The sequence below is a fragment of the Neltuma alba genome, unplaced genomic scaffold, assembly GCF_004799145.2.
Source record: "Neltuma alba isolate B1F8T4 unplaced genomic scaffold, ASM479914v2 tig00012184_pilon, whole genome shotgun sequence".
Classification (NCBI taxonomy): domain Eukaryota; kingdom Viridiplantae; phylum Streptophyta; class Magnoliopsida; order Fabales; family Fabaceae; genus Neltuma; species Neltuma alba.
Window position 1 is genome coordinate 278,441 of NW_021636726.1, and position 56,404 is coordinate 334,844.

Here is a 56,404-nt window from a genome sequence, read left to right on the forward strand (position 1 = left end):
GAAAGAAAATTAAACCTTAATTAGGTCTTAGGTTCAAAGATTTTTCCTTTCCTAGAGGGTGTGAATCAATCCGTGATTCAGATCTCATGTTATGCATTTATTTCCTTGTCCTTTTCCTTTCCTAGAGGGCTGCCGCCCCTCTATAAATATATTTTCCTGTTTCAGACTTAAAATGATGACAGAATCAGATCTCTGATTCTGTTCATTCATTTGTATAATCTTTTATGTGTCAACAACGCAATCTTTGTTCATTTGTCCATTGTTTCTGGGTGGAAAGCTATTCCTGAAGTGAATCAACCTTTCTGGATGGAAAGCAATTCCTGAAGTGAATCAACCTCTTATTATTTATTAACCCTTGCTTTTCAAACTTTTCTGCTACCTAACAAAGAGAAAGTTAAGAAAGTTTATGCAAACCTGCTCCATGAGACCGTGACCCACAGGTGAATAATTCAAAAAGAACAAAAGATCTGGTTGGGAAAACCAATTCCTCACCCCAACTCACAGGATGGTGGGTAATATGAATATTTCTGACTTACACGAGGGGTTGTGTTTAGTCACAGAGTTATTGCCTAAAAATTGCAGGTAATGAAAGAGTTCAAATCGTGCTTGACATTTACTTGTAACTCAGTAGACCAAAAGCCTCGAATGAGCATTTACCAATACCCACAATAGCTACCAGTCAAAATTCCCAAACCAGAAACCAACAGTCAATCATGTATAGTTGCGTACTTTCATTCAAGTGGTTGAGCTTACAAGTGATCATCTTATCAGTTAGCTTCAGATCAGATTCGATGAGTGTTTAGCCTCCGCACCTCCAGTGAAAAAAAAAAAAAAACCAACTCAAGAACCATTTGTTGATAAATTGAGCTTTACCTCATAGTGATACAACTCTGAGGGGAGATGATTGTAATTGTTTTGTAAGGAAGTTTTGAGTCCTGGCATGTCTTAGATCCTGATGAACCCTTAGAATCCATCTCACATAAACTATGTTCTACAAAGAAAAGAAAGGCAATTTCGTGTTTGAAAAGCAAAATGACCTGTGCCAAATGAAGATCCCATTAACAGAAATTACTGAAATGGGAACAAGCCAATGATATCACTATATATCACTTATGCATTGCCTGCTCTGTTCTTTCTTCATTATCTCGTGACCATGAACAGTTTCCTATATGTTAGGATGACGACCAGGACACTCCTAGGTATTTAGTTGGACAAGGTTAACATGGGATTTTTCAAAAGAACCTGATACGAAACATTAACTTTTCTCCCTGTTTTATTCCCGGGACTATACTCTGTATTTTCAGCCTTTCAGGTTAAGTATATTATGTCTTAAAGTCAACTAAGTCCAGCAGTACCTACCCTTTGATTGGTCTTCGAGGAACATTGCGTGATTCGTCTGCAGTATTGGTTGAACGCTTGTAGATTGCGGTGCTTGATACTGTCTACCTTACCCGACACCTAATTTCAAGAAATTAGAGATTCTACATTGGATTGTGTTCTTAGTGATTGATGCGATACTCTAGAAGAAATTTAGTCATAAAGGTAAAGCTTTATCTCATAAAATGTAAACGTATGATACTTGAATTTTTTTTTTTCAATGAATGAGCCTAAAGCAATGAAAATCAAACCCAGATGACTCCAGAAACAATTTCTATCAGATATATTATTCAGCATCACAAATGCGTCGTTCTCTCTTGGCTGTGCTCGTAGCCGAAGTAATCGCTGCACCACATTTAGTGATAATAGCTCGGTTACGAATAACCCATCTTACTAGTTTAACTGTAGATCTAAGGTCGGTTTAGATACATTAAATTATTACTTACATATTCGGATACTTATGTTTCTTAGTAACTTTAGCACATCATTAAAACAACAGATCATTTCAGCATTCTCTTTATGTAGTGTTGTCATGGCAAGCATATTAAACTCCAAAGCTTCTATTCTCAACTGCTAAAAATGTCTGATTTTTGTTCCATGTATCTGAAACACTTCCAAATATATCATATAACTGGATTATGCGCCTAGTGCTTTGCATGAACTGTTAATTAGTCGCCTTGGTGAGACTTCTGGAAAATAAAGCTTCCTATATAAATTCAATTTTATATATCGATATTCAAATATTGATAGTTCTTTTCTCTGAAAAATCTAAAGCTGAGCTTTCATATAAAACAGCTCTATATTTGCATCACTATTCTTAATCATTTATGTAATTAAAAGGAGAGTACATGGAATATGGCAGATGAGAAGGAAGCAGACGTGGCTTTCAGAGACGATGAGACTGCTTGAAACAGAGCTCTTCAGTCACCTTGACAGACTTCTGCAAGAACTTTGAGTGTCTGATTTGGGCTTTCCTTGTGAGCTTGATCATCTCCCCTCCCCCCTCCCAACGTTAAGGATCAAACCGAGGAACATGTCCTAGTCTTCCTTTGTCTGTATTTACAACAAAGAGATCCCCGGCCATGATTTAAGAATGATCCAGTTAAAGTAAGAAACTTTGGAATTCCACTGGTCTTTAATCCTTTTGGGATATTCTCCCCGAAATAGCAGCAACAAGTGCTGCTCTGAAATTGGGATCTTTAGTCAAGGAAGAGGCCATCTGTTCCACTAAAACCTGAGGGACTTCTGGCGAATCGAGTTTCGCTTTAGGGTTCTTGGCGGGAGTGGCGGGAGTGGCATTCATGTTGTTGGCGCCGGACTTGGATTTTGTCAAGTCAAAGGCAATTGTTGTTGGCGCAGAGGACGAGCTCAAAGATGCTGATGAACATGGTACTGAAGCTTGGCTCACAAAACGACTAGATCCTGATGCAGTTGTTGTCTCCATTTGAGAAGGATGAGGATGATTGTGCTCCCCTAGATAAGTTGCAACCAGAATAGATTGATCTTCCACACTTCTTTGCACCTGAATAGTTGAAACATGGGAACAGGAAAATTAGCTTTTTCAATTTTCATCCAGGTACCTACTTGTCTGATATACATATGACATAGCGACTAACTTTTCCCCCCGGAATTAGAGAAAAGCTTAATTTACCTTCTTTTTGACTGGACAGCTTGGAGCGAAAGAGCATTTGAAGTATGCTCTTGGAGAAGGGTTATCTCTGGTCACTTTTTGCCCATATTTCCTCCATTGATATCCATCCTTCACAATCTGAAAACGCAGCACAAAAAGGAATAAGATTTCCTGTTAGACAATTACACCTAATCAAGCGATGACAAGTTCAAGAAAAATCCTTAAACAGGTCAATCGATTGTGAATAGACTTGTCGTCATATATATATATATATATATATATAGATCCTGCTGATACAATCCGCCAATTATATGAGATGAAAGAAGGGAGTTTTAATTACCAGGCTAGTATCAGATGATTCTGTCCTGACATAAGCTTTGGAAACTTTTGCTTTGTTGGTGCCTTCCTTAGGTTTCTTGCATGATTCTTCATCAGTTGAGCAGCTCTCCGCGGTGCCATTAATCGCCATGGAATTATTATTAGTGTTGTTGTTGTAGCTGCTGTTATCAGGCTTCCTTTTCTTTGATGGGAAGGTGCTGTTGGTATCCTTTTGAGGATTATTTCTCATGTATTCAGCCAAGTGTCTTCTTAGAGCATCGTAATTCTCACACATCTCAGTGAGCATTTCTGTCAACTTCTTGTTCTCTGCACTCACCCTCTTCAGTTCATCCTCCAACGCACCACTTGTCTGACATGACTGCATACATATTATACAGAAACAGCTTTAATCAGAAGGCTCAAAGAAAGACATACACTTCTATTTCAAGTTCTCAATCATTGGTGGGTTTATAGATAAAGGAATGAATTAGTGAATCCAAGTTTAGAGCCAGAGACTTTGAGAAGTTTACAAAAGAATTGAACAACTAACCTCTTCTTTTACAGAAGATTTCCTTCCAGATAAGAAAAATTTGTTTTCCACCTCCTTTTTCTGAAACAACAGACACCCGTATAAGAACCTCAGTATACAAAATCATCAAACAGATTTCATTGAAGCATTTTGCAGAACAGCTTCTGGGCATTCACGCAATAAACGACATGAAGAACATTTTTAACTTACGGGAACTTCTTCGCGAAGCATATGATGATGAGGTCTAATGTTGAGATCCAAGGACGTGTTGACCCAAGACGAACAATCCATTGTAAATCTAAAAGCAGCAATTAGACTCAGGCCCCTTCCACAAAAAATCTCCCCTTTGTCGCAAAAACCCTTATGAACTTGCAGCGATATATCTAAAACTCTAGCTGAAGGCCTCTAAAATCCTGAACCTCTGAGTAAACTGAGACAGACATGTATATATATAAAGGTCCTACTCCCAAGTAGACCTCAGAAGCTCAAGTTGGACAAGGAAACTTGGCGGAAAGTGAACCCCACTTGCCCGGCGAGCTGTGAGCGAGAAATATAATTATTATGAGAGAGAGAGAGAGAGAGAGAGAGAGAGGATAAGAAGAACGTGTTGCGCCGCGGAGGCCATTATTTTATAGCAAAATTAGGGTTTGGTGTGGGTTGTCTGGGGGATCATATAAAGAGAATATACTTTATGAGGTGTGCGGATGGGATAGGTCGGTGAATTCTTGGGGAGGAAATTCAAAGTCAAGCACACATTTCAAAAGTAGTAAAAATCAAACAGTGGCAACTTGTGGGCTCAACATGGACGGATTGATGTGACATTTTTCAGAAATAATAAAGAAGAATTGCAATGAAAATAACAATCAAAATCTTTTAATGATAATAATGAAAAATAACTTATAACTTATTGTTAAGATTTATTAATAGTTTTTTTTTATTGAGATTTTATTATAATTTTTTCAACAATAAATGGTAGAATTATGATAAAGTTTGAGGGGGAAAAACTTAATTATTAAAAAATCTCAACTTCTAATAACATATTCAAAAATAATAAATAACAATAAAGACTTGTTAGTAATTATTTTTTTCTGTAAACTCTCACTGTAATTCTCTCATAATACTACTTCTGGTTTTTAATATGAAAACTCGTTGGATTTTTATTTTGATCATAAATATAAGATTCTAGTTCATTTTATCTATTATATTTATTTATTTAAGATAATCTTTCTAATAATAACAGTTATAGTCAATAAATTTGATTAATAAAAATATTTTAAAAAAATAATATATATTTATTACAAATAACTAACTTGATATTTTTTTAATTTATTTAAATTAGTCAATTTTATATTTAGAATCTGAAATAGTATTACGTAATAAAAACACAGAGAAGAAGAGAGAAAACAGATGAAGAAAGTAAGGGAGAAAGAAAGAAAGAAAGAAAATGAGAAATAGAATAATCTTTAATCTTCGTAGATCTTATTGGAGGTAGAAGTTTCATGTTCACCCGAAGCCACCATGATTTGTCCAAGTCTTTGGTTTTTTTATTGTTTTAAATGTTTATTCATTCGTATGGAGTTTTTTTTTTGGTCAACATTCCTATGGAGTTTAGCTGTAGGGGATAGTATGTGGGTGGGGCCCACCCCCCTCTCTCTCTTTCTTGTCGCGTTTACTATTTCAAACATTTTCCACGTTGCATAATTATCATGATCAAATCTATTAATTGTTATCATTATTATTATAACACTCTAATTAGCCCTGTTTTTGTTTAAACCTGCACGTTAGTTTCTTTAATCAATTTTGTCACGTTGGTTCAATTTTTTTTTTTGAAATATGAATTCCCGCCAATAATTAGGGATTGAACTTCCATCATGTGACACATTAATTGGTAATAATAAATATAATCTTTTTGTTTGTGATATATATATATAGAGTAATATTCGCTACCAATTATAAAATGGTTAAATAATTATTTGTGTATACTTTTAAATTAAGATGGTAGCATGTTGGTATTCATGATCAAATTTTTAAGAAGTCAAAAGATTTACTTATATGCCAAAGATTCATTTGATTTAGCCATTATATATAAATAGTCAACTTATTATATTTAGACTTAATGAGGATTAGAGATTATTCAAAGCGTATAAGTAAGAAATTGCTTGAGGTTTAAGTCTAATTAAATGTATGTGGAGTAATTTTACTAACTAAAGATATTATCAGCCGGAAGAGAATTCAAAACAAGTTAGCTAGAGGACAAGTAAGAATGAAGAAATTAATCTTGAATAAGTATTCCCTCCTAGCTCCTATATGATACATCTATTTTATTTATAAGTCATTTTTAACATATTTTATTGAGATTGAGAAAAATATTAAATCTCATTAAAATTTTATTTATAAGCCATTTCCCTTAATCTACTTTACCCTAATTTATATATATTTTCCAAGAAAATAGTTATTCTACACAATAATAAATTTAGAGTAAAGGTATACACTCACATGACAAATCAATAATATGATTTATAAATATGATTAAAAAAATATTCTTTTTCTCAATTATAAACACAATAAGATGAGTGTTTTCTGAAAAAGACGAATGCTCTTCATTATAAGTTAGTTGATGAAAGATTGACTAAGATTTTTCAATGTCACCATTCACCCATATTTAATATCATTTATTATGAGAGGAGATGTAATACAAATTTAAAAATTGTTTAAATATAGATAAAATTGAAAATTTTATTTCGTTTCCAAACAAAGTTAATTACTTAGCCATCACTTTCTTGTTTCAGTAATGACCTGAAGGGGTTTGGGTCCTCTCAGAATCTCTTTTCTTCCTTTTCTTCTCAGAATCTCATTTCCACTATTAGATCAAATATAAAATATGAACCATTCATTATTTAATCCAACGGTGGAGATAAGATTTTGAAAGAAAAAAGAAAAAGAAAAGAAGGATTATGAGAATATCCCCTCCCGACATGAGGTGGTTAGAGATGTTTCATGTGGGGGAATGGAAAGAATATGTGGTAATTAATTAAGTACAGTAAATTTTTCCCCCGTGAGTGACTTTAATTAATTAGTAATTACTTTATTAACTAAACATAATCATGGCGTGGTCGACACAAAGATGAGAACGAAAAAAATCTGCATAGTAGGTGAGATGAGAGATGGGGTGTGCCAATAGCAATTTAAGAAATATATTTGACGACAGATTTGTTTTTTATGAAATTGACTTACTTTCCACGACTTCCACGCGAAAAAGCAACTTCACTCCCTTTTTAAAAAAAAAAAAAATTAATAATTATAGTGGCCTCCTCCTCCTCCTCCTTTGTTCACTGCACATGATGGGCAATATTCAGAGTTTTGTTTGGATTTGGCATCGTTCATCCAATTGTTTATCAAAAAAGGAACCTTCACGTTGCTTTTGGAATATAAACTAATTGACATAGTCATTTTTACTAGTTACTTTATTAATTTGAATAAATTAAAAAAAAATAATTAAATCAGTTATTTGTAATAAATACGTGTTGTCTTTGCTAAAAACAGAGCTGTAATTTCTTCTTTATTAAACTTCTGTTATTTAATCATTAATTATTGACTGAAAAATTATGAAAAAGCTCTCCATAAAAACATTTATATCATTTTCATCCATTCGCGATGACATACGCATGAAGAATAAATTTGTTTCATTTTATAAATAAATTGTAAATGTATCAGTGATGGTCATGTGAGGCTATGTCCATGAAATACTAATACCCCTTTGTTTCACGGTTCCTCCTACCAAATCCAATAGGTTTTAATAAGTAAAACATTCTATAAAATTTTTAAGAATAATTGATACTCCTCCGGTCCTTAATATAAGACACATTTAACTAATTTGATTATATTAAGGAAGTTAAGTAAGTTAGTTAATTATAAGAAAAATGACACATTTTTCCTAAAACACCATAATTATCTATATTAATACCTCCTTTCTATCTTCTACTTGATTAGGGTTGAGAGAATATCCATATGGGTAATTTAAAGAAAACTGATAAATATGAGAAATGGGTCATATATTTAAGACCAAAACTAACTCAAGAATTGGGTCATATATTAAAGATCGGATGAGTACCAAATAAGTTAACAAACAGTTGGTAAGAATTTTATCCATACGTCTCTGGCCATTTTTAACCATCTAAACTAGTGGAGGTAGTATGCTAAGAAGAGATAATTATTTTTTTTTAGTCTTTAATATAAGAGCTAATTTGAGATTGAATTTGGTTCTAAATATAATATATTAATTTATTTTGGCTCTCATATTTGTCATCTTTTATCAAATTAACTTATCTAACTTATAAGCCAATATACTCCCTCTTAGGTTGATTAAAAAAAAAAGTTAGTTAAAATTAGTTAGAAACAATAAATTTGCAAAAAATATAATTTTTTAAATAACTTTATTTATGGGAAAAGAGTATAAGATGGGTAACTTATTATCCACTGCTCTATTCCTATTTATGAATCACTTTCATCACGTTTTACCAAAACTAAAAATCTTAAACCTCATTAATTCTATCTTAAAATTTAACAACTTACCTACTAACTTTATCCATGTTTAATGCTTATATGTACACCATATAAAAAATTAACAATCTACCCCTTTGGCCCTATTTAGAAGAAAGAGAAAGAAATTTTTTTTTGGAAATATTTATAAATTACCTTGTTAGATTTTTACTATAAATTTACTATTTTGTCTTTTATTTGTTATAATGTAAGTGGCTATTTTTTAGGGAGAATCCCAAAAAAAATAAATTTAAAATTTCAAAAATCTCAAATCAAGAATTACTATAATATTGTGTTGTCATTTGTTTTTCAAATGTTATCACTTATTATTAAAGTGCAGTAGATAAGATTGACTTAGAATTTTGAAATTTAAAGGTATCTTTTTAGGATTTTCTTTATTTTTTAAAGGTTTATATATTAAATAGAAGTAACGTTGAAAAGTTGTTTTATTTTAAGAAAGCGTTAATACAATTTAAGATTTTTTTTATCTATATGTTTGGAAATACCGTATAGATAGAACCAAAAGAGCATATTCAGGTTAACAATTTAATTAAGTAACTTATAAATAGAGTCCAAGACATTTTCTCTCTACCTTATAATAGGACAAAAGGAATGAACAATTTATCATCATAATAAATGTAATGATATTAATATGACTAATAGATTTGAGTAAAATAAAAAAAATAACAAAAAATTGTAGATAACTTCTTCTCCTTCTTCTTTTTTTGGCCTGAATTGTAGATAACTAATAAGTGTCTTCTATTTATAGGAACAAGTTATACCCAAAAATTATCTTTTATAAAAAAGAATAGAGGGAGTTTAATCCCGATATTATACAATATTATTTTATAAAAATCATATCATATTTATTATAATTAACTAATTTATTTAAATTTTTTTAATTTATTAAATAATTCTTATATTAAAGACGGGTGTAATAAAATGACTAGAATGATTGCCTTTAGACTCTATACAACCGCAAATGTCTAGTCGACAAAGAAAAGGAAAGAAAAACAAAAAAGGTAAAATTGAAATTGAACGGTAAGAGGAGGGAAGAAGGAAAGATACACTACCATATGTGGAGGAAGAAGAAAAACACAAAAGAATGGAAGAATAATGAAGGAGTCGTCCGGCCGTTCAAATAATGGTCAATACAATGCACTGAGCCCACGAGAGAGGAAAACAAAAGAGTTTGAAAGAAAGAAGGAAAGCAAAGTAAAGAAGTGAGCGTTCACATTCATGAACTCACTCACCAAATGTCCACCTCCAATTAATTACACGCCCACCGAATGATAGACCATTAATCCTCCCTCCCTTTGAATTCAAACCTTCCTCCTTTCTTCCATCAACACGTGCTTGACACCCCCCCCCCCAAACTTATTTTTACATTGCTCTCCTTTCCGTTTTTATTATAAACTTCAAATATCTAATTTACAGATAAAAAACAGTTAATTAAAATTAGTTAAAAGTAACAAATATGTTAGAAATACACTTTTGTTTCTAAATATATCTTTATAATAAATAAGAAACATGATGAAAAAAATGTATGGAAAAATGTGATAAGAGAAATTATAACAAAAGGAGAGAATAAACAATTAGGGGTAAAATTAAAAAAATACATTAAATGTTAAGACAACGCCAAATTGAAGTTTATAAAATAGATCATCCTCCATCCCTAATTTGAAACTTATAAATAGGAGTAGAGGGAGTGCTCTCTTTTATTCTTATTATAAGTTTTAAATAACTATAATTTGTGGATAATAAATAATTAGTTAAAAATAATAAATAGGTTAGAAATATATCCTTATTTTCAAATATACCTTTATAATAAATGAGAAAAAGGATAAGAGAGAATATATGAAAAACTGTGATATGATAGAGTATACAAAATCAAAAAAAATGAATTAAATGTTAAGACAAACCCAAATTGAAGCTTATAAAATGGACAATATTCTTTTTAACTTTGAAACTTATAAGTAGGATTGGAGGGAGTATTCATTTTATTCATCCTATCCTTGTTTTGATTTCAAGTATACTCCTATAATTTTATTTATAAAGTAGGCAGAGAAGATTTATTAGTCTTATTTATAAGTTACAACTTAAAATTTTTAACATGAATATATATTATTTTTCTGTTCATTCATTATTGTGTAAATTGAATGGAAATAAAATTGAAAAATTGTTAAATTTTAAGTCAGAATTAATAAGCTAGGTTTAAGGTTTTTTTAACTCTAGTAAAACATGTTAAAAGAAAATTATAAGGGCAAGCTATAAATTCAAACAAATACAAACATGACATAAGAGACGAAACAACTACTAAAATCACACGGTTTAAAATAATATTAGTTAAATTTAGTTAAACATAATAAATATGTAAAAAAGATATATTTTGCTTTATACTTTTATTTATAAATAAAATACATGAGAGAATTTAATGGGGCTAAAAGTAAAAATATTAGTTTAAAATTTCAAATAAAAAATTATTTCTTTTATTCAAATTCAAAAACACCACTATAAAAGAAATTGTTTATTACTATAAAAATGGATGGAGGAGCATAAACCTTCAAGTATAAATAGGTATGTTGAAACAGTTTGAAAATAGAAAAACCCACAACTTAGAGAAATTCAGTAGTGTCCCCAGCTAGATTACATGGTTATTGGTTAAAAAAACAATTGCAAGCCAAAAACTCGAACAACGTTAGAGTAAATCTCAGTATTATCGTGATGAGGATCCAAGGAGAATGCTGGGGGAAAAATTAAGAGAAAATTATAATGAGATGTTAAAAAAATTATAAAATAAATTTTATAGGTTGTTATTTTTTTCTCTAAAATTTATTATTATATTATTATTATTGAGGTTTTTTTAGTAATTATATTTTAGAACTTTATTGAAATTCTCTCGACATGGACGGAGATTTAAAATTGAAATGGAAGGGGAACGCGGTTTTCAACGACGTAATAAATGAACGTGGAGAGTGTGGCTGTGGACAGTGGGGGGATTGGTGGAGTCGTTGACTTCAAACATGGGTGACAGTGGGTGGGGCCTATGTTTGTCTTCAATTCATCACCGTCAAATTACGGAATTGGTGATTATTACCTTACATGGCATTATCTACTGTTTAATTAAATTAGCACTAACATTGGCACAAAAAAAACATTAAATTAGCACTAACAGGTTTTTTATTTCAATTATGCATACCTATGCCCAGCGCACGCTTATTACCCAGCTTTTGACTTCCCAACGACTTCAATTAGACTTTAATTTATTAATATTTATCACTAATTTTAGTGCTTGTTTCGATCAACAGTTCATAAGTATTTATAAATATTGTTACGTAAATCAAAACAAAATTCTTTTTGTTTTATAAATCATACTTAAAAAACTATCCATAAATTATTCCAAACAAGCCTTAATCTAATTGATTACCCGCATGCTTACAATGAAATTTTATTTTTGGCTTAAGCAAATAAGTATTAGATTTTTTGACCAGAAATAGGCATTAGATTTAGAAGTTGGTACACGTTTTATTTAGTTTTTATTTAAATAAATTAATTTCAATGCTACCTGAATTTTTATTTTAAGATAAGATATTTAAAAATCATTCGGCATGCTAAGAAATACATTAAATTATCAAAATTTTTTAATTTTACTTTTATTAAAGTTCTCTCTCTCTTATTTTCTACATTTATAAATCATTAACATATCTCTCTTTTCTTTTTCTTTTTCCAATAATAATTAAATAAAGGTAAAATTGCAAAACAAGTATTAAATATATTGAAATCGAATCTAGATAGTCTAAATGAGATAAGTTTTTGGTACTCATCTTAAAATAAGTTCCCGTTTTTATCGGTAGGTATGAATTAGCTGTGGTTGGCAAAACGGGGGGGCCAAAAAAGGGAACAATTAGTTGTCAATCTTTTGTAGTGAGGATCATATGTAGTAGCTCCTCCTCTCCATAGTATAAATAGTTAACAAAATACTCTTTTGATCTTTTTTTTTTTTTGCCTGACTTTTGATCTTATTTATAAAATAGGGAGAGAAGATAATTTTTTATCTTATTTATAGGATAGAAAAAGAAGATTTTCATGTGAATATATAAATTTACCCTTCATTTATTATTATGTTGACTTCATTCTCATAAGACATATTGTATAGTAAATATGGATAAAGTTAAAAAGTTATTGAATTTTAAATAAGAGTTAATAAATTTTAACGTTTTTATTAATTTGTGTAAAACATATTGGAAGTGACTTATAAATAGGATTAGATGAGTAATTATCTAGAGAATAATTAATGTTTATTTGTCAATTTTGTTCTTACGATTAATGCTGAAATGTAACTATTTGTATTTTTCTCTTTTCTTTACAACCTCATCTAATACAAATAAAATTGAAAAAAATTAATTTAAAAAATATAGGAAAAATTGCAAAAAAAAGACTGTGAAATTATAAAAATTATACATAGAGATCGGTTTACAACAATTATTGTCAAAACCCATACTAATATTATTATAGCTCCCAATTCATAATTTTTCTAATATCACGGTCTTTTGTGATTTTTTTTAAAAATATATAATAAGTTAACTAATATTAATAAATTAGTTAAAATGAAATGGGATTATAGACTAGAGGGAGTAGATATATAGTCAACTTCGCGAGCCCTGCATGACATGTTTTATTATTGGATTCTTTCCAACACAAGTTACGTTAGTTGTAGATCCTTCGTGTCGTCGATCTGGTCCATGTTCACCGGTACTTATTCCCTTCCACATTTATTTATTTATTTAATTATATCCATTTTAAAACAAAAAAGAAGCTTCTTTTCTTACCAACAAAAAAGAAAAGCTTCTTTGGGTTTTCTCTATTATTATTATGGTGACGCCATGCGTGACGCGATCCTCGCCGACGCCATTCTCTTCCTTCCATCTTAACTTGGTTTTTTTTTTTTTTTTTTGGACCTTGCCATCTTAACTTGGTGATGCCTATTATTATTATTATCATCATTATCCATGCTAATCACGATTTCTCGCTATAGTAATAATAAATATATAAATGTTGGCAAAAAAATATATAAATTCTTTAAACTTCATTCCCCCATTTACTTTTACTTTCCATTGCCTATCATACGCTTAATTATTACATATACGGCCCCATTTATTGGAATTTTTTTTTTGTGTGTCATAACTCAACTAAGGCATATCTTATTTCTTGAGGATTTAATTTAAATTCTCAACACCATACTTGCAAAAAAATCTTTGAAAAAATGTCTGGTATCAAAGATCCTGACATATTGGACTGGCATAATCGTCCACATCTCTTGCTTTTCTTATACCTCTTATTCTCAATATAATACTTAATTTAAAAGTTGATATTAGTCTTATATATAATACTCATTTAATATGTTTATCAATTTTTTTTAATTAACTCTATTGATATATCCTCAATAATAATCAAATAGGAGAGGGAAAGAATTAAGAAAGATGATAGTTATGGTGTTTTTGAAAAAAAATATAGGAAAAATTGTAATAAGGTCCCATCCAAAAGAATTAAATACAAAAAGATCTATTAAAATCATTAAATTATTCTAAATTTCCTAGGGATCTCATTGCAACAAATTTCATTTGTTAATTACAAAGCTGCCTTTATTTTTTAAAGTATGCATTGACAATTGAAACAGCGGTCATTAACAATTTAAGGTGTAATAATTAACAATTATCGCGTAGGTATTAATAACATATTTTTCAGCGTATCACAAAAATATAATACATGAGTTGTTAATATCTGCCGCGATAGTTGTTAATCTCTACACCTTAAGTTGTTAACGACCGCAGTTGTCAACGCATACTTTAATAAAAAGATAAGGGTGATTTGGTAATTAAATAAATAAAATTTCTTACAATGAGGTCTCTTGAGACTTCAGAATAATATGGTATTTTAATGGACCTTTTTGTATTTAATTCTCTTGGATGGGATCTTATTATAATTTTTTTAAAATATATCATATTAACTAATTTAACTAATATCTTTAATCTACTCAAATTAAGTAATTAGATATTATATTAAAAACCAGAGGAGTAATATGTAACATTCATTCGTTATTATCTTTACCTTAATTATTAAAGTAAACATATCTACGCAAAAGTTACTATATATGGAATTTAAATATATTTTTGCCACTCTCTTATTATATTTTCTCATATATTCTTTTTTATTTATTATTTATTATAATGAAGTTATTATTTTCTAATTTTATCTTTATTTAACTTTATTGAAAAGAGATAAAGAGAAGGGAGAGTGAAAATGTGAATAACTTTAATGAGAATAAATTTAAAAAATATAATCCATTTCATTTAAGATAAGATTGCCGACGTTGCGGACGGCGAGGGCGTTGATAATTTAGTGTCGATCATTTATTATTATTGATATGTGGAAGAAAAGAAAGAGAAAAGAGAAAGCGAAATTTGAAAGTGGGAAGGAAAGACGTAAATGAGGAGAGGAAAGGAGTGTTGAAGTTGAAGATTGACGCGGGAAGTACGCGCCGCGCACGTGTACATTCAGATACCCTTCCCTGCCTGTCCCGGTCTTTTCTCGCCCTTGTCCTCTTTTTATTATAAACTTTAAATAATTAATTTATAAATAATAAATAAATAATTAAAATTAATTAAAAATAATAAATTCGTTAAAAAATATTTTTATTTTTCAATATGCCTATGAGAAAAATGATGAACGTAAGTATTTTTGAAGCTCTTATTTTATGAATAATTAATTTACGCGTGCTATTTCCTATATGTGTTAAGTAATAGCTAGGTTGTATGCTTTTTTTCATGGGTGAAAGACCTCACCACCCAACATACTCACATAATGTTGAGTATACAATTTCTTTCTTTGAGTAAGATTTAAATAATATCATTTGAGTCAAGTAACTTCATAAATAAGAAGTCGCATATGAGAGAAATAATCAGATAAATTTGTTTAAAAAAAGATGCATTTTACAAGAGTAAACTGAGAAGTTGATTTTTTCCCCAAACAATATCAATCACTTAATTATCTTTCATTAATTCTCTGATAAGCTAATTAGAAATAAATTATACTCATTCGGTTCTAAATAAAAGACTTATTTATAATTTATACTACAAAATGTGTCTTACATTTAAGACCAGAGAAATATATAGGATTAGACAGAATAATTTTTACCTGATGAGATTAATTCCGAGACCTCGCTCACTGCAAATTTTCATTAATTAATAGATAAATTAATCTTTGTCAAATGATACTGAGAGCCCATTTCAGTCACAAAAAGAATGAAAATAGAATGGAATAAAATGATAAGAAGTGGAATCGAATATTCATTATCATGCATGCATTTGGTTGTTATGACATTAAAATGTGGAAAAGAAATATACTTAAAAAAGAGTGAAAGGATAAGAATATTCTTTATAGCAAAAAGAAGAAGTAGGAGTGGAAAGATAATGGTAGAGCTAGAAAAGTCGATTAGCACAAGGTCTTGATTTTCTACTCTCACTTTTCCTAATGCTTCCTTACATCTTCTAGCAAAACATCATTAATCAAAGGGAATTTTTCTATCTTTTTAAATTTTTTGAAATAGTGTTTTATTTGTAGATGATGCGTAGAAATATGCCTCATCTCTAAATTATTTTCCCTTCCATCATTCGTCTTATTTTCTCCATCTTTTCTTGTTTTCTCTCCCTCATTTCTAATATCTTGACTATCTTCCCCTTCTCTCTATTCTCTCTTCTTCCTTTCTTTTTCTCCGTTAAAAGTATGCAAACATCAAACATAAAAACAAATATTTGGTAATATAGCTACTTTTCTGAAGTGTCTTGTTCTAATAAATCAAGCAAGTATGTAGTCATTTTCATCATCAAAAGAAGTTAGGCAAGGCAAGCTATATCAACACGTCTTAGAAAGGGTAGAAACAATTTTAGGTTAAATTGTCATTTTTTGATGGGATAATTGGACTATTTCTTTGAGCTCAGTCTATTTTTTCGACTCTATGAGAGCAGGATGATCATATGATCAATTTTTACACATGAAAAACCAGAATCCAACCAAACAAATCCTCAAATAATATACTTTCAAGGATACTTTTTTGGCCAGTACTTTTAATGAATATTTTACGTAAACATACAATTCAACAGTCTCATAAAATATTAGTCGTATTGTTATCCATTGCGTTGAATTTAGTTGACAGTTTGAAAATTAGTGTAACATGCATGAGAAGTCGTTCAAGTGGGGTAACCAATACATGGGATTTGAATCATATGTATTTTACCAAAGGGGAAAAATGGACTAGGACCTAAAATTGAATAAATGGGAACCCTATTGAAAGTGAAACAAGGTGAGGAAATGTGAGGAAAGTGGGAGAAGCAAAGAAAAAGTAGAAACTAGATAGAAAAGGTCTGGGTCTAGGGCATTTACATTGGATTGGAGGAGAAGGATCATCGTGTCCGTGTCTAGATCCATTTAATGTGTTAGGGCTAGGCAACTAGCTCGGTGGTTGACAAACAAAGTTCTTGTGGCACGTTGTTCTTTCTTGACTTTTGGAATATGGAGTTGAATTTAGTGGGACCCCAAATTTGTCCATATGTTCTTTTTTTTTTTGGGGGGGGGGGAACTCATGCTCATGCTCTAATTTCCATGAGCTCCTTCTAGCATACGTAGTATAATAAAAAACATTAATTAAATAAAAATTAGTTGATATTTGTTCTTTCTTGACTTTTAGAATGTGGGGTTGAATTTAGTGGGACCCCCCCAAATTTGTCCATATGCTCTAAACTTTTTTTTTTTTTGGGGAGTGAAGTTATGCTTTAATTTCCACGAACTTCTTTTCGCATACGTAATATAATAAAAATTAAATTAAAATGTAAACTTTATTAAAAATTAATTTAATTAATGTTATTAATAATGTTAATATTAAATAAATCAATTTTAAATATATGAGAAGAGAATGCCCCACCCACAGCCTAGATGTCTAAGAAGGGAGTAGGAGAGGAAGGCGAAACGAGTTTGAAAGTCTTTGCCTAAGAACTGAGAAGCGGGTACTGCCACCACGAGCTTTGACTTCTACCTCCTTCACTACTTTTATCATTTGCGATGACGACTCTTCAAGCCTTCAACATCGATTTAAATAGTTATAATTAAGAATTCTAAATTTATAATTTTTTTAATTGGTATTTGTAAGTTATTTCTTAAACAAAAATTTCTTTGTTTTTTTTTTTTTTTCCTTAGGCACCAATATCTTGTTATTGGAAGCAACCCTATTTAAGATACTATTTAATACTAAATATGAATACTTTTTAAGCAGAGGTTCAAATGTTGGTTTGTTATGTTGAGGTAACGTTTTCCATTAAACTCAACTTTGTTTGCATTTTTTAACAAAATTCTTTTGAATTCTAACGGTTCATATGTTGGACTTCTCCTGTTATTTTTCACTTATTCTATGGAGTCTGTATTATAGCGTTTTGTTAAATGTGAGTATTTTATTTTGGAAGCTATATTATATTGCAACGGGGCCAAATGACATGGATAAAACTTTTATCAATAAAATTTTTTTCTATGAACACTCTGAGTCTAGAGATCTGTCATGGTTCTGGTGAGTCCTCAGGACTCGGCTCAACTAAATTGTTTTTATACAAAAAAAAAATTCTCTGTACACAAGGCTTCAATTTAACAATATAATTTCCCTAAGAGGGTAAGTATCCAACTATTTGAACCAACTGAGCTAATAGATTGGTTATACCATAGCCTTTTTAAGTTTTTGAGTTAATTTATTTTTAGTGATTTTGCATTGTAGGAGATAAATATAATAAAAATTATCTTGTTACATACGAAAGTTGTTATTTCAGTGTCACCCAAACACATACTAATAATACTAAGCGTCCGTTTGGGTTAGTTGTAAAGAAGTGGTTTTGTATTGTACGAGGTAAATATGTAAAAAAAAAAAAAAAAAGAGTCTTGTAAAGACTCTCCAAAAGAAAAATATGCATGGTAGCTTGAAGTGTGCACTGGATTCAAATTTATAGGCCCAAGATGTGTTGGGTTAACTCTCGAGAGGGGTTGCCCAACAAAATATGTTGGGTTGAGGATTGAGCACAGCCTGAATCAATGAGAAAGTTCAATTTTATGTTGACTTGTTGATAAAAAGTTGGTCTAATTTTTTTGTATTTTTTTTATCCTTCACCTGATGAAAATAACTCACAATTATTGCATTCATGGAGGGTTAAATACACGATGTTATGCTTAAATACTCCTTCGGTTTTAAATATAAGACTCATTGTATAGTGTAAATTACACTGCAAAATGAGTTTTATATTTATGATCAGAGGAAGTATCATTTAAGGACGTGTTAAGTGTCATGTAAACCAAACTTTTTGATAGAAGTTGGTCCATTTGATATACTAGATATAACTTAAATTCTATAAAAACCTGTATTTAAATTTCATTGTTGATGTTATAATTATCAAGACTCTGATAAATTCATGTAATTCAACTCATCTAAATTTTTTTGTATAAAGAAATTGCATTCACTTGTTTGTTTTTTTTATGATGAGATAATTTATAAATAAAAATTGAATGTTTTAAATTCAAAATTTTCAAATAGATAAAATCAATGGTAAGATAATTGTTACTATTACCTTAATTTTGATTTATATATAATTTTTTGAAAAGGAAGATAAACATCACATTATTTTTTAAATAGTCATAATCTCATTTAATCATTGTTTGATATTTATTACTATCTCCAGTCCTAATTGTAAGACCTCATTTGTAGTCTACAAATGAGGTCTTTTAATTAGGACAAGAGATAGTATATAAGAATGATTATAATTTTTTTATTTCAGTTTTACTCTCTCTCTAATTTTTTTTATATAATATATAAAAGGAAAAGTAATTTGGAGGTCCTTATAGTTTTCCTCCATTTTGAGCCAGGTCCTTAGACCTTTTATTTTATTTTTTATGGAGTTTTTAAACTTTCAACTGTTAGACATGTTAGCCTCGTGGTTAAAATAGGAGCCAACGCCATTAAAATTTTTTGCTAGAAATCACAGTAGAATGTCCGAAACATCTTCTCCCTCTGAAACATCTTCACCATCCATCTCTTTCCCCGTACCCAAGCTCTCAGACCAAACTTTCCTTCCTCCTTAGCTCGCTTCTCAACATCTTCTCCCCCTCACCATGCTCCCGACCTCACCATTCCTTCACCTGTAACACTTTCTCACTTCAAAATTGGGATAACTGCATCTTTGAAATTCACAAGCCTCACAAGAAATCATGCATATGGTTGGTTACATTCCCAACTCTAAAAATAGTAGTCAAAACACATGATGTCGTTGCTTTGGGAGCATGAAAGGAAGCTCTGCAATTTTCAATTTCCCTGAGCTGATCAACATCCTTCCTCGTCCTGGGTTACTCGCTCCTTGAGACATGCAAGTGGCAGTGCTGGGTGTTGAAGGCTGCTTAGATGGATAAGTTCGACCCATCAACTCGTCGTCCTCGTTGTGGCTAATTTCAGTAATGGACTTGGCTACTAAGTTGGAGGAACTAAGTGAGATAATAATAATGGAATTGGTAAAGGGGTTTGTGTACATGGACTCAAAAGAGGGATGGATGTGCGAGCCACTGTGGTTATGGAGCGTGGACGATTGTGATGGGTATGTTGCAGATCAACTATGGAATTACTAAAAGTGCGTTGTTCTTGTTTTTGTGAATACATGTGATGATCTATTCTCTATTTTGATGCGTTAAGCCCTCATGGTAGGAAGGAGAAGATGTTGATGGACTAAGCGAATGATAGAGGAAAGCTTGGTCTAAGAGCTTGGGTATGGGGGTAGACACAAACGGTGAAGATATTTCAATGAAAAAGATGTTTCGGACGTGATGCTGCATTTTCTAATAGAAAATTTTAACGGTGTTTGCTCTTATTTAACAGTAGGGACTAATATATCTAATGCTGAAAGTTAAAAGATCCCATAAAAAGGAAAAAAAAATTTAAAGACCTGATTCAAAATGGAGGAAAATTATAAAGACTTCCAAATTATTTTTCCCAATATAAAAGGACAATTCATTAAACGGTAAAAACGTACCTTAGCAAGGCTAGCCCATTACATGAAGTCCATTTGAACAATGCCTACATATAAGAAAGTAGGATGGCCCCATAGGGGGGGGGGAACAACAGCAACAAGATGAAGCAAGCAGGTAAGCCCAACTGAAAAATTTTCAGTTTTACTCTTAGAAGCGAACAGAAAAAAATAATAATAGCGAAAGTCTCTCAATAGAATTGATGTTTTTTTTTTAATTAAGTATATATATTCTTCTACTAGAAATAATTCTATTCGAAGTATTATCATGCACTAAATGTGAGTGTTAAAATACTTTTTTTTGCAATCCAAACATTCTCTTACTGGGGCAACTCTTTTTTTGGACTGAATTACCAGGGCAACTCTTTAAACCTTCAATATCTTCTCCTAGATCTTGCTTCTTCTTCTTCTTCTTTTTGTTTTTTTTGTTTGAATTTTTTAAGAATGAAGATAATTTGGACTTCATCCCTTGTTTTCTTATTTTTAACGTTTTTTTTCCCCAAACAATGATGAAGTATTTTCGACATGGCACCTCCTTATAGTTCATTTAATAAAATAAGAATCCACAAAATAATTATATAAATTTCATTCCTTTTCTTCAGTATTTACAATTATAATTAATTTTTTTATGTACATAGCATGAGATAAATAATAACCAAATACAAAATTTTAAATTTTAAACTATTTATTTGAACAAAATTGGGATAATTAATCTCCAGGTCCTTATAGTTTCATCTGATTTTTAATTAGGTCCTTATAAAATTTTTTTCTTTTTATCAGATCTTTTTACTTTCGTGTGTTTTTAATTAGGTCCTTCTATTTTTTTTTCTTTTTATCAAGTCCTTATAGTTTCACTTATTTTTTAATTAGGTGCTTTGTAGTTTTTGAAAAATTATTTATTAACTTTATTCTTTAAAATTAATTTTATTTTTAAATTAATAATTATATAATTGGACAAAATAATTATAATCATTTAGTAATTAATAAATAATCAGAATAATAATGATACTTAAATATAAATTATTTATAATCATATTTTAATTTTAGAAAAATTTATTATTATAATTTGAATTTTATAATTATAAAAATTTGAATTGAAAATAAATAATATATTTGTTTAACTAAAAATTTAAAATAATACTCCTCCGGTCCTAATTATAAGACCCAATTGACTTATTTGAGGAGATTAAGGAAGTAAGTTAAGTTGGTTATTTATAATAAATAAGTGTTGTTATTCCTAAAATATCCTGCTAATTAAGTATATTGGCTAAAACTATCATTATTAGAAGGATTATCTTGGAAAAAAAATACATAAATATAGAGAGAAAATAGATTGGGTCTTATAATTAGGACCAAATAAAAAGTCAAATTGGGTCTTATAATAAGGACCGGAGGAGTATTAACATAAGATTGTTACAATAATTTATTATTTTTAAAATGCTATTATTTGTAAAAAAAAATAAAAACTACAAGGACCTAATTAAAAACAAAGTAAAACAATAAGGACCTGATAAAAAGAAAAAGAATTATAAGGACTTGATTAAAAATATATGAAAGTATAAGGATCTGATAAAAAGAAAAAAAATTATAGAGACCTGATTAAAAAACAGTTAAAACTATAAGGACTTATATATTAATTATCCCAACAAAATTTTATGCAATCTGAAATTTGAATTCAGATAGTGAAAAAGTGGATATTTTTGGGGCGAATGAATAGGTATCATGTTTTAATTAATAAAGTTGCCATTTTTAAAAAAAAATTAATTATCATGTTTTCATCACATTCATCTACAGCCTAGAGGCCCATGAGAGAGATGAGGATCCTGCGCTCTTCATGTGACTTTCAGATCTCAAAAACAAAAATGATCAGAGTTTCTTTCTGAACCAAAAACAGTTTCGTAATTATATAATTGGACAAAATAATTAATATAATCATTTAGTAATTAATAAATAATCAGAATAATAATAATACTTAAATATAAATTATTTATAATCATATTTAATTTTAGAAAAATTTATTATTATAATTTGAATTTTATAATTATAAAAATTTGAATTGAAAATAAATAATATATTTGTTTAACTAAAAATTTAAAATAATACTCCTCCGGTCCTAATTATAAGACCCAATTGACTTATTTGAGGAGATTAAGGAAGTAAGTTAAGTTGGTTATTTATAATAAATAAGTGTTGTTATTCCTAAAATATCCTTGCTAATTAAGTATATTGGCTAAAACTATCATTATTAGAAGGATTATCTTGGAAAAAAATACATAAATATAAGAGAGAAAATAGATTGGGTCTTATAATTAGGACCAAATAAAAAGTCAAATTGGGTCTTATAATAAGGACCGGAGGAGTATTAACATAAGATTGTTACAATAATTTATTATTTTTAAAATGCTATTATTTGTAAAATAAAAAATAAAAACTACAAGGACCTAATTAAAAACAAAGTAAAACAATAAGGACCTGATAAAAAGAAAAAGAATTATAAGGACTTGATTAAAAATATATGAAAGTATAAGGATCTGATAAAAAGAAAAAAAATTATAGAGACCTGATTAAAAAACAGTTAAAACTATAAGGACTTATATATTAATTATCCCAACAAAATTTTATGCAATCTGAAATTTGAATTCAGATAGTGAAAAAGTGGATATTTTTTGGGCGAATGAATAGGTATCATGTTTTAATTAATAAAGTTGCCATTTTTAAAAAAAAATTAATTATCATGTTTTTCATCACATTCATCTACAGCCTAGAGGCCCATGAGAGAGATGAGGATCCTGCGCTCTTCATGTGACTTTCAGATCTCAAAAACAAAAATGATCAGAGTTTCTTTCTGAACCAAAAACAGTTTTCGTAATTATATAATTGGACAAAATAATTAATATAATCATTTAGTAATTAATAAATAATCAGAATAATAATAATACTTAAATATAAATTATTTATAATCATATTTTAATTTTAGAAAAATTTATTATTATAATTTGAATTTTATAATTATAAAAATTTGAATTGAAAATAAATAATATATTGTTTAACTAAAAATTTAAAATAATACTCCTCCGGTCCTAATTATAAGACCCAATTGACTTATTTGAGGAGATTAAGGAAGTAAGTAAGTTGGTTATTTATAATAAATAAGTGTTGTTATTCCTAAAATATCCTTGCTAATTAAGTATATTGGCTAAAACTATCATTATTAGAAGGATTATCTTGGAAAAAAAATACATAAATATAAGAGAGAAAATAGATTGGGTCTTATAATTAGGACCAAATAAAAAGTCAAATTGGGTCTTATAATAAGGACCGGAGGAGTATTAACATAAGATTGTTACAATAATTTATTATTTTTAAAATGCTATTATTTGTAAAATAAAAAAAATAAAACTACAAGGACCTAATTAAAAACAAAGTAAAACAATAAGGACCTGATAAAAAGAAAAAGAATTATAAGGACTTGATTAAAAATATATGAAAGTATAAGGATCTGATAAAAAGAAAAAAAATTATAGAGACCTGATTAAAAAACAGTTAAAACTATAAGGACTTATATATTAATTATCCCAACAAAATTTTATGCAATCTGAAATTTGAATTCAGATAGTGAAAAAGTGGATATTTTTTGGGCGAATGAATAGGTATCATGTTTTAATTAATAAAGTTGCCATTTTTAAAAAAAATTAATTATCATGTTTTTCATCACATTCATCTACAGCCTAGAGGCCCATGAGAGAGATGAGGATCCTGCGCTCTTCATGTGACTTTCAGATCTCAAAAACAAAAATGATCAGAGTTTCTTTCTGAACCAAAAACAGTTTTCGTTTTTTTTTTGTTTTTAAAAAATAGTTGTTTCCGGGCACGGCTAAGGTGCGCTGAAGCCCATCTCATTCATTCTCCCACCCCAGACTCGACCAAATTATTTTCATCAATCATCAGGCTCTTCTTCTTTATTCTCTTTCTTTCCGTTCGTGTTCTCGATCTCCGATTGGAAAGTTCCTTCTTTGACAGGTAATCGTCTTTCTCGCTCTCATAGCATAGTTTTAATTCACTTTAATTTATCTTTATGGGATCCTTCGGATGTGAATTCGGGTTCCACTGCATAACGAGACATGTGAATTTCGATTTCTGTGTACTTATGCTACTTCTGTTATATTCTTCTTCTGCCCTTCGATTTTCGGACATGGGTTTTTGTTTCTGAGTTCAAAATCTAATCTTCGGAAGTAGTTTTGAAGTCACGATCAAACCCCTCATGAGACTTTGAGGATCAGTCTGTTCGGTCTCAGAGAAATCTCGGGACATTGATTTTCGTTTTCTTGTCTTTTAGATCTTTAGGGTGAAAAATGTCCGGCCAAAGCCAGCGTCTTACTGTGGTTCCCACAGTCACAATGCTTGGAGTCATGAAGGCTCGCCTTGTTGGAGCTACGCGGGGGCATGCTCTTCTCAAGAAGAAGAGTGATGCTCTGACTGTACAGTTCCGTTCGATCCTCAAGAAGATCGTCACTGCCAAGGAATCAATGGGGGAGATAATGAAATCTTCTTCTTTTGCACTAACAGAAGCCAAGTACGTTGCTGGTGACAGCATCAAACACGTTGTGCTTGAGAATGTTCGAGAAGCTTCCCTGAAGGTTCGTTCTCGGCAAGAGAACGTCGCTGGTGTTAAGCTCCCCAAGTTTGAGTACACAAGTGATGGCGAGGTCACTAAGAATGATCTCACTGGATTGGCAAGAGGTGGCCAACAAGTTCAGCAATGTCGTGCTGCTTATATTAAGGCAATTGAAGTTCTTGTTGAGCTTGCTTCACTTCAGACATCTTTCTTGACACTTGATGAAGCTATCAAGACGACAAACCGGAGAGTGAATGCCCTTGAAAATGTGGTTAAGCCCAGGTTGGAGAATACTATCAGTTATATTAAGGGAGAGTTGGATGAGCTAGAAAGAGAGGATTTCTTAGGTTGAAGAAGATTCAAGGGTATAAGAAGAGAGAAATAGAGAGGCAGATGCTTTCGTCTAAGCAGTTTGCTGAGGAACAGGTTGCCGAGAAAATTTCATTGCAGCAAGGAATTTCACTGAGTTCAGCCCACAACTTGTTGTCTGTTGGAAATGAGAAAGATGAGGATATCATTTTCTAAATACATAGAGGCTGGTTTTATTCGTTTGGGATCTTTGTTCTAGGTTGCCTGCCTTCTCTCAGCAATTTGTTGATTCTGCTTTTTCTGGATGGCGAGAGTTCGTTGCAATCACTTGGGTGCCAGAGCTATGTACCATGAATAAAGACGCTTAGTATTTGTTCCATCTATTTATGTATTATTTATGAACATTATTTGATCACTTTTGAATTCAGAGGCTCCTAGACAATCATCATATTGAAAGTATGGTTCTCTTCTCATTTTATGCAAGCTGAAGTAGCTGTTAATAGCTGTAATCTTGTTTCCAACATTTGTTACAGGTTAGTAGAGCCATCTACTGAAGCTGGAGTCTTAGCAGCCATATAAATAAAAATTTAATTACCTGTGCTGTTCATATAATTCTGCTTATTCAAGTCTGCGTCATTCTAAACTCGTTTGAATTTCCATTAATATATAGGCCACATGCTTCTCTCATATTAACCTACTTGAAGATGAAATATTTTGTGCGTGTCATTTTAATGCTTGTCTAAAGTCAGCTGTTGCTTGTGCTTAAATTTTTGTATTGCATTCCCTTGGAGCCCCATATCACTCCCGGATGAACAGTAGGATTTGAAAGATATGGTGTAGTTCTTATAAAGTATAAACTATGGAACAGCGTATGGAACGATATTTTTGTTGACAAAAGGCTATCCCTTCAATTGTTACATCATTCAAAGGCTGTGTACAAGATGTTTCTAACAGTAAATTCTTGTTCTTGATCTTTATCCCTTCCATCCACTAGCACATGCATCATGCGCTGGAGGGCCTAAGTTGATTTGGGTCATCAAATTGCTTGGTAGAGTTCTTTACATTATCTATCCCGTCCATCACTTTTTGTTGTTGATGATGATGATGTTTCACCCTATTTGAGTTCATACTGCTTACTGGATATAGTGGCCTTCTCAAACAAGTTTCAGGTCAGAAAGCTGAGTAGGGTCTTATTTTCAGTGCTTTTGGGACTATTACTCTCATGAAGGATATGATCTGCTCTCGGCTAGTTCTGTAGGAATATCTTCAAAGAATGCTTCTGACTGGCCAAGTGGCCATCTCTGGAATTTTAGGCAGTTTTCTTTTCATTGGAATTGATGATTTAGGGCTAATTGTTTTATTCATATTTCAAACTATAAAGCAGATAAAGTTTTCCAGAAGACTAGAGGATACTGCGAATTGTGACTTATTTTTCCTTGCTACGCTTGTAATTCAAGATCCACTTCTGAATCATCTCATTTTGGACGCCAAAATGTGTGTCCTAGAGATAGATGTACATAGAGGAGTTACTTGATGATATTGCTTGCATATAGTGTACTAATGGAAACTGAGGTATCAGAACAATGGAGAGGGGAGGAATAAAATTTGTGGATGCATCAATTCATGAACTGAATGCTTTATAATTTTACTTCTTTCACTTCTTTCTCCCGTTTCACACTCGCCAAGCAGATCAGGTTTTATTGTTCGTGGTAACCCAGTTTGTGAAATATAAGCAATTTGTCACCATCTTTGGTCAAATTCAACTTGACACATAGTTTATCAGAAGCTCTCTTCCCTCTTCTCTGGTTGGGATTTGCTAGGAGGTCGGTCCTTTTTTTTCCTCTTTGTGGCTGACAAGTAGCCGTACGTATTTGTTTGCTAAGAGAATCATATGTATTCATGGTCAATTATCATGTTCATGTGATTATGTATTCAGTGAAGGAAGCATTAAGGGGGGGGGGAAAAAATTATGGTACATAGATCCCTGGACCATGATCCTTCAGTGATGCATTTCCATGTACTCGCATGGTAACATCCAACTTTTGTTTCTGTCCTACCATGCTGAGAATAGTTGGTTAGAAGCACATAGAAATAAAGTCAGCGTCATTATCACCTTTTCTTTCTTCATTTGCTGGATGCCAGTGGGAAGCTTCCCTCTCCCTGTCTCTCTATCAGGCAAAATTCCACCGAAAGGAACTGGTTTTTCTATTGTTGCAAAAATGGTAGCATGGGGTTGATGCTTCCAATTTTTGTCAGATGTTTCCCCAACGGCACGATTGGACCGTCTTGCGCTAAGTTGGTTTATACGCCTAAACTTGCGAATAAAAAGGCACAAAAGTAGAAGAGAAGAAGAAAAGAAGGAGGACTGAAAGGCAGCCATTTAGGCATGCCATAGTGAAAAATACTACTTCTGATCCTTAATACAAGGTCTATTAACTAATTTCAGGAGATTAGAAAAATTAATTAAGTTATTATTTTAATAAATAAGTTGTTTTTTCTAGAATATTCTTGCTAGTTATGTTGTATCAGTTAAAACTACATTTAATGGAATCTATGACTTGTGTGATTATTATAAGGACTATTTTGAAGGGGAAAAAAAGAATAAATATAAAACACAAAGTAAATTGAGATATTATATTTAAATTAAAAGTCAAACTAGCTCTTATATTATTAAAGACCGGAGGTAGTATATTGATTTATATTACTCTTCTGTTCCTAATAACTAGTATAAGGGTTTTATATTTAGAATCGATGAGTATATTCTTTTTTATGTTACAAACTCACAACAATCACCGACATTTCTCGCGCCTGGATTCTCTTCACTTTAGCACAAATATCTGTTTTGTGCAATCAAACAAGTTTATTAAAGTGAAAAAATAAAATAAAATGCAGATCCTAATAGGCTAACATTTGGATATAGGTATGCGCTAAATTTTTCTCCTAACTAGGCCTAGAGGTCTTAAATAATATTACCTCCCATCTTTAATCTAGTTTGCAATTCAATTTGAATTATAATCTAGAGTTTATTTAAAGATTGAATGTAATATTTACTTAAATTAAAAGAAATTAAACGGGCTAGGTCAATTCATTTGTAACTTATTCTCACAAAATAACGCATTAAATGTAAAGTTTTTCAAATTTACTTTTATTAAAAAATTTTGTTATTTATTTACAAATCATTCTCACATCTCTCTTCTTTTTCTTTTTCAATGAGAATTAAATAAGAGTAAAATTAGAAAATGATCATTTATGATTAAAAAAAAATTCCCTACAAATAATGTATAATAAAGGCCAGAGTGGTAATTAAAAGAAAAAATTGTTGAATTTCCCCCTGCCTCTACAAATGATATGTCACTTGATCCGTTATTTCATTTAGGTAGTTACTCCTCTACTCTTATTTACAGGTTATTTTCTAAAATGTTTCACACAGACTAAGAAAAATTTTAAATTTCATTAAATCTCATTTAAAATTTAACAAATTTTAACTTTATCCCTATTTATATACATTGTATATCATGTAAATCAAGTTAACACAATAATAAATGAAGGGTAAAATATATACATCTCCTACAAATATTTCTCTCAGAAGAGTATGATTTGATTAGACTTAAATTCCTACAGAAGTCAAAGCCAAAGCATTTAATTTTATTTAAATTTGCGTATTTAACGAACTCTTCATGACTTTGATTTATATGCATTTCAAAGCTTGTGAAACTACAATGTAGGCAATGGAGGATCCTGCTGTTTGTAACAATGTTTCCTGGCCTCATGGTCAGTGGTTGGTTTTGTGAATGTAAAATAAAAATAAAAAGAAATAGGACTAGTAGGTGTTGGTCCCACTTAAACACAGGTCTCTAATTCGAGTATGTGTGAATGCACAAAATGCTCCTGAAAGAACTATCACTAATTAAACTCGATATTACTGGAATATGATCCAGTTTAGATAACCATATAAAAAGAGGAGAAAAAAATATCTTAGACACTGATGAATCCCAAAAATATTGCTAAAGGAAAAAAAATTGTGGAAAATAGATTCCTTGTTTAATTGGAATGTTACTTTCCTCATTTTTCTTATTCCCCATTTCAAACTCTGCCAATTGACAAGACTTTCACAATTCAAGCACGGCTCAGTTGGTAGGAGTTGTGCTAGCTTCATCAATGGCCTCAGGTTTGAGCCCTTGTCCTTCCCAAACCTAGATCTGCCAAAGTGAAACATAATTACCAGATACCAGATGGTTTGACACATAAAAAAACATCGAGTCCTATAAAACCCCATATTATTTATAAAAACATAATACTACCTCCTGTCATTAATATAAGATTTCGTTTAATTTTTATTTTGATCCTAAATATAATATTCCAATCTACTTTGTTTCTAATGTTTATTTATTTTTTCCCAAGGTAGTCTTTATAATAATGATAATGTTAGCTAATACACATGGTAATAAGGATATTTTAAGAAAGATAACATCTTGTTTATTATAAATAACTAACTTAACTGGTTTCTTTAATCTACTTAAATTAGTTAACTAGCTCTTCTATTAAAGACCGAAAATTATATATGGCAAAAGTTATAAACAGTACAACTTACCTCGAAACCTAGAATTTAATTATACATGAACACTCTCACACGTGCGAATATATATATATATATATATATAAATCGTCATTCATATAATATATGTGTGTGTGTGTGAATGAACGATGATACTCCTCGGTCCTTATTATAAGACCCAATTTGACTTTTTATTTGGTCCTAATTATAAGACCCAATCCATTTTGTCTCTTATATTTATGCATTTTTTCCAAGATAATCCTTCTAATAATGATAGTTTTAGCCAATATACTAATTAGCAAGGATATTTAGGAATGACAACACTTATTTATTATAAAACACCAACTTAACTTACTTCTTAATCTCCTAAAAAGTCAATTGGATCTTGTAATTAGGACCCGGAGGAGTATGTAACCAACTTTGGTCAAGATTTCCCCCTTTTTCCCTGTTCAACTTGGTGCATAGATAGACTGTGTGAAGCCTTGACCCTGTCCTTGGGGGTTGACTTGGAGTTCAAGCTTTTTTAAATTCTGACCTTTACTTTTGACTATTTGCTAGTAGGAAGCTTCATTCTCCTCTCCCTCCCTTGTCTGAAACACAGAAAAATTATATCCTTAATTGAATTCATGAAACTATTCAAATGTGTGTGTCTGTCTCAATTCCGTTGTGAATGCAACATTGACATTTGCAGCTCTGGAAGGGAAAAAAAAAATGAAGGAACCAACAATTTTTTTCCGTCTCTATTTATGACTTGGTGTATGCGCCTGTTCTGTTAATGCGAATTCAAACTAATATTATTTGGGTAAATGGGTATTTTAAATTTTCCAATAAAAATTAATTCTTAAAGAAATCAAAACCCAAAATTAGTGCTGGTCAATTCTGCATACTGGCCAACTGTTTTTGCTATGATTAATGGCTTCGATTAGTTTTGGACTTGGATGCGTCTTCTGATACATGAGGTACTAGTTATTGCGCACTAACCAAATGGATATTTATCTATTTATGCTACTATCTTCTTCTTCTTCTTCCTACCACTATACCACCATTTTCCCGGAAAATCTCACCAAACAGAACTCTGTTTCATTTCATGGCTTCATCTCCAACTTCCCACCAACTTGGATTGTCTAATCGGAAACAAAAGCAAGGCTTATCATTCACAGATTATCTAAGAGGTTGGTCTGTTCTCCTCCATGAGATCTTCTTTGAGAAAATCACATCGAGACGCCTCAAAAGCCCTCTGCCTTTACCTCCTCTTTCTGATCTCACAATCATTCTCACTGGTCCCACCAGTGGAATTGGCCTTGAAATTGCCAGAAACTTAGCCTTCTCAGGAGCTCACTTAGTCATGGCGGTAAGAAACCAAAAGGCAGCTCATGACTTAGTAAACCGGTGGAACCGTGAAAGATCTTCTTCACCTTCTCCCCCTTCTTCTTCTTCTTCTTCTTCTGATACTGATTCTGATGCAGCAAAGCCGCTTAATATTGAGGTGATGAAACTGGATCTTCTCTCTCTGCAATCTGTTGTGAATTTTGCAGAAGAGTGGAATTCAAGGTCAAAACCTGTGAATGTTTTGATCAACAATGCTGGGATATTCTCCATTGGGAAGCCTCAGATTTTCTCAGAAGAAGATGGGTTTGAGACTCACTTGCAAGTCAATCATCTTGCACCTGCATTGTTGTCTATACTGCTCTTACCATCACTCAAGAAAGGATCTCCTAGCAGGATTGTCAACAACAATTCCCAGCTCACTTTCTTGGCTTTGTAGATGTAGATGACATGAATTTTACTTCTGGCAGAAGGAAATTCTCAAGCTTCAAAGGCTACTCAAGTAGCAAGCTAGCACAGGTAATTCTGCAGATAACATGTGTTCTTTATTCTGTTTCTTATCTATTTATTAATACTATGGACACTCTCCAGAACAAGTTGTGAATACTGTGATTCATTTCTCAACTCCATGTAATGTATACGAAAATGTGTCTAGTTTAGAGATATTCATGAAATCTTTATATGGATTAAAAAAAATCTCAAAAATATCAATCATTGCCCAAAAAACGAAGTTGTCATCATTGCTTCAATTTAACCACTAAAAATTGAAATCAAACAGATTTCTTCCATAATCGAACTGATTAAATTTATTCCAACATAAGAGAAACTGATTGTGGCCTTTTTTTTTTTTTTTTAAGGTTTTTGATTGATTTTGGTTAGTTTGGTTTAGTTTAAGTCTGTTCAATTGGTTTTGCTCAACTTTAAGGAAGCTAGTACAGAAACTGAGATGTGGCCAATGAAACAGGAAACTTGTAGTAAACTGAAGCCTTTAAGAAAATTATAAAGGACAGGCATGAAACCATTTAAGCTATCTTTAAGAAACTTCTACCCATTAAATCGGGCCAAGTAGAGGAGATTCATCATCAGTGGAGTTTACAAAACTGGGGGGGGGGGGACCATGCTGAATATTTTCTGAAAATTGAGGATAATAATAACTCAAATCTTTTGAAACAAACAAGGAAAACATTGAGAGAATCTGTGATTGTTGTTACTTAACTTTTACTACATTTTCTCACCAAGTAGGTGATGTTCAGCAACATCCTGCAGAAGAAGCTTCCTGCAGAATCTGGAATCAGTGTAGTATGTGCAAGTCCAGGAGCTGTGAGAAGCACAGATGTTCTTAGGGATGTTCCTAAAATGGTTCAATATGTTTTTCAATCACTGCTATTTTTCATATACACTCCTAAAGAAGGAGCTAGAAGTGTACTTTTCGCTGCTACACATCCTCAGGTTCAAGATTACACCAAGTCCTTAAAGGCTCAAGACTCTCCTGTTTGTGCTTATATAGATCATGACTGTACTTTTGGTTATGTTTCTAAAGAAGCTCAGAACTTTGAGACATCCATGAAAGTTTGGGAAAAGACATTGGATATGATTGGACTTCCTTCCGATGCGGTGGACAAGTTACTGAGTGGGGATACTGTAGAAGTAAGCAAAAAAGATAGGTCAAATTAAGCTGCGTTGTTGGGATGGTATATGAGTTTTTTCTTTTAGCATCCACTTGAAACTGAAGCTATATTTCATTCATAATTCATCATGATTTTTTTTTTTTGGTTTTTCTTTCTATAGGTTACATTTGTTTGAATATTTGGAATTACCCAGAAGGGAAGAATAAGAACATACTATCTAGTGAGGAAAAGAAAGAAAGAAAAAGCAGTGTCAAAATAAGATATAAAATCTATAACAAGTTGGATTTTCGTCAAAAACATTGTTTTTCATTTAACTTTTGTGCAATGTATAAGATTTTTACCTTGTTTATGGTTAAATAATGATGTTCCTCATACTTTCAGTATCTTTTGACTTATGGAAGCCTAAAATTAGGCTTAAATACATTTCTTGATCTCTTTAATTTCAAGAAAGTTTCAATTTATACAAGTCACATATGGGGTGTGAAGAGACTTTTTTGAAAAAGAAAAGGAAGAGCTAAATGAAAAGATCATGAACAGTAAAACAAAGGATTAATCTCTTGCTTTTATACTGATCATCCAATGTGCAATCATGTGGACCTACTAGATGACTTAACTAGAATTCAAAAGAGTGATTAAGTTAGAACTTAGGCCTCAAGGCCAAGCTATTAACAATCACGTCTAGTTACAAAATATAAAAGCAAATTGAGCTCTTCTTCAAATTAATTAAAATTATAGCCCATTACAAAGCAAACAAATTCAAACAAAACAATTGAAGTCCAAAATATATGGACCCTAATTGAAAGAAGGCTTTACACCATTATGCTTGAAGCTCTGATGTTCAAGCCCAAATTATGCTTTTTACCCTAGAGCCCAATTCAGATTTACCGCTTCTCTATTATTAAATTGGGCCTTATCCTGGACATCGCTAGCTGCGCCTTTGCTGAGTTTCCCTCATGCATTTTTTTTCTTTTTTTAATTAGAGAGAAAGATACTTTTTTTGTTGTTGCCTAGAGTATCCTCCCATCTAAACAGTAAAAGACTAAAGGGGTGTTTGGATGAGGCAAAACCATGGTTTGGATGAGGCAAAACAGTGAAAGAATAGATTTTCTGAAAAAGTGATTCTGATAAAGTGAGAGTGTTTGGATAATTGTTGTCAGAAGTGCTTTTTGATATGTAGAAATTACTAAAAAAGGCATAAGTTTAAATGATGATTACATGTAAGATATATTTCATAGTATATGTTTATTTGAAGTAATAAATTTGTTAATAATATATATTTTGGCAACATAATAAATAAGACATAAATAATATAATTAATAAAATAATTAAATATGTTTTTAGGAAAATGATTTACTTTTCCAAAAAAATATTATTATTTCTTAAAAATTTTAAAGATGAAATCCCATATTTTTTTTTCACAAAATTAAATAATCACCCAAAAAAATTTCATATTAATTGTCTTAATAATAGAGGTTGCAACAAAATGTATTTGTCCAAGTAGTTTTTTTTAACAACACATTACATTATCTGAAAAGAAAAAAGAAAATAAAAGGGACATGATTATTCTTGTATATAGTGAATAATTTGATCTCTTATAGAGTCACAAAGCCGAGCCATATGAAATGAAGATTCTATTGATGAAGGTATTAAGACCTTGTCTATATATTAACTCTCTAATTAGGTTTTACATTAATGACCGGAACAATAATCTTACATTTAAGACTAATATTAAATCTCCAATTAGGTCCTACATTAAAAACCGAAATAATAAATTTATTAATTTTTTTTGCCAACATAATAAATAATGTATAAAAACATATATTAATTACTATATCCAGTTGTAAATGTAAGAGTTAGTTGACTAATTTGAGTAAATTAAAAAAATAAGTTAAGTTAGTTATTTGTAATAAACAGGTGTTGTATTTCCTACAATATCCCTATTAATCAAGTTTACTGGTTATAACTTGAAAAACGATAGACAAATATGAGAAATAAAATAGATTGAGGTTTTATATTTAGAACTAAATAAAAATCAAATGAGGTCTTATATTAAAAACAAGATGTGGTAATTTTTGATATGTGTATATATAATTATAAAATATAAGATTATGTTTTTAGAAAACTAAATAATTATTTTCAACCAAAAAAAAAATTACCATACGTAGGGGGTAGGGGGAGAACCACTCAAAAAGCAAAAAATTTTAACTTATTACAAAACCTTAGTTTTGATAGGCAAACCATGGTTTTGTCATAAAACCATGGTTTTGAAAAATTGATAGGTGTTTGGGTAATTTTTTCCCAAACCAAGGTTTGGGCAATCACCCAAACACCCCCTAAATCTCTCGGGGTATTATTAGGCGCCATAACAGGGATCCCTCCTAATATTTTTTTTAATACACACAACCCCAAGAATTGAACCTAAAACATGATGTTTAAGGTGTCTAAATTCTTTCCACTTGGACCAACACTTGTTGGTTTAGTGAGAATGATACTAATGTCCGCAATCTCCTACTTATAATAAAACTTTCAAACCATTAAGTTACAAAGTTATTGCTTCATACAAAGTGGTCTTTAACTTAGTCGTTGGACCACCAATTCCTAACAACAAATCTTGAATTACTTGGATGCCATCCTGATCTCCACCATTTGTTTGAGTTCAATAATAGATATTAACAATATTGCTCTCATTGTTCATATTACCACGCCAAGTTTAACATGTCTTGAACCTCTTTTTTAAGTACTTAACATCATTAACTTGGAATTGATGTTGAGGTGGATAAATTGTTTAGCTTCAGTTTGATGTTCCATTTTCAATGAAAATTTCATAAAAATAAATGGACAGTCGCTTCTGAACTGTTAAAAGATAGAATAAGTGTATTCTAAAGATATTAAACAAGAGAAAAATTATGGAAATTCAACTAAGAATATCTTGATAAAACCTATCTTTATATAGCACCTCGTTCAAATGTTCATTCGAGGCTTCAGCACACTACTTCTGGTTTTTAATATAATAGGTTATTTGAATTTTATTTTGGTCCTAAATATAATATTTCAGTCTACTTTGTTTTTCATATTTATCTATTTTTTTCTAGGTAGTTTCTACAATAATGATAGTTCTAGCCAACACACTTAATTAATAAGGATATTTTAAAAAAAAACACCTATTTATTATAAATAACTAACTTAACTAATTTTAAAAAATTATTTAACTACCTATATTAACTTTGAGTATATATCTATCTTGGTTGTTCCTTTTGCTTGCAATTTCTTGGGGTCATTAACTAACTGATACACACACATATGCTTTTTGGGTAAGTCTAGTTTTGCTTCATTTGAGTCAATCAACAGTTGACTTCCTTTTGAGTTAACATCATTATGGGCAAATCTCATTGTGATTATTTTATTTATGATTATACTAGTTGCCTGGAGGTAGGCTTTGCTTGTTAACCAAGTTAACATCTTCACATGAAATATCATGCATTTATAATTAAAATTTTAGGAGATACTGCTTGTTGATCAAATTAGCAATGTTTTAAGATTGTTTAGAAGCTTTATATATAAAACTTTTCATCCATCATAGAAATAAGATTATTCTCGTAATCTTGAGGTTTTTTTTTTTAAATGAAACTTTTTGCTTGTGGTTCTCAATGGTTTTTGCCTTCAAACTAAGGGCTTTTCACGTTAAATCTGATGTTTTCCTACCATCCCAATGGTTTAATTTCTTAAGTTCCAAACAGTTCAATTTCTTTGACTACGATTTTGACTTTGACTATTATAAAAAGAGAAGTCAAACTTGGCTGTTTGTAGGGAGTTATATGGTTTTTCTTTAATTTTATCTTTCACATGAAGAAGCTGAAGAAGCTTTATCTTACGTACTCATCATGCTTCACACCTCTTTTTATCTTCTATTTTTATCTTTGTTTTCGGAGATTTTGCTCTCTATAAGCAAAGATATACATGTGTTAAACAAATAGTTGAAAATTTGGAATTACTTAGATATATTAAAAAAAAATACATGGAATTTAGTGCAGAAGAAAAGAAAGAAGAGGCAAAATCAACACAAGATACAAATCTATAATAAGTAACATTTGTCACGGTTCATAAACAATATCATATCTTAACTTTAAAAAAAAACTTTATTAAACAAGAGAAAAATTTGGGAGGTTTAACTAGAAATCTTTCACACTCAAAGATTCCTTGAACGCCTGCATGGATAACTTTGGGACGATCTCTCTATACTACGTTGTGTTCTTTTTCTTTGCAATTTCTTTTTTTCTTTTTTAATTAGGATGCTTTGCAATATCTTGTGGGTTATTAATTAAGTTGGAATCGATATGTAACTTTTGGGTGGGTTTGATTTTGCTTCTTTTGAAGAAGTAACATTCAAGTTTCGTACAGAGACCGTCAATGGTGACCATCCTTCTAATATTGTAACATGTCAGTGTGTGTGTCTCTCTCTCTCTACACACACACACACACATAAAGGGACACACTTTAACGTTAACAGTGGAAGAACCCTAGCTAGTTATTGAATTTAAAATTAAAGCTTGTCACTTTGAGTGCCAAGGGCTGGAGGAGTACCTCACTCAAACGTTCTTTCAAGGCTTCACCATAATTAACTTTGAGTATATATCTATCTTGTTTGTTCCTTTTGCTTGCAATTTCTTGGGGTTATCAATTAAGTTCCAACTTATATATATACTTTTTGGGTAAGTTTAGTTTTGCTTCATTTGAGTCAATCAATAGTTGACTTCCTTTTGAGTTAACATCATTATGGGCAAGGCTCACTATGATTATTTTATTTACGATTATACTTCTTGTCTAAAGTTAGGCTTTGCTTGTTAACCAAGTTAACATCTTGACATGAAATATCACATATTTATAATTAAAATTTTAAGAGATACTGCTTGTTGATCAAATTAGCAATGTTTTTAGATTTTTTAGCAGCTTTATATATACACTTTTCATCCATCATAGAAATAAGATTATTCTCGTAATCTTGAGTTTTTTTTTTAATGAAACTTTTTGCTTGTGGTTGTCAATGGTTTTTTCCTTCAAACTAAGGCCTTTTCACGTTAAATCTGATGTTTTCCTACCATCCCAATGGTTTAATTTCTTCCAGTTTCGAAGAGTTCAATTTCTTTGACCACCATTTTGACTTTGACTATTATAAAAAGAGAAGTCAGACTTAGCTGTTTCTACGGAGTCATATGGTTTTTGCTTAATTTTATCTTTCACATGAAGAAGCTGAGGAAGCTTTATCTTGTGTATTTCACATCTCTTTTAATCTTCTCTTTTCATTTTTGTTTTTGGAGATTTTGCTGTCTATACGCAAAGATATACATGTGTTGAAGACTTAGTTGAAATTTTGGAATTAGTCAGATATAATAAAAAAAAATACATGAAATTTAGTGTGGAAGAAAAGAAAGAAGAAGCAAAATCAACACAAGATATAAAATCTATAATAAGTATTCCTTCGATCTTAAATATAAGATCCTTTTTGTAGTATAATTACATTACAAAAAGAATCATATATTTAGGACTGGAGTAGTAATATTTTTCACGGGTTATAAGCGATATCGTATCTTAACTTTAAAAAAAATTATTAAACAAGAGAAAAAAACGAGAAATCGTTCGCATTCAAAGATTCCTTCAACGCTTCAGCATAGATAACTTTGAGACGATCTCTATATTACGTTGTTTTCTTTTTCTTTGCAATTCTTTCTTCTTTCTTTCTTTTTTTTAAAATTAGGATGCTTTGCAATATCTTGTGATTATTAATTAAGTTGGAATCGTATGTAACTTTTGGGTGAGTTTGATTTTGCTTCTTTTGACGAAGTCACATTCAAGTTTCGTACTGAGACCGTCCATGGTGACCATCCTTCTAATACTGTAACATGTGAGAGAGTGTGTGTGTATAAATAAATATAATATATATATATATATATATATATATATATATAAAGGGACACACTTTAACATTAACACTGAAAGAACCCTAGTTATTGAATTTAAAATTAAAGCTTGTCACTTTGAGTGCCAAGGACCAAGGTTTCTTTCTTTGAGTAAGAATTTGAATTTCAATCTTATAAAAAAAGAAGGAAAAAAAGAGAAAATATAAGCATTGAAAAATTTACTTCTCTTGATGAATTTCTTTTAGTTAGATTCAGTGACTCTCAACGTATTTAATTTAGCTCAATCTATATATTTTCAATATGCAGATTTTTGTTTTATCGGACTTTGTATACGTACGCCACTCACAAAATTAAATGCAGCTGTCTTATATGATTAAATTAGTGTCTTGGAGTAATTTTTTTTATAGTTTGAATTTATTGTCTTTACAACTATAATGAAGTTTACATTCTTTGAATTAGTAAGCGTAAGATGGCGAAAAAATGGTGATAAGAGTAAAAATGAAAATTTGGCTTTTGTTTTTAAATAACTTTAACAATGTAAGAAACTTTTCTTAAGATGAGCATTTTTAATATAAAATCTAGTTGATTAATTTGAGGATATTAAGAAAGCTACTAAATAACTTTAAAGTATTTGTATTTATCATTTTTTTCTAAACTAATTTGACTCAATGATAAATTGATATATAATCTAATAATTCGTATAAATATTTTAAGGAAGATCATGTAACATATGTAATAATTAACTAATTTAATAATTTTTTTAATATCTTTAAACTAGTCAACTAAATTTTATATTTGACATCGGAGGTATAGTACCATGAAAGAGTTGAAAATACTGTATATTTATGACAAAAGTGAGTAAATGACCACATATCCTTTCCATGCATAGAAATTTGGAATAGTATTATTGCTCAAGGGCATCATAAGTGGGGAAAAAAAATGAAATACATTTTCAAACATAAATTATATATTTTGAATTCTTTTGATATATGCAAGCTAAATGGTTTGTCTTATACTCCTCTGGTCCTTAATATAAGACCCATTTAATTAATTTGATTAAATTAGGAAAGTTAGGTAAATTAGTTAATTATAAGAAATGTGACACATTTTTCCTAAAATACCATAATCATCTTTCTTAATACCCTCTCTTCCTTTTCTACTTGATTATGTTTTAGGGAGTATCTATAGGGATAATTTAGAAAAAATTAATAAATATAAGAAATTGGTCTTATATTTAGGACCAAAACTAACCTAACAATTGGGTCATATATTAAAGACCGGAGGAGTATTAAAAATATTAGAGGAAGCATATTTGATTTGTGCATCCATATTTTCCTCTTAAAGATACCCTACAATTTATTATACTAGCAACAATATTACCCACCTTAAAGACAATGTAATCTACACACAATTTTTTTTTTAGTATTATTCCATTTCCTATACATTATATTATTGTCCGGCAACATGTATTTCTACTTACATATATACACACACACACAACCCCATAATATAATATAATTTAAAATTATAGAGGAAATGTGGGTTTGTTTGGATTAACATTTATTAAAGTGATTTTTTTTTACTCAGCTGACTTTTACAAATTGCATTTTGAGTTGAGATAAAAATTAATTAATGTAATGTAATTTATATTTAGATATGTTTTTATGGAAAAAAAGTCAATTTGACAAAAAATTATTTAAACAATATATTAGAAAATTAGTTTCAGAAAGTTTAAAACTGAAAAAAATCAAAAGCTAAAAAGTAAATATAGGAAAACAAAATTGTTTTGACTTTAAAGCCAGTTTTTGGGCAAGAACTCATTAACTACCCTTTTTTCCCCAATTGCCCAAATATTTATCCCAAACATGCCCAAAAGTCGCTACCCAAACGTTGTTTTCTTGAAAGCAGTTTTGCCTTCAAATCTCTTGCTCCTTAAAATAATTAATATATATTTATATATTTATATAATCTGGCAACAAATTTGTGATCCTCACTTCATCATAATAATTTCACCATTTGGTTTTGTTGGCCAATTTTGAGGTGACTATATAGATAACATGCATGAGATTCTCAAAAGTCAGCACTTTATTTTCAGCTTATTATCTAAATTTTCATATACTATCTTTTGTTTTTAATATAAGAGTTGTAGACGGAGATTTAATTTGGTTCTTAATTCAATTTGTCTCCCATAATTATCCATTTTGCTTCTAAATAATCTATATGGTAATTGCACGAATTAAGGTCTCTACTAATGGATACTTTTTAATGTATACAATTAATGGAGGTATTTTAGAAAAGACAACATCTAGTTATTACAAATAACTAATTTAATTAACTTTTTTTAGTATACATAAATTAGTTATTCAGTTTCTGTGTTAAGATTATTTATACTCTTGGTGTAGAATGCGTCCCAACTCACAGGCAACTTGGATTTTCATTCCTGATTGCATTCGCCCAACGGTCTTTTTTTTTTTTTTTGACCAGAACATTCGCCCAACGGTCTAATCCTGGTGATAGATGATGGTGATATATTCAATCATGTATGTGTGGGTGCCTCGTTTTATATACCACGTTTTATATTTTTGAGAATCATTTGGTTGCGTGACACACAAACTCAGATAATCCATCACTTCACGAATCAAAGTTTGTGGAAGCTTCACCGGCCATATATAATTGTTTTTTTTTTTCAAAACTCACAATATTATTCTCTCCGGTCCTAGATATATAAATAATTAATTAAATATGTAAATTAAAATGTCGGATAAAATTAGTTAAAACTAATAAATGTGTTGAAAATCTTATTTATTTTCAATAATATTCCTTCATTTGTGAAAAGAGGAAGTGAGAAAAAATGTGTGATAATTAATATAAAAGACATGAATTTAACGGGATAAAAAATGAAAAGAATGGTTAATTGAGATCAATCTTATATAAGGGAATATAATATTACTTATATATGGGACTCAAGAGAGTAATATCGTATACATTATACTCCTCTAGTATTATTTATAAAGCACTGAGAGAAATTTTTTATACGGATATACAATTTTACTCTTCATTTATTATTATATTGACTTTGTTTATATGAAATATAATACATATTAAATAGAGATAAAGTTGAAAAGTTGTTGAATTTTAAATAAGAGTTGATGAAGTTTAAAATATTCTTTAGTCTGTATGAAATATATTAAAAGCAACTTATAAATAAAATCAGACAAGTACATTTTAAAACGCAGTGATCCATATAGAGGCTTATAACTAATCACCACATCAAATAAATCTGTCCTTTTCCCATCATAATGTTCTTGGTTATATTTTGTTTTTGGAAATATTCATTGAATTTTATTCCGGTGATTTTATTTATAGGGTAGAGAAAAAAAAATTTTGGTCATATTTATAGAGTATAGAAAATTTTTCATATAAATATACAATTTTAATTTACCATTCATTTATTATTATTTTGACTTTATTTTTAAAATATATAATGTATATTAAATAAGGATGAAGTTGGAAAGTTGCTGAATTTTAAAAGATAATTAGAAAAGTTTAAGTTTTTTCTTAATGGGACTAAAAGATTAATATTTAGTGATGACTTTTCCAAGTAATTATGCATGACAACAACATAGTTATTATTTTCAGTGACAATGTTTTTGTCACCAATCAGTTTTATATATCATATCAATTTTCTCCTAGTTACTCATAAAAAAAAACTGAACCAAATTAAACCGAGTCCCATGCACATAAAGATCGAGCTAAACCTTGGTATATATATTCATCATATAATACACAGTTTCCTATAACTTTGATATATATATATATATATATATTTATAGTATATTGATCGATATATGCTCTACCAAGTCAATAATTAACTAGAACATATATATAATTAATCTTAAATTAATGAATGTGTTGACAATCTTGAACCCAGCTAGCTAGCTGATTAGGGGAGGGTGTATATAATATAAATAATTACACAAGACTAATCAAATTAATTCAGCGGGGTCTCATCATTGAGAGGTTTAAATTTGCTTCCACTTGTTTCTTGGACTGTATAATTAATTAATGAAAGCGAGATTGCAATTACATGTATGTATATATGCGATCGAACAAATCCACTCTTAGTGCTTCGATTAAATATAATAATCTAGTGCATTTATACGCTTGAAATCACTTTTAGTGATTGTAAGAATAGCACAAACATAAAAAGTCAAACAAAATTGACTTGGATCTAACAAAGTAAGTGATAATGTTGGGGTGTGTGTGTGAATCATCTCAAGATTTTTCATTCTTTGATATGAAATTATATATATATTTGAATATATAATCACTTTTGGAAAACGTAACAATGTTTTTCCATCTCGTTAAAAAAACTAATATTAACCATTAAAATATTGATATTCTTAAGTAAAAAAATTTTGGAGCAAATTTAGACATTAACCCTTTTTTTTATAATAATGGTGATCAAATTTTATTAGTTTAGATTAGTTTCACAAAAATATATAATATAGAGGGAGAATAAAATGATGAGTATAAATAGATGTAGTAGACACTGAATATAATTACTTTTTTTTTAGGTCATGTTGTCTTTAAATTTAGGAAAAAATCATACACATAGGTCCACCATAGAAAAATCAAATAGAGATATAAGTCATAAAAATATCATATTTACAGCTCGAATTGTGTTATTTAAAAGTTAAATTTAATCATCGAAATTTCATATTTATAATTCGAGTGTGTGATATTAATAATTTAAAGTTGTGAAAAGAATAAATTCCTCAATTTAATATTTAAATTTCTTGCCTGTGACCTATAAATTAATTTAATTTTCGTGTCTTTTCTACTACATATATCTACTAGTATTTAGAAGCCATATTAATTCTTGACTAATTTGGATCAAATCATACTCAACCATATGGGTATATATAAAAATTGAAAACTCTCCTAATATTAATTTTAATTTTTAGATGCACAACGCTTAAACACCAAATTAAATCTTATTTAAGGGATAACGTACATATATCAAACTAATTGGTACATTAATTAACTTGAGATAACATTTATATATATTAACAAATAGTTGCATGGATTTTTAATTGAAATTAAACTTATCTCTAATAATAAGCCATGATGCTAATCTTAAACCCACTTGCTTAGGGTAGGATATAAAATATAATTATTAATTAAACATCATAAGGATCACATTCAGGGTTTCATCATTGGGAGGATTAATTTTTCCCTCCCACTTGTTTCTTGGAGTGTATTTAACGAAAGTGAAATTCCAATTATATATTTGTTAGTGCTTCAATTTCTCGGCCAAGTTGCTTGAAATTCATTTGAAATATAAAGAAGTCATTTTTATGGATAATATTGTATAGCACGAACATAAAGTCAAGTAAGGGACATATAATCTCTCTTGTTGTTATGCAATCATGACTAATAGTATAATATACATTTACATATATTATATATAACTGAATAAAAATTTACTTTTAGGAAATAAGTATTGTTGCAATGGTGTTTAATTGATTTAGTTTCTTTATATTCACATGAAAAATGTTAACGCTAAAAAATGGTAGGCACCCAGAATGCAAATTTATTTTAGAAATTTAAAATCATAGTAATGTTGTCCCCTTTGTTATTAAAAATGCTTACGGTGAATATACTATTTTAACGGTGAAGTGTCAACGTCAGTTTTTTTAAAAGTAAAAAGTAACATTACTGTGATTTTAAATTTTGGGGGAAATTTGCAACTCAAAAAAACTTTCGAGTTCCTAACACTCCTGAGTAAAAGATTTTGAGGTAAATTTACATCTTAATCCATAAGAAAATTGCTAGGCTCTTGTGTTGTATATCCCAAAATATAAAGATCGAATTGGAGAAATTAGTAGTATAGTTAATGCACTTTTCTTATTTAACCTCCACATAATAACTTTTTTTTGTGACAATTACAATGAAGCCCTAAAAAAGAAAAATAATTATAAAAAAAGTCCTAGAGATTATCATTTTATACTTTGAACCTTGTCATTACAAACTGTTTAGGTTGTTATTAAAACTTTTTAATCATTATTTTCCTTACTTGAAATTTCATTGTAATTTTTTTTTTTGGTAACATCCACTTAATGACTTTACCAAGGGTAAAGGAAAACACATTGTGGCACATTATTTAAAGCATTAAACAAACAAAACTAAATTTTTCTTGGTATTAAAAGAAGTAGTTGTTTATTTCTTACAAACTTTTTTTAAAAAATTACTTTCATATTTTATCATGAAGAGGTCCATGGGAGAAAGTCACTAGGCCAAGAACTCTCCATAATTTTGAAAACAACATTTTTGGAATATTCAACCAACATTAATTTCTAATGAAATCACATCCGTAGGATGAGTTTCTTTTATAATGATGCGGCTGTACGGTGAAATAGCATCACCACCTGAATTTTATTTTCTAGGTATATTAGTATCTTGATTTTATTTATGATGTATCCTAATTTTTTATATACATCTAACACCTCGATGTTATTTTTCTAGTTATACCCGACACCCTAAAGTTTAGAGTGCTGAATGTATTATAAATAAAATTAAAGCGTTGAAAGCATTAAAAAGTTAGAATGTTAAATGTACTTAGAAAATAAGATCGAGACGCTGAATACTTTACTTAGTGTTAAAACTTTTTTTTTTTTTTTGCCATCGTAAAAGTTAAAACTATTTAAATACACGTAATGTCAAAATGTTGTTTTCTTCGAAGCCCCACTTCTATCGAAAACTATACCATACCATGCTCCTTATTACGTGTCTAAAAAAATTATCTCTTGCTCTCTGCGTTTTTTTTTTCAAAAATATGTTTATGATAAAGACGCACGTACTTGAGATGTATTCTCAAATTAGCCTGATATTAGCACAATTTCTGCAAATAGTTCTACTTGGTTTTCAATAACATACTGGTATATAATTTCTTAACCTTTTTCAGGACTTAAAAAAAAAAAAGGGTGTCCACTTCTATCAATTCTGTCGGCCGGCAAATTTTATTTTTCGCTTGAATATTTCATATTTTCTGACTGAATCTACTAGTATTAATTACTTCCTTATTTTTCTTGTAATGGACGACAAATTTTTTTTATTTATTATTGCTTCAACTTGTTTCCTGACTGTAACCATCAAATGAAAAGTGAAATACAATTGAGTATTATTATACAGCATTTTATTTATCTATATATTGGTATATATTTATCCAAGCACCAATGTTGATAATGACACAAATGTTTATAGATTAAGCCATCATTTCACATATCGGAAGCTTCATCGTTTAGATTATTAATTGTTTTCAAAATTGAAAGTATATATTAATACACAAACACACCCACCCAACCTTGAAGTCCCACACGCGCGCGCGCGCGCGCGCGCACACACACACTATATTTTAAAAAAAATGGTGAAATGATAGAATTCAAACTCTCCACATCTAAGAAATCCTCCTTTCTTGTTTGGTTGAAGTTTAATAATTTTAGGAGTAGTAGTTAAGTTTTTTTCTTTTGTGATGAAATTTTTGTAAGTAATGCTTACAGCCTTATCAATTTGATCAGTACTAATATCTTAAATTAATGAATCTGATGGATCATAATTAATCTGATTAGGGGTTACGTATAGCTATTAACAATTAAATTAAACCAATCACATTCAGGTCTTGTCACTGGGAGGCATTTTTCCCACTTGTTTCATGGAAATGTAATCAAGAAAGTGAAATTCAGAGAGAGAGAGAGAGAGTGGTAGTAATGTGATTGAAAGGTTAATATACATATATTGTAATTGAGGAACCTCCAGAGACCATCAAGTTTGATTGGCACACAGATTAACCGGTGTTCTATTTTTTTTTTCTTGCACCTTAATTAATATTAATATAATATCTCTCTGCTTAACCAGAAGTTGTGTTTCCCCTTCATGATACTAATATATATATATATATCTCCACTACAAAAAAACAGACTTTAGGCGACGACTTTCGACGGCGACAAAAAAGGTCGCCGCTGAAAGTCCACTTTTGGCGGCGACACCAAAAAGTCGCCACTGAAACTAAGACTTTCAGCGGCGACGAAAATGTCGCTGTTGAAAGTGGACCTTCAGCGGCGACTTTTTTTGTCACCGCCGAAAGTGGACTTTCAGCGGCGATTTTTTTTGTCGCCGCTGAAAGTTCGCCATTAAAACCAAGACTTTCAGCAGTGGACCTTTAGCGGCGACTTTTTTTGTCGCCGCCGAAAGTGGACTTTCAGCGGCGACTTTTTTAGTCGCCGCTGAAAGTTCGCTATTGAAACCAAGACTTTCAGCGGCGACCTTTTTTGTCGCCGCCGAAAGTTCGCCATTGAAACCAAGACTTTCAGCGGCGACAAAGTGTCGCCGCCGAAAGTGGACCTTCAGCAGTGACTTTTTTTGTCGCCGCTGAAAGTATAATATAATAATATATATTTTATTTTACAATATTAATAAACAAATTCAATCTGGCTCAGAGGCAAGAAGGTTGGACACGAAAGGAGGCGGTCACGAGTTCGAACCTGGAAGAAGACACATTTAAGGTGAAAATATTTAGACGATGACGTGGCGAGGAGGAGTGATGTGGCAATGACGTGGAGGTGGCTAGTGATGATGTGGCGGTCTGCGGTGATGACGTGGAGGTCGACGGTGCTGACGTGGCGGCCGGAGACGATGACGTGGCACCGGCGGTGATAACGTGACATTGGTAAAGGCAATTCTTCTTAGGCATTACTTTCAGCGGCGACAAAAAAGTCACCGCTGAAAGTGTTTCGCTGAAAGTCAATTTTTTTGTAGTGCTCATAGAAGAAGTATTAATATTTCATTCAATAGCTGGCACTGCTAATGTAAATTTAAGTCAAGTTCAACTGATCTAATTAGGAGAAAATTTTTCCAACAATGTTTTTATTCATTTATAAAGTTTAAATTTGAGACTTTTTTCATTTATTGCATCTCGACTAATTCGGGTTGAATACAGAAAAGCCCTAAAAACTTCAGCTGATCTTAGTGAAGTCAAAAAAGATCACAAGGGTCGCAAAATTTGCTCTACGAGTATTTAACACAACCGCATACTTGCGTTCCGTTTAGTACAAAGCATTAAAAATATATGAGAGATAAGAATTGATATTGTAATTAAAAAAAATCATTAAAATATTACCTCCGGTCCTAATTATAAGAGCCAGTTGACTAATTTGAGGAGATTAAGGAAGTAAGTTGAGTTAGTTATTTATCCTGAATAAGTGTTGTCTTTCCTAAAATATCCTTACTAATCAAGTGTATTGACTATAACCCTTAGTATTAGAAGGGCTACTTTGGAAAGAAATGTATAAATATAAGAGACAAAGTGGATTGGGGTCTTATATTTAGGACCAAAATAAAAGTTAAACAGGGTCTTATATTAAGGACCGGAGGTAGTAGTATTTAGCACGGGTGTTTAACACAACCGCGTGCCTAGAGGCCGGAACTATTTGAAACCACTAATTAAATCAGCTCAACTTCTTACCACCACTGCTATTATTAGTCAATCCAATATTATATTCCTTGCGAAATGCATCAAAGCCTATACACGTTTTTGGTCTTTTTGAAAAATCTTAATCTCCATCGCATCAAGGTGCATGCATGGCGGTTGGCGGATGATATGGCTTTTCAAGAGCCTGGCTGCCCAAGCAGCTGGCAATACTCAATATTCGAATATTACTTCACTGATGAGAAAAAAGTGTCATTTAATTCCTCGTCTTCATCATCATCATCACAGATAGGTAGATAGGTAATAGATGGTGTGCAAGGTGTGGAAATATATAAGACGTAGATTGAATATTGAAGCAATAATAGTTCGTAGACGCCAGAGCCGCAGACTTGCATGATAATGTTCTTGTTGTCCACGGCTTTGACCTTTGCTCCTTTTTTCTCCCCTAATTTTTTATTTCGTGCCAATCCATCGCCCCGCGTTTCCAAGAGTTGCTAACCTTCATCATTTCAAGCTTTACAATAATAATCAAACATATTTTTTTAAAAATAAAATCATCTGTTATTAATAGTAATTAATTAACCACTTGTTCGAGTTGTTTGGTTTCACTGGTATCAAGCATCTCTTTAAGTCTTAGCTTAAATGAGAATTATGTACGTTATGCAAATACACTATTTTTTTTTTAATGAAAAATTTTAGAAAAAAAGTTAGACTCACCTACGATCCAAGAGCAGGACACGTAATGCTTGATTCACTGTGACTTGTCCCTACAGGCACAGAAGCATAATATAACAAGTAAGCCCTTTTTTCTTGGCCTAATAAGTAGGAATCTCCCAACTTTACTACACCGTAGTGATGCCTCTCCCAGCGCAACGACTGAAGCCACAACAAAGTGGCACTTTAACTAATACTAAGGTTTGAATTCCCGCAATGAAAGATATTACCCGAGAATGTCGTGAATATGATCACCTATAATAAGAGAATAACTATGTATAACAAAAAAAAAACAATTATTTCCAGAAATAATTCAATTGTTGGTTGACATAAGCGATTAGCACATTTTTGAATACCATTAATTAAATTTGAAAACGATTCATGTTATTTGATTTTTTTATTATAAATCTGTGTGCTTAATTTATTTATTTTGTCTGGCAAAAAAATTATTCTGTTTTGAAAATAGAGGGTATGGGGGCTCATTATTTTCAAATATATAGGCAGAGAAAATTCCTTCTCATTTTCAAAAATACTTAATCATTATATCATGTGCATTAGAATAATGATGGTGATTAGTATAACTAACAACAAAAATCAAATACTCAACGATTTGTAGGTGAGATCCCTTTTGAATGATATATATGTGCTGCATAAACCTTCAAAAAGTAGAACTAATTAATTTGTTAAATATAGTTTTCATGAAAGCTGTACAACGTTTAGATTTCAACAATTAATGACTATAAAACAACAGAAAATTAGCAACGAAATATTATCTCTTCCATGCATCATTAATAAGAAAATAAAAAAAGAATGAAAATCTCTTCGGCTAGATTTTAATCAAGATTCATTTGATATGTACATATATATACTCATTACCAGATAACATTTGCATAATTTTTGCAAATAGTGATAGAATAATTTTTGTTGAACTAAATTATTATATATAACTAATATTTTAAATATGTATTCTTCACACGTTAATTAAAAAAATAAGAAGAGGAATATATTGAAAAGAATACAGGAGAAAATGGTGGAAAGCGCTTGAATTTGCATGGGAAGGGACGTTATGAAAAGTCTAATGTCGTACGTACATATTTTATATTTAATAATTCGAATTCAATTTCTCCATGGCTTTTACGTCTGCCTCACAATAATAGAGATTCACAAATATTATATATATTTATATATGTGATCTTATGAAAAATAATATAATATATGTTCTAAAATAGGTACGAGCTGAAATTATTGAATTCCTTGCTACCTATTTTCCTCCCATTGCTTTTGAGGTTGAGATATGGTGTGGGGGGTTAAAATTAATTTTAATATCGTTAATCATTACTGGTAAAAAAAAAAAAAGACAAATGACTTTTACAGGAAAATTTGCATTTGCATTTGTATTTCACTAGGTATCACATAGTTTAATAAAATACTGAAATTTCAAAAATATGATAAAAAATGATTATGTTCATTAAAAAATGTAACTGCCTTATAAAATAGATAGTTTTTTTTCCATCTATAGTTTTTAAAAAATAATTTTATAATTAAAAGCAACATTTTAAAATAAATTATGAATATTTAATATTTATATGTTGTTGTGATATAATACTAATTAAAGTATGAATTCTGATCAACTATTTTGTCCACATTTTCTTTTCCCCATAATAAAAACATCAATGATTTAAAAACAAATAGTATTTTATAACAACATATATAACTATCACTATTAATTTATTATGTCAAAAATTGTGTATCAATTTTAATGAGGATATTAAACATTAATGTGTCTCAGTCATACTTTAACCCCTTAATTAGATTTTAATTAAATTAACCAAATCATGATGACAGATTTCAGGTGTTTGATTATTGCTGCCACTTGTTTCCCGGTCTGCAATCAAATTTCAATTGTTCATAATATTTTTTTATATTTGTATGTTTATCCAAGTTTCAATGTTGATTATGACATTTCAGGCAAAAAAAAATTGATTGTGACAAAAACCTTTTTTTAGTGGATCGTGGATGTCAGATATATAATTTTATATTTCATAAATTTTACCTCCACCCTTCATATGTCTCCAATATAATACACACTCAACTAGATGTAATGCTTCAGATAAATAATAAATTAATAAAATATTTAGTAGTATCACGCACTTAGCAAGTGTTTTGATTTTATTATATAAAATATTACTAAAGTATGTTTTTAGTTTTTAACTTTATATGAGATTTCAATTTAATCTCTTAACCTTAAAAGACATATTTTTAGTCATTTAATCCTAGAACTATTAACAAAAAATGATGGCATTGAGATCTTGAATGTGAATAAAACATTCTCAAATACTAACATATTAAGCTTAATTTTTAAAACAATTATGATTGTTATAGAAAATCATCATTTAAGATTAATAATTTTAGGGTTAAAAGACTAAAAATATATTTTTAAAGTTAAGGTACTAAATTGGAAACTTGTATAAAGTTGAAAGACTGAATATATATTTTCTTTCATTCTAAATATAAAATGCTTTTGGGGAAAAAAATCTTACTCATATTTGATTCATAATATAAGTCACTTGGTGGGTAATCATAAAATATTTTCCAAATATTACTCCCATTGTAATTTATTAGGAGACTTGAAGTTTTCGGTTCCTTTATCTTCTTAAATATCGGTAAAATTGAAAAAATATGTTTTATTGTTCAAACAAAGTTAATAAGTCAGTTATCTCTTCAGCTTTTATTATAAGTAACTTATAACTCATTCCTACGTAGTTAGGAGTGCATTAAATTCAATCAACCCAATATGTTTTCTCCTCTCTCTTTTACAAATCATTCACAGATTTCTCTCTTCTTTTTCTTTTTCAAAGGTGAATTAAATAAAAATAAAATTAAAAAATTATTAAATACCTTTATAAGTAACTCATACACTTTCCGTTTAAAATATAAGCATCGAATAACTAACTTACTCAGTTAAAAAAATTAGTTAAAAATAATAAATATATAAAACATTAATTTATTTTCCTAAAACACTTTTATTTATGAAGATGGTAAGTGAGAGAGAATAAGTGAAAAGGATATCAATGAGAAAGAGATACAGTAATTAATTAGAAGTAAAAATAGAAAAAACATATTAAATGATTAGACAAATTCAAATTCATGTTTATAAAAAGAATAAAATTTCTTTAAAGAGTTTATGCTTATATTTTAAACCAGAAGGAGTATTTAGAACCAAACTTTTCCTTATAAACGATTTGATTTTGATGAGGTAGTAAACTATAATAAGTAAATTCTAACCGCAAGGAGCATGGTGAGGCTGGTTTATGTTTTATTATAGCTCTGTACATTTTTTAAATTTCGTCATTATCACTTTAAAGAGAAATCATGTTGTCTTTTTATTTTAAAAAGTTACCATGTTTATTACATTTATTAATTAAAAACACAGTAACTATATCTATACTGTTAGTTGTTACTATGTCTGACTATATCTTATTCTTTGATAATTAATTAGTCAAACCTTATCACTAATCTAAAATTAATTAATGTGATGCTCATCTTGCCCCACTGGATTAGGGCAGGTAGGGTTTAATTAAATTAATTCTTTTACCAAAAGGTTTAATTAAATTAATTAAACCTTCACATTCAGGATTTCATCATCTTGCTTCCTCCCACTTGTTTCCTCGACTGTAATTAAATTAAAATACCAAACCCTTATATGCTTCAATGTTACTTAGGTGCAAAGTTGTCAAACTCACAAGTTTAAACAAACTAATGAGAATGAGATAAACTTGGATCATAAACTCGTAAGAGTTTGCTTTTATTAATAAACTGGTATTAAAAGTATATAATCAAATAATTAATACATAAGAAATGAGAACAATTTCATTTAAATATATTTTAAATTTAAATAATTAAAATTATATCCATCAATGATCATAATTTATCAAATTCAACAAAAATTTTTTAATAAAATTCATATATAAAATTACTAAACATAATCAAATTCACAAATTTAGTACGAGTTTAAGAGCGAGTTGACACGATTTTGTAAGTTTAAAACATAAAAACAGTAAACTCGGTAAATGAACTCGTAAGTTTAACTGAGTTTACAATTATCACGAGTTTAAAAGTAAATCGACATGATTTTGTTAGCTAAAAACGTAAAAACGTTAAACTCGGAGAGTCAACTCGTGAGTTTAACAATAATGCTCAGGTAGATTAAATATATAAATATATTCTTATTCTTATGGCTCAACAAAAATTAAACTCGCTGGATTGAGTGATAAAAAAAACTAAATACTACCTTTTAAATAATTAAGTTGATTGAATTTTGATTTTGTAGATGGAAAACAAATTTGAAAAAACTACAAGGGGTATATTGTTTCCGTCTAAACTATGTGGCATTTTTCTATTATATGTCAGCGTGCATTAATTGCTCTTGGAATTTTGTAGAATGTCTTTGTATATTGCTCCCCCATTCCGATTTATAAGACGTCTTTCACAGCAGTTTCATGTTTCATAATATTCGCATAAAATGTTTTGAAAAAATAAAAATTCATTAATAACTTTATTACAATAATAGCCATCATTAATTAAGTGCAAATTAATTAGGAATTAGTGTTAATTATTAAAGCCATTTTTGTATATCCGTTCTTTTTTGCAAACATATATATATCTTTGTTTTAAAAAATAAAAATTTTAATTGTATTTGATGAAATTCATTAATTTTCATAACTTAATTTGAAAGTTGTCTTATAAATAATAACGAAAAGAATAAAATATAGGACTCTTAAAAATGTTTTATATTCAAACTTGCATGGCTGGATGGAATTTTTTCAAATCAGATTCCTTTACGTACCAACGTGGCGGCTTTGACTTCCACGTGTTGCTTTTGACCATTCATTTTGAATTTCTTTTTCAACAAAATCACATTATTCCAAATTCAAATTCAACTCAAATTATTTTCCTTTTACGTCTCCTTGTTTATACGACATTCCTAACAAAATCAAAACAAAAATTGTTTTCTTTTTACTTATCTTTATGACAAAAAAATGTGGAATTAATTCAATGAGCTTAAATAATTTCTCCACTTTAATTTGTGATTTGTGTCATTATGAGTGTATTTATTTAATTAATTATTATTCATTTGTTCTCATCCATATTTCAACCTACTCCATTAGATTTAAATTCAAGTCAGAATTGATATATTTATATTGTTATATTTATCCAATCTCTATGACATTCCACTTCTTTTTTGGATTGTAAAATGAAAGGGAAATTCAAGCAACTAAAAATTTATAATTAATCATCAAATTAATATATTTATCCAATTTCTATGACAATATTTTTAATTGGTTTTAAATCATTAAGTCAAAATCGTGCGACTCAGTGTATATCACTTTATATTTTTGAGAAGCGTACTTATTGGGAGATGTAAAAACTCTTGGTACTCTAAGCCTTGAAAGGAAAATCCTTGATCAAATAAAAAAAAATTCACTCTTTGTACTTATATTTAATATCCGACAGTATCTTGAATATGATTATTTTCTATAAAAATATGTACATAGCAAGAAAAAAATCCACTGTATGTGTTCAACATTATTGAGCTGTACGTATTGTATTTTTATTATTTTTCAAAGAACATTTAAGAATCTACCAACCTAATTGTCGAATTTGAAATATGAGTTCGTTAGCTATGTGATAAATATTTTAATTTAAAGGATAGTGTAAAAATATTTTTTTATAACATCTTCTATAAGAGCAGTTTTGAAAAAAAAACATTGAATAAATAAATAAAAGTCTTGCCGACATCAAATCCAACAATGATTTGGTAACGTCGCAAAATAAAATTATTAAAACGTATTTTCAACATAATCGGGCTAGCTTGGCGTCTAAATATAAATTTTTTTATACGACCGGAGCTATTTGTCATGAACTTGCATTTTAATTCTCAAGACTTTTATTATAATATTTATATTTTATTATTATTATTATTGTTGTTATTGTTATTAGATATCGACTTTTTTGTGTGCGTATATTAGTGCTTGATAACTAAATTGCTTTCATAATTTATGAATATGAGAAATGTGAGCCGGATGAATTTTAAAATTTATATTAAATATATTGGTAAGAAATAAATATATCGATGAATTTGAAGGAAGATGGAGCGCGGGGATCAAAAACAGGCCGTTAATTTTTATTTAGTATTTTAAAAAAAGTTTACTCAAAAATAAAAATATTAAAAGCAATGAAGTTTGTTTCTTTGTTTTTTTTTTTGCCAAAGATCAAAATTTAAAATATTATTTTTATCATTTATCATTGGCTTCAGTATCGCTTATCATTAGAATGAAGTGAATTTTTAATGTTGCAAAAAGATTTTATAAATTATAATAATGAATCTAACATAATCCATGTAATAACAAAACCAAATTATAATTTTAAAAAAGTGTAAGAAATCCTTTTTATTTATTTTTAATAAACTTTAAATTCGCGTCTTTAAGGTTAAAAAATTGGCAAAAATAACAACTAACAATGTCCTCACATTTGAGGCTGGATTCAGACTCATGTTCGTGTATGGTATGAGCTGGATTCTTACTGTGAGCATCAACCCTCATTAACTAATTGATTTTAAATTTTTAAAATACAATAATTTTGTAATATTTTTGGGTGTGTGTCAAATCATGAGGGTCCCCCATTGTTTTGTTCTTATTTAATTAGTTTTTATTTCTTTCCCTAAATAATGATGGGAGAAAGGAACAAATTCTAGAAAGGACTGAGTTACTTAAAGCCATCATCTTCTTGTTTTTTAAATAGCACTCCCTATCGTAAAATAATTTGTGGTTGATTCAAAATCTTAACCTACTTTTTGACAAAAATCAGCATTATAAAATATTTTTCAGTAATTTTTTCTTGTACAACTAGCACTTAAAGTATTTCTCTAAGGGAAAATTGGGGATAAATACCTCATTGAGAAGTTAATTGACAAATGAGACCTAAGGACTTTGTGCAAGTAAACTTCCGTTGTGTGCAAATGATCTTTCGTGTGTGTGCAACTGATTTTCAATGTGTATGCAACTGATCTTTCTTGTGTGCAACTGATTTTCTTAGGTCTCATTTGCTAATTAATTTCTTAATGGGGTATTTATTCCCAATTTTCCCTTTCTCTAGTAGTACTAGGTATTTTAAGTTTAAGATGCTCGTTGCTAGTTTAAAAATGTTTTAAGGACAAAATTGAATAAAAAATATTTTGAAGTGTTGGCTCCTAAAAAAAAATATTAAAGTACTGGATGAACTGCAAATTAATTTAAAATATTGAATGTTACCAGAAAAATATTTTATGATAATACCATATGCATCTTAGTCCTTCCAGAAAGGCT

At 29.9% G+C, this 56,404-nt stretch overlaps 1 protein-coding gene, 1 long non-coding RNA gene and 2 pseudogenes across 2 annotated transcripts; 3 read left to right on the top strand and 1 right to left on the bottom strand.

Moving 5' to 3' along the window:
• Positions 1 to 2,080: 2,080 nt before the first annotated feature.
• Positions 2,081 to 4,292, bottom strand: LOC114724274 (probable WRKY transcription factor 40). Its single transcript, XM_028910595.1, has 5 exons — positions 4,065 to 4,292; positions 3,876 to 3,935; positions 3,348 to 3,704; positions 3,029 to 3,145; positions 2,081 to 2,899 (listed from the first exon to the last, which is right to left on the bottom strand). The coding sequence occupies exons 1-5, from the start codon at positions 4,143 to 4,145 to the stop codon at positions 2,513 to 2,515; spliced, it is 1,002 nt and encodes a 333-aa protein (XP_028766428.1). The 5' UTR covers positions 4,146 to 4,292; the 3' UTR covers positions 2,081 to 2,512.
• On the top strand, positions 3,101 to 3,463 carry LOC114724275 (uncharacterized). The gene is made up of 2 exons (XR_003738300.1): positions 3,101 to 3,236; positions 3,292 to 3,463. It is a non-coding gene; the product is annotated as an uncharacterized LOC114724275 (long non-coding RNA).
• A 20,033-nt stretch (positions 4,293 to 24,325) lies between the features above and the next one.
• On the top strand, positions 24,326 to 25,970 carry LOC114724285 (V-type proton ATPase subunit D-like; annotated as a pseudogene).
• A 5,087-nt stretch (positions 25,971 to 31,057) lies between these two features.
• Positions 31,058 to 33,009, top strand: LOC114724280 (dehydrogenase/reductase SDR family member FEY-like; annotated as a pseudogene).
• The last annotated feature ends 23,395 nt before the right edge of the window (positions 33,010 to 56,404 follow it).

What these genes read in the sequence shown, in the direction of transcription:
- LOC114724274 (XM_028910595.1), bottom strand. Translation starts at nt 4,145, where the DNA reads ATGGATTGTTCGTCTTGGGTCAACACGTCCTTGGATCTCAACATTAGA. An exon ending in AATCATCTGATACTAGCCTG is followed by an intron (nt 3,146 to 3,347) that starts GTAATTAAAACT and finishes CTGCGTTTTCAG; the next exon opens with ATTGTGAAGGATGGATATCA. An exon ending in GCTGTCCAGTCAAAAAGAAG is followed by an intron (nt 2,900 to 3,028) that starts GTAAATTAAGCT and finishes TCAACTATTCAG; the next exon opens with GTGCAAAGAAGTGTGGAAGA.